This window comes from Micromys minutus (assembly GCF_963924665.1).
Source record: "Micromys minutus genome assembly, chromosome: 1".
Lineage (NCBI taxonomy): Eukaryota > Metazoa > Chordata > Mammalia > Rodentia > Muridae > Micromys > Micromys minutus.
In genome coordinates this window covers 74,186,139-74,258,227 of record NC_137969.1, presented here as the reverse complement: position 1 = coordinate 74,258,227, position 72,089 = coordinate 74,186,139, and the positions used below count along the sequence as shown (strand labels likewise).

The window sequence follows — 72,089 nt, the reverse complement described above, 5'->3', positions numbered from 1 at the left end:
TATACTTTCCTCTATTTCTAAGTGAGAGTAAGACTGTTATCTTGAGGCCGTTGTGAAGACCAAATGGAGCAATGCACAAGAATCCTGTGTGCTTTTCCTCAGGTTGATGTATTTGTAGGCCCCAGTAAAACAACAGGAACATACTTGCAGCCCTTGCCCCAGAAGTTAGTGTGTCCTGCTTCACTCACTATTTATGCCTTCTCCACTTATAATCTGGCTTCTGCTTCCAAACTTCCTTTCAGATGACTCTCTAAAAGGTCACCATTCGCCTTGTAAACTCTCCACAGCATCTCAAGCATAGCTTTTTCATGAGTCTTTGCTGGCTGCTCTTCATCTCTCTGATTCTTAAAATGTGTTCTGGATTCTCCAGGGCGTGTCTGTCTGTCTCTTTTTTGCATTCCTCTAACCTATGAGTCCCTTCATTGACTCCCTTGATGACTCGTTTGTTCTGTTGACTGTTTTATTTGTAGAGTCCACATTTCCTTCAGTGGAGATAGAACTTAGTAGTATTGAAGTTACAGATTTGGTTCTTCCTCTTCCTGAGACTCATGGGAGTGTGAGCATGTGACTTTGGCTCTGAGAATCAGGTGCTTACTCCTAAGATTCTGATCCTTAAGAAAATCAAGTGACCTGGTTAGTTTTTGTTATCAGCTTGATACAACCTACAGTTACCTGTAAAGAGGGAACTTCCACTGAAGAATTGATTTGTTCAAATTGGTCTGAGCCGAATCCTTGAGAGACAGTTTTGATTGATGATTGCTATGGAGGGCCCAGCCCACTATGGGCAACACCATCCCTAGGCAGGAGGATCTAGTCTGTATAAGAAAGATAGATAAACACGAGCCAGCGAATTTCTCAGTGGTTTCTGCTTCAGTCCCTGCTCCAGTTTGTTAATGTTGGACTATGACATAAAAGCATAAGCTTTGGTTATGGTTTTTATCATAACAACAGAAAACAAAACCAGCACACAGAACAATGTGAAGACATTTGGAGGAAACCAGCACACAGAACAATGTGAAGACATTTGGAGGACTTGTTCTCTGTGATAGCAGCAGCAGAGGAATCAGATAGTTTTTACTCTTTCTTGACCATTCTCCCCCTTTCCCTCCTGCCCTCCCTTCCTTCCTTCCATCCACCTTTCCATCTATCCTTACAACCATCCTTACTCCCCCCTTCCTTTCTTCTTTCCTTTATGGTTTTCAAGGATTGGTCTGTATAGCTCTGGCTTCTCAAAACTGGCTCTGTAGAACTGGTTGACCTTAAACTCACAGAGAACTGCCTACCTCTGTGTGCTGTATCCTGTGTGCACCAACATATCAGCTATTTATTTTTTTCCCTCTTATTTCTACATTAACATTTTTTTTTAAAGGTAGAATCTCACTGTAGCACAGGCTGGCCTTGAAATTGCTCTGTAGCTCTGACTAACTTTGAAATCCTGATCTTTCTTCTGCATCCCAAGTGTTGGGTTGGAGTGCCACCCATGCCTGGCCCTACTACACAAATAAACGTGCGCGCGTGTGTGCGTGCGCGCACGCACGCACACACACACACACACACACACACACACACACACACACACACATTTAGCATCATTACATATAGCAATTAACAGTCGGGGTAAAAAAATCTACATTAATACATCAAAATCTTTATACTTTTTAAAGAACAGAACTAAAATGACCCATTACAGACTAGTCAGAAATACAATTCTTGTTTTGTTTTTTGTTTTGGGTTTTGTGATAGTTTGTATATACTTGGCCCAGGGAGTGGCAGGATTAGAATGTGTGGCCCTGTTGGAGTAGGTGTGTCATTGTGGATGTGGGTTATACATTTCTCATTCTAGTTGTTTGGAAGTCAGTATTCTGCTAGCAGCCTTCAGATAAAGATGTAGAACTCTCAGCTCCTCCTGCACCATGCCTGCCTGGACACTGCCATGCTTCCTGCCTTGATGATAATGGCTGAAACCTGTAAGCCAGCCCCAAATATATGTTGTCCTTTATAAGACTCGCCTTGGTCTTGTGTCTGTTCACAGCAGTAAAACCCTAAGACAGTTTCTGCCATTACCCAGAGCCTCCACGGAACTCTGGCTCTCCTCTCCTGCTATACTTTGTTTCCTAGAAGTAATTAAAAACTTCCGCTATTGCCATAGTAACGGCTGCTGTTGGAGCCACCGTAGCTACCTTGCTTTTGTGGTTTGGCAAGTACAAACCCCATCACTGTAGGGCCAGATCTTCTACTTTCAAAGTTTTCTTCCTTTGTGGGTCTGAAATATGAAGAGTGATAGTTGTGATTGGCAAAATCATTATAACTTCCATCACCTTCAGAATGGCTTCCATTCCCCAGGCCGTGATAATGACCCCTGCTGCCAAATGCACCACTAACACAACTGCCCCCAGAGCCTGAAACTGACATTTTCTCCATGACTAGAATTGTCATTGTCACCAAACCACCTCCACAAACCACCACCGAAGTTTCCAAAGCCGCTGTGATCTCTTTGGCTAGATGGAGTTGCTTCTGCAGACTACATATTAGTACTAAATATTTGAGTATTTCTATAACTTTTGTGGTTAGATCAGAATTGGAATTACCAGAAATATACCCAGAAGGGTGGAGGTCTCTGTTTTTCATATCCCATTCCCAGTTAAAAGAATCACAGCTCCTTGGGAAACTGCAGATACCCACCAGGATAACCATGAGAAATCTATTAAAAGTAAGATGGGGTGGGGATGTACTCAGTTGGTAGAGTGACTGTCTAGCATGTATGAAGTCCTGGCTTTGATCCCCAGCACAAAATAACACCAGGAGTGGTGGCACGTGTACACATTTGGGAAGTGGAGGAAGGAAGACCAGAAGTTCAAGGTTAGGGTCAGCCTGCATCACATGAAATCTATCATCAAAAAATAGCATGGTGGTGCATGCCGTAATTTTAGTGCTCGAGTGGGAAGGAGAAGAATCGTGTTCCAGGCCACCCTGAGTGTCACTGTGTGATTCTTTTTCAAAGGGGGGAAAAAGCAAATATTAAGATGTATGAACTTGGTGCTCAATAGAAATAGTAAGGCTGAGGCTATAGCTCACTCTGTGCTTGGCATGTCTTAGGCCATTAGCTGAGTCCTTCATGAGCCTGATGGATATTGATTGAAAAGGCATGCTGTGAGCCCACACTGATAACTGATGCACACACACATATGTATTTATGCATGTATTATGTATGTATATATGGTATGCAGTTCTTTATAAAATTTTATAACTTTCCCATTTATTTAAAATTATTTCAAAATAAAGTGTTACAAACTTATATGCTTACCCTGTTTTTTTACTCTATTGCTTATGAATTCAATGATACAATGTGTTATTGAATAATAAAATCAAATATCTTATTGTTTCTTTTTGTTGCCTCCCACAACTACTTCTTTTCAAACTGAAAGAGATAATACTTTCATTTTTAAAAGACCTTCCATCAAGAATTCTTAGTAAAAAAGAAACCAGCTCTAAGGCAAAAATAAGAAGAAAGTTTGCCTTCCTGCTCTGCTTGTAATTTAAAATGTCTCTAAAGTAATATCTCTAAGTTGGAAAAAATCTGTTTATAGATTCATATTTGGGGAGTTGGAGAGATGCTTCAATGGTTAAGAGCATTTGTTACTCTTTCAGAAGACCTGGGTTCTGTTTCCAGCACCCACATCACAGCTTATAACCTGCAGCTCCAGGTGCACACACACATGCACATTGGATGGATGGATGAATAAATGATTATAGATACATGTCTACATTCAAATCCAAATAAACTTTTGTATATACAGAAACTTCTGTGGACAGGAGAGTTAGCTCAATAGTTAAGATCACTGGCAGCACATCCAGAGGTCCTGGGTTCAATTCCCAGCAACCACATAGTAGCTCACAATTGTATATAAGTTTAGTTCTAGGGGATCTGACTCTTCTGTTCCCTGTGGGTACTATATGCATGTAGAATACCATTCTTCCCCTCACACACTGGCAAGATACCTGTACACATAATTGTAGTATAACTATAGGTCTGTATAGTGCACATCAGCATCTCTGGGACATCCTTTCTTGTCAGCATCCAGGGACACCTCATTTGAGGGTGTGTTTCAGTTCAGGTTGTAGAGGTACTTATACTTTGTTTAAACAGTTTGTAGTGGACAATTTAGCTGGATCCATTTCTCCCTCCTATGAAAAAGGACACAGTGAGCCTCCTTGAACTCGTACGTATCCTGGCACATTTTGCTAGTTTATACTCAGGGCAGATTCCTAGCAGCTAGGGTGCTGTATTGGAAGAAATTGCAAGTTTTTTTTTCTCCATTAAAAAAAGAGCGGTCCATAATTAGCACCTTTACAGTAGTTTGTGGTGGAATACAAGAATAGCTGTTCCCTGATGGGCCTCAGATTTGGGGCTGCTGAGCTGGATAGCTCCAGAGAAGCTGTGTGTCTACACAGGCTCGGTGGCTCCCTGCTCTGCCCTGCCTGTGGCTCTCACAGAAGAAAACACAGTCCTTCATGTTGATGTCCGTCTCTTAGTGCCACGTGGAACATTATTGTCAATCTGCATCTCTGTTTTTTTAACTTGCATATTCATTGATTGTTTTTTCTACTATGACTTTTCATCCTCTATAAAACAGTAAAGTGAGGATCTTAGCTGTTTGCTTTTCTGTACTGCAGATATCTTTGCTCAGCTTATCAAAGAGTTTTAGGCTTTATTTCCTTTTTTATTTTTTTGGTTTAGTTTCATTTTGTTTTTCAAGACAGGGTTTCCCAGTGTAGTCCTTGCTGTCCTGACCTCTCTGTATACTAGACTGGCTTCAAACTCACTGAGATCAGCCTGTCTCTGCCTCCTGAGTCCCAGTAGTAAAGCTCTGTACCACCACTGCTTGGCTATTTACTTATTTTTGGTCAGGGAGAAAGTTATATAACCAGCGTGGTTACATTTGTCATGCCTCTGCATATAACTTTCTGGTTTGATATTTCCCCCTGGAAATGCTCTTTCTATTCTAGGGTCATTTGCACCTGACTTCTCGAACCCTAACAGCCTGTTGGTCTATCTGTTGAAATTGACATGTTTTTCATAAATTGCAGTGCATCTCCATTCTCAGTATTCTTTCATTGATGTCGACTTCCAGAGACTATTTTGCATCCTGCATGCTTTAGAAAGCATTGGCACTAACACCTTCACATCGTTTTGTTTGGTTCTGCTGCTGCTGCTTGAGATAGGAACTTGCTATATAGCCTAGGGCAGCTTTGAACTTTCTGTCCTGTCTCCTTCCTATCTCCTGAATTACAAGCATGTGCCACCCACACTGTTTGGTACTGACTGTCCTGCCTCACCACAGCTTCTTCAAGGAAGAGTCCAGTCTAGCAAATTTATATAGGCAAGTAGATAGCTTTGGTCAGAGGCTTTAGGAAGGGCAGTGTTACGGAGTTTTTAATAATTTTTCCTGTTTTAAGTTTCTGGAACCACCTAGAGTAAGTGGCCCAAGTAATAAAAAATTAATTTGTTTTAGTATTAGAGACTAGAAGTCAGCATCAGGGTGTGGCAGGGTCAAAGTCAGAAAGTGATTCTGTTCCTCTGTCTCAGATACAGCATATTCCTGCTGCTGTGCAAGGGACCAGATTCTATCTCGGAGGTTTCTGAGTCTGAGGGTGTTCACTGAGACCAATTACTGGGACAATGAAGCAGTGGAGTCAGTCAGATTCTGGAGCCACTACTGCAACATCCCTCTCAAGTGTGGAGCTTTGGGTTCAAAGGATCTGTAGGAAGTTAACTCATGTAGTCATTAGTACTGATCCAGAGCATTCCCATACGAGCATTTGCAGTATCCCCGGGCTCCTGTGAGGAATAACAGGCTTACCGACCAGAAAACCCTTGAGGGAAAAAAGCAATACAGTTTGTGCTTCTGAGGGATTTTGCTTTGGGAAGTAACCAAGCCTTCCCAACTCTAAAGGGCCATGTCCAAGGTGGGAAGCCCCTCCTACTCATGTGCTGCCTTTGGTGGAGGACTTGACCTTTTCTGCCTCTTGGAGAGGTTTAGAGAGAAAGGAAAGGTGAAGGCTTCTAGAAACATAAAACAATCCAGTTTCATATTGGGAATGGCTCCTGTTATGTATTCAAATTAGGAAGTACCTCATTATTTACCATTTATGTATTGTAGGTAATAAGATGTAGAACAGAGTAATTATGGTAATAAGACAGGGCTAGAATAAATATCACTGAATGAGACATAAACAGATAGTCTGTTCATTTTGCAAATGAAGGGGAAAGAACTAATACTTGTGAAGTTAAATACGTGTTATTAATCCTACAATGTAGATATTATTCTCATCTCTTAGCTAATAAGATGCCATATAATAGTAACTAGTTTAAGAGTACAAGCCAGATCTGGGACTAGAACCCAGGTCTCATAACTCCTAAGCCACTTAGATATTTGTAATATGTGTATGATTGGTTTTCCTGAGTTTAAGTATGTATACTGGTTCCTACAGAATTCAGAAAAAGGGCATTGGATTCCCCTAGAACTGGAGTTACAGATGACTATGAGCTGTCATGTCGGTGAAGATGAATCCCAGTCCTCTAGAAGAGCAGCCAGTGCTTTTAACCACTGGGCCATTTCTCTAGCTCCAAAGCTACTTGTATCTGGATTATAATTCTATGCAAAGTCCAGTAAGGCGCCACTCCCAATTTTAATATCTCAACCTATTTCTTCTCTAGAAGGCCGTATAGTCTAAGAAAAATGTCCTGGCATTGCTCATAAGTAATAGAATTGTTCAGTGCTTTTGGGATTCAAGTTGGTGAAATGTCCAAATCACTGGAAGCCTGCCATGGGCCTCACTTAGGTCCCACAGAGAGTATGTGGCTTAGAGATACCTTGGAGAGTCCACTTTTCAGAAGGGTGGTGAGTCTTGGATGAACAATATGGATCAGAAGGAGGACCAGAGTATCCATAGTTAAACAAATGAGAAGGGAGACCAGTTGAAAGAAAACAATGGGAGTGCAGGCTGGGGAAAAGAGCAGACCATAGACTATAGGAGAAGAGAGAGGCACATATGACCACAGTGGCTTTAGACACCGTTCGGACGGAAGAGCAAGGGCAGAGGAATGACCCCAGGTACAAGTAAGGGTGGGATGATGGCTGCAGAATAACCATCATCAGTGCCTACTGAGCACTTCCCCAAAGCAAGTCCTGCTGGAAGCACCTCATCCTGTCAACTCACTCATCTATCAACTTCACAGCACGCATGAGTCTGGTACCATTGCTTTCTCCTTTCTATTGACAGGGAAACTGAGTAGCATGTCTGGGGCAGTCCAGACTGTAAGCACCAGAGTTTGGACCTGAACCAAGAGCTTGTGCTTATGACCACAGAACTTCTGCCTCCATCTTCGTAGTTCAGATTTTTTCCTGTGAGCTTTGCTTCTTCCTCTGTAGCACACTGTTTCTAAAACAGTTTGTTCTGCTGACTCCCTCTGCAGGCTTTCCCATCAGATTCTCTCCCTCTTCTTCCTTTCCTCCTACGGCCTACTTACCACTCAGAGTATAAAGACACAAGAGTCTTAAGGACACTGTCCAGAACACTATTTGAAATGATGGACAAATATGGGTTGGGTAGAATGGGTCCTCTTGGATTGTTTGCTTCCTAAGCCTTAGCATGCAGAGAATTCTTTAGATGGATAGAGAATGATGTAAAAATAAAGCAGCTCAAACTGCCCATGTTGTTTGGAGTGGTACTGACATCTTACAGCCCAGGGGATCTGAGGTAAACATGAAAAATCTTGCTGGTCCCCTTCTGTGGCTTGATGACCTGAAATAGATCACATCTATGTACTAGCAGAGAGACTACAGATACATACAGATAAAATGTCTTCAACATCAGCACCACGGATCAGCCAAGGGAGAAATGAACTGGAAGAAGAAGAACACAGCAAAGCTGCACATTTACTTGTTGCAAAGTCCAAGACTTGTAACAAAGACAGATCCCAGCTGTTGAGACCCAAACAAGAGAACCAGCCAGAGACTTGATTATAATCAAACTGTTTACAAGAGCACCTGGAAGACTGCCAAGGTATCAGGTAATGCCATCTGTATAGTGCCACAATGAAAAGAGAGGACCTTGACTTTTAAAATGAAGTTCTCTAGGAATAGCCTGTTGGCCCTTTAGCTGAGGTCTAGTGATAAAGCTCCTAGAGAGGGACTGTATGTATAGCAGGGCCAGAATTCTAGCATCTTTTGAGGTAGTCGGCTTAGAAATGAAGTGCACTCAGCACAATGAGGATGTACTGGCTAGTTTATGTTAACTTGGCACAAGCTATGGCCATCAGAGAGGAGGGAACTTCAATGGCGAAAATACCTTCAGATGGTCTGGCTGCAGGCAATCCTGTAGGGCATTTTCTCAATTAGTGATTGATGGGAGAGGGCCCAGCCCATTGTGGGTGCTACCACCCCTGGGCTTATGGTCCTGGGTTCTATAAGAAAGCAGGCTGAGCAAGCCATGTGAGTAAGCCAGTAAGTAACATCCCTCCATGGCCTCTGCATCAGCTCCTGCTTCCAGGATCCTGCCCTGTTTGAGTTCTTATGAAAATTTGTGGAAGCATAAGGCAAATAAACCCTTTCCTCCCCAACTTGCTCTGGTCATGGTCTTTCAATCCAGCATGACCTAAGATATATTTGAACTGTGCGGAAGTATTGTGTGAATAGAGCATAGTCGATGTGAAAACAAGATATACCAGACACAGATCAGAAAAGAAGTAGGTAGGGTACAGTGATTTGAAAGGGGGAAAACATGTAGGGCTGTTAGAAAAAGCAACGAACTCACAAATACCCATTTCAGAATAAGAACAAACTTAAAAGTACAATTTCATGTTTTATGTCCATGTAATGAAAAACCAACCAGCCAACCAACCCTGAAACAAATATAAAGTAATCCTAATAAAAGAATGGATCAGTGTTTTTCTTTTTCTGAAGCTTCTTGAAGAAAGTACCTTGTGTGCCGAGGGGCTCCATGAGCCATATCGATTCATCCTTGGGCTGGGGTGGGGGGGCAGGCTTCTGGGCCCATGAGCTGTCAAGGACACAAGCCTGACAGCACAATTTATGTTACAGAGCCAGGCCAACGTGACGTCTTAGGTCTGTCATGACTTTCTCCACAAGTGTAGTCACCTCTTTTTCTCACCATCCTGATAGTGGGTCAGAAAACACCCCATTCTGCCACAATGCACTCTCAGACAGTTTTCATTTTCTTCAGTGTTTTTTTCCCCCAGCTCAGTTTTCTTCTTTCAAACATTAAAAATACGTCTTTCTTCACCATTTCCTTAGCTCTTACCCAATCCTCGTCTTGCCAAAGCTCAGCTTTCCCTGTCACTGTCTACCAGAGTGAGGCCAGAGGAATGCTAATCTTTTCTCTGTTTCCCCTTGACAGTAATCCCTTCCCCTGAAGCCATAGTTTCTTTTTTCCCCTCTCAGAATCTTACTTCTTTGAGCTTGCACAATTACTGGCTCTCATCTGTTTTGGTTTTTAATTTTCTATCCTGATGAGCAAACCCTGTAGCTGTCATGTCCCAGATAGAGCAGGTTGGCAGTTGGCAGGTTTGACTCAGGAGCCCAGCTTTGTCACATCCTAGCAGCCACTTAGTGGACTCCTCCTTCTTTGAGTTCCTGAGAAAGTTCCCATGAAAACCTTGGGTTCTCAGTCTTAGCTTCTCTGGAATATCTACCCATAGTCAGCCACTAATGTCTCGATGCACACAGGTGAGGGGAACCCAGCCATCTCCGTTCAGGTTTCCTGTGAGTAGCACTGAGTGGTGCACCCCTGAGAGCAGTTGGAAAAGACTTGGCTCCCTGGGTAGACTCTTGCTTGCTTCAGTTCCTTGGCTTGGTCTGCAGTCAGTGCTACAAGGGTTGTTATGGTAACAGGAGCTCTGGTGGTTGTCTGGCTGTTAGCAGAGCCCAGCCAGGAATACAAACCCCAGCTCCTTCAGATCTACAGAGATGGGGTGGCCCCAATGCTTAATTGCTGTCAGTGAGGAGACCCTCACTTTTACTTCCTATCACTTACTATCTCTATACTTCATCATTAAAGTAAAATTACACTTGCTTTGGACATGGGCATGAGCAACATTTGCTTAAAATACGTCGATATTTGTTTAAAATATGTAACCTGTAAATACTTTTTCTCATTCTCTCCCTTTGGTCTTTTCCACTGAGATACTATCCTTGCTTTCTAAATACCATTAGACATTTGCAGTTTGTTATTGGTTTGCCATGGTGCATTTCCCCCACCAGGCAGAGATTCCATCCTAATGCCTGTGTGATCTGGAGAGTAGGGGCGACTCTCCTGTGGTGCATGTTTGAATAGGTTAAACCGTGTGCAGGTTGCAGAGGGATAATTGAAGCAGGACGGGGCGTCCTCCCTGACGGACAACTCACTGTCGTCACTTGGCTTAGCCATCCCAGACCAGGTAGAGGGTGCTGAGGGAGGAGGCGTGGCTGAGGCAGGGCATGTGTGGATCCCCTCAGTGTAGCCACGGTTCCCTTTCCTAAGTTTTACAATTATATGCATGTACTTCAACCCATAATGGAAAAGCATCTGGGATGGACTTTGGGAATTAAGAATGTTAAGAAGCTTCCCAGTGCCATTTTGGAACATAAAACCAAAAATGATTACTGAGAAATATTCTGCTTTTCTTATGTATCTTTGAAGATGGTTCCAAGGATACATTCCACATGCTTTCTGATCAATACACCAGTGTCAACTTGAATCAGATATGCAGTCTCTCTCAGGGCCGAGGGTGCTCTCTGAGACAGATCTCTCTCTGTAGCCCAGGATGGCCTCAAACTTGACATCTTTCCTTCTCCCCTTCTGAGTACTGGGATGGATAGGTCAATCCTGATCACCAAAATTACTGTCTTTCTTCTTTACTTTTGTATTCTCATAGTTTAAAAAGGACTCAGAGATGTGGCTTAAAAGTTTAATTTCATCCAAAGATGCTTTGAAATTCACAAATAGGTGATTTGTAGCTAAGGTTACTATTATTTTAGCCATTATGAATTATGAATCTGCTTCCAAAATTCCTAGTTATCACTTATTATATCATGTGCTATTGAGATTTCTCTTTCTGTAAATTATTTTTCAACAGATCACACTCAAAATCCTTCTAGCTTTTGAAAATATCACTGTTTCTGTCAATGTTGGCACTCCAATAAATGCTGCTGTGCTACTGAAAAGTTACATACAAATGGAAAACATGTGTGTGTGTATGTGTGTGTGTGTGTGTGTGTGTGCACGCGCGCGCACTCAAGCACACAATAGTGCACTTGTGTGAAGAGAACCTTAATTGTCATTCCTTCAGTGCCATTCACTTTATTTTTATGAGACCATCTCTTAATTAGGCAAGTCTGGATAGCCATTGAACCATCTGTCTCCCCTTCCCTAGTGCGGTGACTACAACCACACCATTCCCAGCCTTTTCTTTTCCATGGCCCCGAGGCTGCAATTCAGGTCCTCATACATGTTCAATAAATGCTTCGTTGACTCAGCTCTCTCTAGCTCCATGAAAGTAGGTTTAAATTTTTTAATTTCTGGAGGCTGGAGAGATGGCTTAGCAGTTTGGAGCATTGGCTGCTCTTCTAGAAGACCAGAGCTCAACCTCTGGAGTGCACATGGTAGTTCATAAGTGCCTGTAACTCTAGTTCCAGGAATCAGGCACACTCCTCTGACCTCCATGGGCACCAGGCATTTGGTGCATATTCTGATGTGAGGACAAAACATGCATACATGTGAAAAATCTTCAGCACCTATCTAGTGTCATATGTGGTGGGTTGGATCATATGGAATTTCCAGAATGTGTGAGCTTTATTTTTGAGGGATGGTTAAAATAATCAATTACTGTTATTTTCATATAACTTAACCAAATATTTGAATAGGGAAAATTTCACTAAAATATTTTAAAATCAATTTCCCTTTTAATATTAATGATTGCTTTCTAATGTAATGGTTTTTATGAGTTAAGATTTTATATAGTAGGTTTACTTACAGCAGGGTCTGTTTAGACTTTACCAGACCTTCTGTTTTGCACATGTGTGGTATGATGTCCCAACTCGAAACTCAAGAATTCAAGGGCAAGGAGAACTCTTTCAGCACACATCTCTCACAGCATTAACCACAATCCTCCCTGACAACTTGGAGGTTACTGAGTCTGAAACTCAGCCAGTTGCTGAGAACCCAACATGTATTCTTTCCGTGACCCTTAGAAACTGGCCTGTTTCCTATTAATGACTTTTTTTTTTTGTTGTTGGAGGCATGTTATAGTCTAGTTTTTCTGGTTAATTGCCAGATCCTCTGCCATTTTTCTTGTACAACCCATTTTCTTTGTGGTGGGTCTTACCAAAAGGCACCACGGACAGAGAGGGAGCTTCTGGAAATTATCATGTTTCAGCAGCAAGATTGTTTAAACATCTGACAGTCATTTGCAACAAGCATCTCTGGTCTCATCTGTGGAAAATATCACACATAGCAAAGAAAATGGAAGATAGCTGGCAGAAGATAGCTGTTGAGTTTGCACTGTGCAGTGTTCAAATGAGTTCCTAGGGGACCTCCAACTATGGTTACTAGTTTAACGAGTTGGGAGTGCTCCTTCTTGCTCAGAGCAAGGAACCAGTTCTGAAGATGAACTTGAGAAATTAGCTTTTCTATTCCAAAAGTCAGTGTCCTGATGGATAGGATTTAGGGACAGGGCTCAATAGTTTTATTTCATTTGGAGTGATTTGAAATATAAAACATTTGGGTGTGAAACATACACTATTACTTTAGAAATCATAAGGGGTGAAAGGAACAACATTAGAACCCTCAGGCAGGCAGGGACCATTCCTGTTGGCACTGAAATATCAGGACACCATTGTTCCAAGGGCCCCTCAAAAAAGTGATTTTTTAAAATTCCTAGTTAGGATCTTTGATTCATTCTATTTAGGAATCCAACAATTTTCCAAGGTTGTTATGATAAGCAAAGAAACTCTAGTTAGTCTGAGAAATAGCTTTTGGGGCTGAATTGGTTCTTAATTCACAATAGCATTTTCATCTCACCTAAAGGCATCTAAGTAGGCAAGAGTAAGAAGATTCTGCAGCCTTTCTTTGAAGCATATTTCTATAAGAAGAATAATAGCTCCATTAAGAGAACTACCATTCCCTTGTGTGTGTAGTGCCTTTTACATGTTGTGTGCACATATGTGCATGCATATCCCCCCCCCCCCATGTAGGCATGGTGTTGATGTTGGGAATCAGTCTCCTTTAATCTTTTCTTTTATTCCTTGAGGCAGGGTGTCTCAACCAGACCCAGAGCTTGCAGATATGGCTATTCTTGCTAGAATTATACAAGTAGGCCACCAGGTCCCCTGGCATTTGCGTGGGTTCTGGGATCTGAACTCTGGTCCTTATTCTTGCACTGAAAACTCTAACCACTGAGCCATTTCTCTAGCGCTTATATTTTCTTTAATGGAAATACTCTGTTATTTATTGAGCTTTATCATATAAATTACAGTACTGTTAATAAAATCTGTAGGGTAGGATCTTTGGGATAATTAGAAAACCAATCACCCACCCACAAGAGACACAGTCTGAGAAAGTCAAGCTTCATTAGTTTCCCCATGACATGAAAATCTTGGCTAATAATTATAGTTGTCTTAATTGAGCCTCAGGTGGCAGCTTTTTGTCCAGCAACTAAGTAGGAAATAGATTTCTGTTTCATGCCTGGGATCTTGGACTAATTAATGTAAGAAATGCCTTTATTTACATGTGTATATCTTTGAACCACAGATTCCCAGTAGAAATATAGTGGTATCAATCCATGGGACAGAAAACTTTCTCATCACAAAGTAAAAAGGTGTCAGTAAAGTTAATTTTAACGATATTTTTAACCTAACATATCCAAAAATTAGTGTGATGTTAGTGTACTGCCAATATAAAAATCATTAAGGAGACAGTTTGTATTTTGGCTTCTGCACAGAGACTTCTTAGAAGTCAATGTGGGTTTTATAGGCAAGGTGTATATCAATTTGGGCTGGCCACATTTCAGGTACAACAATCACTGATAAGTAGTGGCTGTCAGATCGGGTGATTCAGTCTTCAGCTGTTCCTGAGTCTACTGCCAGGCAGAAGGTTTTAGAGGGGGAAACAGGTCAAAGACTTCCCAAAATTAAGAGAATCTGGGGCACCAAATTAAAATGTAAACCTAGGGCTGGAGAAATGGCTCAGTGGTTAAGAGCACTGACTGCTCTTCCAGAGGTCCCGAGTTCAATTCCCAGCAACCACATGGTGGCTCACAACCATCTGTAATGGGATCTGATGCCCTCTTCTAGTGTGTCTGAAAACAGCTACAGTGTACTCACATATATACAATAAAATGTAAACCTAAAGCTTCATTTTAAAGCTTTACCTAAGACTCCAGCAGGAAACCGTGATCAGAACAAGTTCAGATACTTAGAGTCCTCCAAAGCTAAGACAGCACAGGTGGTTTTGATCTGCGACTGAGAGTAGACAGGGGGCAGGACAGAGAGCTGAGGTCACAGCAGCGGTGCTGCACTCTGGGAGTAAGCTCTGTGTCTCCCACTGTAGCTGTTGTGTTTGTACATGCTGTATGAGAGGTGCCTTCTTCTTCCCCTTAATCCCCCTCAGGGCCATTTGCCCACTTGTCTCTCCCTGTGTTCTCTTTTTGGGCTGGAAGTGATTTCCTGTTTTGCATCCTGACAGCCTCATTTCTTCAGCAGCCCAAGCTCATAGGCCTGTTTTATAATTGTGCCACGAATATCAAAAGCTTATTGTTGAGGCACTGGCAATAACGGCAGTAACAATTCAGTTACAATTCCGGTAACAACCCCAAGTCCTTGGGAAAGGCTCCATTAAGTCACTCTTAATCAGGGGAGAAGACCAGAGGCAATTTCAAGTTTGACCTAAGGGTGGCAGCGTTGTCTAAGTCACGAGCTGCTGCGCTCGTACCCCTCTACTTCCTGGGGCCAAGTAACAAACTTAACCAGGAAGAGACCTTTTCCATCAGTGACTTTCTAAACTCCAAACTACAAGCTCAGTTGCCAATATTTGAGGGACGGGGCTCCGGGGGACCCTGAAAAGAAAGCTGTCACAGTACATGGGAAGACTGTCAGGACCAGAGTCAAACAACCAATTGTGGGGACCCTGGAAGGCCGTGACAGGAGATTCTTAAAGGTCAGGATGTAAGCATTTTTTTCTTTAATTTTTTTAGTTTTCATCAGGTGGGCCCGACTGACTAATTTAGTGTAATCAAGTGATTGACAGAATATTTGGAAAAATTTGTAAAATTATCCATGAGAAAATAAAACATTCTACTCATACATCTCTCTCTGTCCCTCTATCTATCTATCTATCTATCTATCTATCTATCTATCTATCTATCTATCTATCTTATCTATCTATCTATCTATCTATCTATCTATCTATCTTATCTATCTATCTATCTATCTATCTGTCTGTCTATTTATCTATCTACTTACCTCTGTCATCTATCTATCTATATCTATCATCTATGTATGTATGTATGTATGTATGTATGTATGTATATATGTATGTATGTATCTATCCATCAATTTATCCATCCATTATCTATGTACTTATCAGCAAAGAAAACTATTTTTTCTATTGTTTCAGAGGCTAAACCTTAAAACTTTTCAATCTATAAGTCAAGCCTACAGGCACATAGATGTGGGATTAAGGAGTGAGGGGTGGGTGTGAGATGATTCCCAAGGCTTCTACTTTAAATGACAGGATGAATTTTGGGAATATCAGCAATATAGAGGGTAAGGAAAGCCATGATCCTGTCCACATGACAGCTAGCTGCATGGAAGAGGCCATCAAGAAAGAGACAGACTTTTCACCTCCAGTTTATTTAACACTATCACCATTTACTAAGGATGAGTTACGGACCCACTTACGCTTTAATCCTATGTCTAATTTCCTTAACAGTGCTGTAGTCACATTTTATAGATGGCATATACTGAGGCATATGACTTTCTTTTTACTCGTTTGGCCAGCAGGGGGCAGAACAAGTGGTTGTGTATCTCTGCAGATTCTACTGTCCACAGTGTTAATCACTGCGTTCTACAGGAGTGATCTCCAAGCAAGTGGTACTAGATGCAGCAGATGTGGAGGTGACACCTGCATGGGTAGGTGACAACAGGAGGTATTGGGGACTGAGGCTGAAGCTTGGAAAGCATTGCCATTTGTGGGAACAGGAGAAAAGGACCAAGTGGAGAGAGTGCCACAGAGCAAGGGAGGGAGCAGATATGCTTCAGAAGTCCAAGAGAAGTCTTGTGTGTGTGTGTGTGTGTGTGTGTGTGTGTGTGTTCCAGCTCTGGACCCAGCGTCACACTTCTAGTTGATGGTAGAAATCACACATACATACCCACAGGTAGCTTCACCTTTAAGATCCCTCTTTGTTGATAGTGGTTTGATAGAAGAATATGGACAAAAAGAGCTACAAAGATTAGCACATGAAAGAAGCCAATTGCAGAGGGGGACTGGAAGTCTTTCCTTACCCGATGTCATCTGACAACAAAACAAGCTCTGGACAAAGCCCAAGAACTGGATGGGGTGGGCTGTTGGACGAGTATATGGGGTCTTTCCTGTCTAAGCAAGTTATCTGTTTCTATTTCATGTCTAACTTAAAAGGCATGGCCTTTTCCCATCTCCCCTCTTGGTGCCTACCAGGATTGTCACATGACCTATACTATCTACTGTCTACCTAAGTGCTAAAAAAATTGTTGTCCAGGTGCCTTTGAATCTGTTTCTAAATTATTTTGTTAACGAGTCTACAATAACAGTATTACTAGCCTTATAGAAAGCCAGGAGACCCACTTGAGGATACTCTTTAGTGTCACGGTTCCAATGGCTCACCAGTGATCTAATCCCATGGACTTACCAGTGTCTCTCGTCTACTCCATTCTCTGATATTCTTAGTTCTCCCTCCCTCTTTCTCTTTCATTGATCCAGCTGTGTTTCTACCCTGATTTGTATCTTGCCTCCGACTGGATTCTTTTCTAACCTGTCTCGTTCACTTAGTCCTGAGGCCTCCGAGTCAGCTCACAACCCTTCAATAGCCTGGGTTGTAAACAACCCATTTATGTTGCTAAAGCACATAAATCCTAGTTTTTATGGGAAACTGAAGCTAGTCTTCCCCTAGACTGAGATAATTGCTGAGCTCTCTGTGAGTCTTGTCAGACTTATTGCATGCGCCGTCCTTCCACTTCAGTGTTCTTACCTTCTGTCTTTCAGATCCAAACTCTACCAGTCTCTCAAAGGTCATTTCAAATGGCCCACTCTCCCGAAATCCAAATGTCTCCAAACTGTTCTGAGGATGGTACTTTATGTGCGCCATTCATCACGTAATTAATGCTTTCTTCTTATTAATTATTAACTTATTATGATAAGATAGATACATACTGAAAAGCAAGGACCAGGGCATAGCTCAGTTGGTGAAATGCTTGACGAGCATGTATGAAGCCCTGGATTCACCACTACAGAAAAACATATATGGTGGAGTATTTTTGTAACCTCAGCATTTAGGAAGTGCAGGAGGAGGGTCAGAAGTTCAAGTACAAGGCTACCCTTGGGCACACAGTAAGTTTGAGGTTAGCCTGAGAGAAGGAGAGGGAGGGAGAGGGAGGTCTTAGATAAATAAATCTCAGTGTCCCACCATTCCATGCTTTTTGGTGCTGCTGGAGATTAGAGCCTTACTCATGCCAGACATGTATTTAATCACTGAGCTGTTCCCTGGTCTGGGACGTACCAACTGCTTCTTTTTCTTTTTTTCTTTTCTTTTCTTTTCTTTTCTTTCTTTCTTTTTTTTAAAGAATTTCCCACATTAGTTCTGTATTCACATCAATTTCAATCCACAGTCGTGCCCCGTGCAGCTCTTCCTGTGGACCTTCCTGTGTACCCCACTCCCTCTCAGCCTTGTGACCTCTTCTGAATCATTACTGTCACATATATATGTCCATACATATATACACGTGTATATGGAAGCACAATCTGCTGGGGTCCTTTAGTGTTGTTCTTCTATAAATTTTATTAGGGCTGACCATTTGGAATTGGATAACTTACTGGGGGTAGACCCTGGAGAAGACTGGTTCTCAGCTACCACTGATTGTGACTCTTTATCTAAGGGTAAGGAGTATCAACTATTTTTATTTTTCTCATTTCCTTCTCACATAATATGTGAATGCTGTTCTGAATATTTTCATTTTAAAATTCACATGTCTGTATCTATGTCTACATATGGGTATATGAACATAGAAAGGAAGTATCAAGTTTTGGGTGATCGTGAGCCACAGGCTGTAGGTGCTGGGAACCAGGCTGAGAGGCCTTCAGTACGAGCAGTATGCTCTCTTAACTGCTAAGCAGTTGCTTCATCCCCAAGAATATTATCAAAGGAGCAAATGAACAATTAATGTCACTGTCAGGATCGATGTCATACCTTCTTAATTTTTCCTTCAGACTAAGCCTCCTTTAGGATGTCACCCTTTCAGTTAGGCACTGAAGACCCATCCATAGCTAAGATTTAAGCCAAGTTAAAAGGAGTGTCAGTGTCTTTCTCAGAACCAGGCATATGGTTCCTCAGATACACTCTAGAGAAGTATATTCTTGTTTGAGGTCATATCTTCAGTTCTCTAGAGCATCTCAACATCTGGCCTAGTTGTTCTTGAGACGTTCTTCAGGGATGTTCTCATATGCTTCCAAGGCAGGGAAATACAGACAAAGGGAAAGGTGCTGTCTAGGGGCTGGACTCTGGATCCCTTGGGAATGTCTTCACGTTTGGTGACTGTATAGCATGTCTAGGTTTTCCTTTGACCCACAGATAGAACCAGATTAGAGAACTTGAAGCCATAGCCAGGTTGCTGAACCCAGTTTGCTGGTGCCTGACTGTCCGCTTGTGAAATCCAATCTTGAGTGTGGAGTTTCCATGGCTTCTCGGCCTTTGAGGGTATTTTCCTCTCCGTGCACATGTGGATGAGTTCCACAAGATGCAGTGGAACTCCAGAGAGAGACCAGTGGAAAATGTTTTATGGGATTTGATTTGGGTATACTTCAGTGTCACATTTAATGAAACCTAATTTGAGCACACAGGCAGTAGGAGCTCTTGATTTTTTACCAGCTATAGTAGAGTTAAGCTCTTTTGGAGTAAAAAAAGGAAAGGACAATTTAGTTGCTTTCTTTGTCAGATACTATACCAGACAAAGTCAGAAACACATGTAACTTCCCTGGGTCTTCTATAATGAAGGCAGCATACTCTTTCCTCTGTTTCTCCTCATCCTTCCGAGCCATGTTCTCCCTCTTCCAGTGATGGGCTCGGCACCGGGCAGCCACGAACCACTCTATTACATGCAAGATGCTTCCAGTCCCCACACATGCATAGGAAGTACTTTACCCATAGAGCCCCCATTTTGTTCCCATTATCTTCTTTTTACATTCCCTTAACTCTATATGTAGTCTTCAATATAGTCTATTGATATTTTTCTACATCAAAATGAGAGAGGTTAATTTGAAAGGGTTTTTGCTGCAAATAAGTGGATCCCTGTGTGCTCCCAAAATTCTCACCTGCTTTCTTATTTTTTAATTAAATTAATTTTACGTGTGTGTGTGTGTGTGTGTGTGTTTATGTGCTGCATGTGCCCACATGTACATGTTGAGTTCAGGGTAGGATGTCAGTTGTCCTGGCCTATTTCTCTCCGTGTAATGCCATCAAAACAGGGTTTGTCACTGAATCTGGAACTAGTTGTTGACTAGCATGTTCCAGCAATCCTCCTGTCTCTATCTTCAAAGCAGTAGAGTTACAAAGGCTTTTGACCATGTTAAATTTTTTAAAAATATGAGTTCATATTTGTGCAGCAAACATTCTTACCCATTGAGCCATATTCCCAGCCATTCAACCTGCTAACTAAAAAGTTTTATTTATTTCTATTTTATGAATACTAGTGTTTGCTTGTCTGAGTGTGCATTCCACATATGTGTGCCTAGTTCCTGGAAGATCAGAATGGATTCTCTAGAACCGGAGTTCCAGTTGGTTGTGAACTGCCATGTAGGTGCTGGAAACCGAACCTGTATCCTCTGTAAGAGAAGCAAGCATTCTTCATCACCCAGCCTTCACTTCAGCCTCTCTCTGGCTAGTTTAAAAGAAAAGATTTGTTTGTTTGTTTGTTTTATTTTTTGTTTTCTGAGACAGGGTTTCTCTATATAACATCCCTGGCTGTTCTGGAGCTCACTCTGTAGACCAGGCTGGCCTTGAACTCACAGAGATCTGCCGCTGCCTCCTGAGTGCTATGATTAAAGATGTGTACCATCATGTTCTGCCTATAAGGAAAGATTCTGGTAATTTTGTTGAGTGCTCCAGTGACTTACCTTGATTCTTTGTTCTTCTAGTCTTGTATTCCATATACTTTCCCTTTCCAATATAGACCTCTATTTTTTGTCCTCCTTCAATTTTTACTGATTTATTGTGTGCATGAATGCATGCATGCATGAGTGTGTGCATGTGTGTGTGTGTGCTTGTGTATGCATATGTAGACATCTAAACGGAACAACATGCAGATGTCAGTTCTCTCCTACTACCATATTGGTCAGAGGATTACACTCATCTTGTCAGGCTTCTGCTTTTTTGAACAGGAGACTTTTTTTCAGCGATAACTTATGGGCCATGGGTGTAGCTCATTGGTACAGTATTTACCTAGCATCATGAGGTTCCAGAAGTGTTAAAGGAAGAGACACTTAGATAACAAATACCATTGTACTTTGGTCAACTGAGGCTTGGAAATTTTATATGGTGCACAGTCTGAGAATTAGGGTTCAGAGTTATAATGTATACAGATTCTGAATTCCAATTATTGAAATACCTTACAATAGGCTGGTAGATCAGATGGCTCAGTATGCAAGGAAGAAAAACCAACTTTGAAGAATCTAGACAAGATGGAGAAGAGTGACTTCTTTAGAAAACAAACCATCTCTAGGTAGATGATTAACCCTTTACAGTGATATTAGATCATATGTTCATAACATATTAGCCAAAACAGAGAATTAAAGTTGGCAGGATTACGGGACTAATATTCCTGGGATGCTTTATAATTTGCTAATTTCTATGATAAAACATGTTTTTCTATTTAGTCATCAGCACACACTGGTGAAGAAGATACCACTGTTAATGTGTTTTATGGAAAAGGAACTGAGGGAGGAGAATTTAGGTTGATGGCTCCAAAGTCCCATGCAGTGATGATAATCCAGGTGAGTTGACTTAAGATCTCAGATTTCCATCTAAGTCTTCATCTCGGTGAACCAATGTGGCAAAGGAAAAAAACAGACACACACATTCAAAACGCCTTTCTTATCAGCTTTGTAGAAAGAATCAGGTTCTTAAATGCATGCAACATACAGGGCTAACTGAACGACTGTGTTGTTGGTAAGGATAGAGCAGTAGTGGTGGGAAAGGGGAGCCTTTCAGAAGAAGCAGGGAAGAATGACAGCAAGGCAGGCTGAGACCTGAGAGACAGTTTTGGGGGTGTTTTGGGGTAGTGTCAGGCATGAAATTGATAGCATGTCTGTGCTCTGTGACAGTGGGAAGAGGATGTGGAGAGAGGCTCTCGAGAAGTTTTATTTTATTACAAGTGTAATGTTCCCCCGGTGCTTGTAAAAAGACATTGCTGCATAGCTTCCTGGTTTTACCGAGGGCCAACTTGTTCTTTGGATTCAGTTCCTCTGCAGTCGGTCCAGCTGTGTGTTACCAGAACTGATCCCGTGAGTTTTTAATCCCCGTTTCACTCTCTCATGTGCTGTTATGTCAGGACAGGGAGGTCAGCCTTGGGTGGGGTCCAAGCTTAGCAATGTCGAAGAGGACTCAGGAATGGGCAAACAACAGCTTGTCCCTTGTCTACTTGGCTGTATTGATGGAGACCAGTCTCAGAGGCATTCTCAGAGCCTTCGCTTTGGAAGTCCTAACGTAGGACATTCTCGGTGCTAATCATTTTGCCCTTCCTTGACTGCCTCAAGGCCGTGAGTATTCTTTCACTCACAGTATCAGAAACGGCACAGCTCCAAAGGGAGATTTCTTATTTTTACTACAAGCTTGCTGTAAGCAAGGTCTTGTGACCTGATTCCACTGGTGTAATAGTTTGGGCTGCTATGCCAACCTTGGGTCATGAACTGGGGATGGAAGTGTGCTGCCTTAGCTGAACCACTGGCATTGTCCCAGGAGACAGCTACAGAGTCTGTACAGAGTCAGGACTGGGAGCAGGAGACGGAGGGGACAGAGGTAGAGCCTGCCATGGAACTTACCTGAACATCTGAGTACTTTAGGACTGAATTTTCTGAGGACGGAGCAGTCTGTCTGTTCAGGAGTAGGAACAAGATGATGAAGTTTGAATAAGAGCAAGAAGCAAATAATTTTTCTTTTTTTAAAAAAATATTGAATATGTGTATGTGTATTTATGTGCGTGTCTGGGTGTGAGGACACATATGTGCCACAGCTTGTGTGTGGAGCATGAGCTGGTCCTCACTTTGTACTTTGTGTGACATAGAGTTTCTGTTGTGTGTCACTATGTCCCCCATGCTAGCTGATTTGCAAGCTTCTGGGAATTCTTTCTGTCTTTGCCTTCAGTTTTGCTGCAGGAGTGGTTGGGTTACAGACTTCCACTACCATGTAGCTTTATATGGGGTTTGAGGATTCAAACTCAGGACCTCCTGGTAATGCCATAAATACGTTACTTATCAGTCCCTCTTCTCGGCTCCCAGGAGCAAATATTTTTTTTAAATGTTTATCTATTTTATTTTATTTATATGTATGTGTGACTGAGTGTATGTCTGTGTGCCACATGCACACAGGACCCTTCAGAAGTCAGAAGAAGAAACTGAAGAAGGGAACTCAAGTGAGCTGTGATCACAATGGAAGCAGCTGAGATGAAGACAACTCCATATTTTTCCTGCCTGGATATCAGCTCTGAGTTCACCTGTCACCCATCCAGGCGCTAAAAAAGGACTTGGAGAAAGACCCCTCCCCTAACCAGGAGATTCTGGAGGCCTTGGGTGATGCACTCAAACAGATAAAAGAACAGATCAGGTACTGGTTCTTCAAGAAGAGGCATGAGATGATTCTCAAGTGGTTGTCTAAATCCTGCAAGAATTGGAAAATGTGCTGTCACAACTGTCCATCAAGAGGGACCACTAGGCAGAACCCCAAGGAGTCCTCATGACCCTGGACTCCCTGAAGCTGGACTCCTTGGAGAGTCTCACATTCTCTTCTGGGTACCAAAGCAGGGATGGCATGCCACAGGATTTCTGACTTTTCAACTTCCTTGTTGGGGCAGGGAGCTTGTTGGGATTTATGTCTGTGGAAGGTACATTACTAATAAAGCTTGCATTCATAGAGTCTAAAAAAAAAAAGAAGTCAGAAGAGGCATCAGATCCCCTGTGGCTGAAGTTAGAGATGATGGATGGTTGTGAGCTGTCATGTGAGTGCTGGGAACTGAGCCTAGGTCCTCGGTAAGAGTAGTGAGTGCACTTAAGTATGTCACCACCTCACCAGCCCTATTTATATCCTTTAGTTACTTTCTATGAAATGATGAAATCATTCTTTTAAATATGTATATTAACTAAAATATAGGCTGATGCTCAAGTAGTCCTATAATTTTAGGAGCTTCTTTTTAGAGCTCCCTCCTTTGACTTTTGCAGCTCCATTTGCCCTAAAACAACTGCCTTCATTTGAATAAAGTAGTTTTGGTATTATATTTCTTCAAGCAGTCATCTAACAGGGTTGGTGGGGTACACCTGTAATCCTAATACTTGGGAGGTAGAGCTGAGTTTGAGGCTAACCTGAGATACATAGTGAGACCCTGTTTCAAATATCTCTTTAAAAACAGACATCTTCTTCACTTAGAATATGACATTTTCAGTATTCATTTTGTATCAGACAAGGCTCTGTGTTGCAAGCAACACTTTGAAAGGCCAAGTGGTTTATTTGAACTACGGCAGCAAAGTACCATAGTCAAAGTGCCTTACACATAACAAGAATTCATTTCTTCTAGATTTGGAGACTTGGAAATCCAAGACCAAGACTAGCATGTTAGTAATTTGGCAAGGACCCATTCTATGGTTCACAGACCACCTACCTTTCTTCTGTCCTCACATAATAGAAGGGTAAGGGGTGACTTTTAGACCTCTTCTGTAAGAGTGACAGTCCTATTTATAAAGGCTACACTCCATGACCTCATAGACCCCCCCTTCACACTCCCCTTTCTAACATCGCCACTTTGAGGGGTAGTTAGGATGTCAGTGTAGGTTTCGGGTGATACAAATATTCAGGTTTAATCACAATAAAATTTAATTTAGTGTTCATGTGCCTGAAAAAATGATCGGTTACTCCGTCAGCAAGGCTCGGCTTCCTTGAAGGTTTGTCTTTTTCTAACTCCCAGCTTTGCTGTCCTGCAGGTTGGCTACAGTTTTGTCCATGTTGGCACTCTGGCTGCCAGCCCAGAACTAACGACAAAGCTACAAGTTACTGTAAGGGTTTAAATAATCTGGAGTCAATTTGAGACATCTTCTGAGTCAACATGTAATTCATAGAGTCAATCTATACATATTTATTTACATATATGCCTACACATTTGTGCATGTGTGCATGAAGGCATGAGGTTGATACTGGTTGTCTTCTTCAACAGTCTCTATCTTACTTATAGGCAAGGGTCTGTCACTGAATTGGTGGTTAGCCTGCCAATTAGGCTAACTTGGTTGGCCATGGAGCCACAGTAATCCTCTACTTTCCCATTGTTTTGATTACAGGCTTTCTATGTGGGTCCTTAGGGATTTAAACTTAGGTCCTCACATTTGCACAGCAAGCATTTTACTGACTGAACCATCTCCTCAGTCCATTAAGGGAATTATTATATGATTATATAATGCGCTGATAAAAGGCATATTTCCCTAGGTTAGAAACTGGTGCAATCAGACCTGGTTCTATCACTTCTTTCATTACATGTGGATTAGAATGTTTATAATACTTGATCATAGAAAGTCTGAGATGTTCTGGTGTTTATAAAACCTCTGATAGTGTGTCTGACATAGAGAACCACCCAATAAATGATACAAGTTAGTTTAATAGGAATTTGAGGCATCTACCAAGCATGGTGGTGCATACCTGTAATATTAGGTTTGAATGAAAAGGTAAATTAAGGCATGGCAAATGCCAAGAAAAGGAAATAGACAAGAACTCATAAAGGGTCCTGCATGTCTATGCACGTTTATAGGTAGCACGTTTATGTAGCATAAGCCTCTTGCCCGTATATCAGAACTGTGACTAAAAACATACTACAGAGTAAGTGTAGAAAAGATAGCTCTCCCTGCAGGGGCTCTGTCCCCCCACCTTGGCAGGTCCCGCCCCTTGTCTGCTGCAGCACTTTCCTAAGCTAGCTGGGACTGTACCAGAGGGCTCCCTCTGGTGGTGTATGTGTGGGAGAGCTTTGAGTTGGTCCAGCCCAACATCCTCCTCTTCTGTGAACTACTGGAGCAGGTGAAGGGGCCAGTCCCACAGAACCAAAGGTGCAGGATCTCCATGATATAAAGCTACTCTAAAAAGAGCCCTGATGAAGTTCCAGTACTGATAGTGTAGCAGAAGCCAGAGGCCTCCAACCAGACCAGTGACTCATTACAACAAACATTTACAAGTAAGCTGTTTGGGCAAAAGGGTATATATTATGTGATACAACATGACACACTGCAGCTTCCATGGTAAGATTTTTTTTCCTTTGGTGGGAGAGGTTGCAAAGATGAAGGGTAGTTATGGAGGGATGAGTGGGATTGGGGTGCATCATATGAAATTGACAAAGAATTAATAAAAAGTAAAGATAAAAACAAATCAACTCAGAAATCATGCACACACACACACACACACACACACACACACACACACACACACATGGTCTGTCAAACCAAGTAGAGGTTATATATTTTGTGGAGAGAGCTAACTGACTCAGAGACGCCATGTTCTGAAAGTATTCTTGCAGAAATGCATTATTTATATTAATGTTAGTCACACTGACTCACATGCCTCTAATGTCAGATACAGTCTTATTGGTGCCGTTAGCAAATATTTCTTCTATGAGATGAGATCTATAATTCAGAGCTAAGTTAATGGGTAAGGTTGGGGGATTGAAATGAGTAATTCTGATTCATATTAAAAAGGAAAACTAAACTGGTATGATTGTGTTTTCTCTGATTTAAACTTGCTTTTGAGGAGAACAGTAATAAGACTTTGAAAATCAACCTTGTATTTTCATATTTTATGTATGGAATGTATTAACTCATCCAGTTATATAATGCTTGTCAGCCCCTAGGCATGTTGCTAAGTGCTGGGGTTATGAAGATGAACAATCACTGCTCTGTGGGAACCCGGGATTACTCATCATAATGCAGCAAGATCTGAGTACAAAATTTGTTAAGGTTCCATGGGCCATCATGGGTAGTACGTACGGGCTCTATCTTTTGAGTCTGGGGAAATTTTAAAGTGGTGATAATATTTGTATGGGAAATTGAAGGAGGAATATGAATTTGCAATAAGAAAAGTATAGGTCTATATGCTGAGAAAGAAATGCCCATGCAAAGTCCTGGGGTCCCTGGATATTAGCACAGTATTTCCTGATGAACGACAAAGAACAGTTCAGGGCAACAGCCTAGAGCTCACTGGGACTGCTCCAAGAGGTGTTCAGTTCCTTATGCTCACCAGAGTTAACCGTATCTAAGATGCTCAGTTTTAAAAGTTGGAAGGGAGAAAAGGTATGGTCCCTGCAAGGTTACCATTTCCAACAATTCTTCAGGACTTTACAGATGAGGAACGTGATTATTCAGAAGCTTAAATAATCTCCCTAAACTCTATAGGGAAGAAGCTAAATTAGAGTTTGAATTGGCATCTGCCTCACCCTCAAACCCATGACACACTTCAATTACTGTTTCTTCTTTCTCTGACGACTTAAGACTCAGCTCACTGGATGATCATCATTCTGGATATGAGGTGATCCTGTAGACATGGGTGCAGACAATGCCGGGACTCATGATTCTCCCTAGGGGCTCCTGAGAGTTCTGAGCCTGGGTTACACAGCAGAGTCTGCCTTGTTAGGCAGCACACAGGACACCTCTGATGAAAACACGTTGTGTTTATATTTGGATCAAATAACCCTGCATGGAATTCTTATGTGAATATGACTTTTGTCTCTTTCCTGACTGCTCTTTTAGCTTTGTTCCTTTCCCTTTATCTCTGACTTTTCCCAGTTTCTTCTTAATCTGTATGGTGATTTATTGTAGTGTTATAGGGAGAAGCTTAAAAAAATTGATGTTTTGTTCAATTGGTCTGCAAATTTTGAGAGACATCCCAGGACATTCCTCCCCTGTATTCCCACTTCTCCAGCAGGAGTGTGCATCCTTGGCAGGGATCATGTCTCTGTGCCTGGCACAGACCTCTCCATGCTCAGGTTCCTGAGATTACAACCCACGATGGGTACCCTGTACCTTCTGGTTGCAATCAAGCTTTTTGAAAGCCTGATCAAGCCAAGGCAGGTAAGTATAACTACTTGTTTAATGTGTGTATGTGTGTGTTGCACTTGGTGATCAGAGCTTGATGTTGGGTGCTTCACTAACAGGTAGCTTGCTGATTTGATTAGACTGGTTGACCAGTAAGCCCCAGTGATGCTCCTATCCCTGTCTCCCCAGCACTGGGATTATAGGCATATAATCTGTACACACAAATTTATTATTTAATTTATATTTTTTCTTTTATTTTTAAGATTATAACACAATTACATCATTTCTCCCTTCCTCTTTTCTTTATCTAAGCCCTCCAATATACCCCTTGTTTTCTTCCAAATTTATGGCCTGTTTGCCTATTAATTGTTTTTATATGCACATGTAAATATGTGTATACATATTTATTTCTAAATATACCCTGTCCAGAGTATATCAGGGCTGACTGTTTACTATTGGATAACCAGTCTGTGTGCCCTTGCCTGGGGAAGACTTTTTCTCTCACTCCCAGCATTTGTACATGTAGTTCTTTGTGTAGGGCTGAGGCCTCATGGTCTTTCCCCTGTCCACCTTGGCTTGTCTGTTGTTGTCTTCCCTGTTCAGCTCCTGTTTAGGCAGCCATGTTGGTGAGACTTTATGGTTGTAGCTTCTAACATTGCTAGGAGACACAGTAAACTCCCTGATCCTCTGGGTCTTATAATCTCTCTACCTTCTCATCCACAATGTTGCCTGAGCCTTGTGTTAAGGAATTGGGTCTGAGCTCCACAACTCTGCATTCTGATGATTGCTGTTTTCTGTCATGGTCTCTGTCTGTTGCAAAAAGAAGTTAACAAAATACTTCTTTTATTATGTTTCAGTCATGTGTCTGTGGGTAGATATTTCTGTGTGAGTGTAGTGCCTTCAGAGACCAGAGGAGGGCATTGATTTTTCTGGAACTGGAGTTACAGATAGTTGTGGGCCATCCAGTGTGGCTGCTGGGAACTGAACTCAGGTCCTCTGCAAGAGTAGCAAGTGCTCTTACCTGATTATTGAATCCCTCCAACCCATAGAGAGAAGTTTCTTGATGAGGGATGAGGATCACACTTATCTGTATGTTTAAGAACAAATATTTAGAGTACGGTTAGGGGTTATGTTGGTTTAACAAAGTGGCAGTTGAAGGTTCTCCTCCAAGATCCATGACTTCATTAGCACTGGGTGGTTGCAGAGGTTTTCAGTACCAGACAAGACTTCCCTCCCGTGGAAGGGAAAGAGCTGTTGGTTACCACCATACATGCTGCTTATATGCCTCAGGGTTATCATGCCACATTGTCATGGCTTATGGGCATCACAGCTAAAGAAGATGAGTGGTTGCTTCCCTCCTTCGGAAGCTTGCATGATGCCTTCTGGTACCATGAAAGCTGTTCCTCACGGAGGAGGTCTTCATGTCAGTTTCAGATCAGGGGCCACTGGACCCTGTGTCTGAGGTGCATAGTGTATTAAGCAGTAGGGACTCTCCTTCAACCTCCGGGGAGTAACCAAGAGGACTATCACTTAGCTGTTTTGGGAGTTTCTTGGACAGTTGTGACCAACAAATCAAAAGAAGGCTTCTCATGCCTGGTGCTTTGCTTATTTTCTTAGGCGGTCTTTGGTTCTTGGAGAAAGCACTGACAGCTCAGATGAGAGATCTCCCAGCTCCTTTTTGCTTTTTGTTAAACGTGGGTGCTGGGGTTTTGAACACAAGCTCTTGTGCCTGCAATCGTCTCACTGACTGAGCCATCTCCCGGCTGTGGCTTTGCTCTCTGTGCAGTCTCTGTGAACTCCGTGAACCTCCCCCAGTCTCTGCTTCCCAGCTCTGCCTTTCACCTCACTGTGGAGGGTCCTAACAGGTAGAACAGAGACACACCTGGGGACTCATCTTCAGGCTGGTCCCAGCCTTCTTTGAGGCCTCTGGTGAAATTTCCCCCTGGGCATTTCCCACCCCAGCTAACCTATTGGATTCTCTTTCCATCTTCCTTTTCTAAAAAAAGAATCTCCCTTTAGACTGCTTTGGGTTCAACTCTCCTTGTTTCTGCTACCTTAATAACTAGGGTAACTGCCTTTCTCTTCAAGGTATTTCAGAATTCTGTGGATAGTCCAGGCATCCCATTTGGGCAGCTTCCTCTTGCTCCCAGTGGGAGGAGCCAACCCCAGGGTGCAGTGTGCTGGAGGTTTAGCACAAAGCCACAGCAGCAGGACCACAAGGTAGAGAACTGACTCCTGTAACCCCACATGTGTACCGTGCCATCTACACACTCCCCCACATAAGGACACACCAGTAATGGACTCCCTCCTGGATTTCTGCCTTGGCCTGGCTACCTGGATTTTGGGGTCAGAACTCTGGGGTCAGATCCTACTTCTTTCCCATAAGGTTGGACAATATTTTTTTTAACCCCTTTAAGCTCTCATTTTCTCCTCTGTAAAATGAAGAACATAAGCTGTTTCTGAAATACGAACAAAAGCTTGCCTGAAGTGAGAGCTAATGGAGCCACTGCTTCTGGGTGATTGTTTTCATTCCTCTATTTTCCAGGCTCAATATCCAACCCTGCGAGGCTCAGCTAGTCTCCATCAGCCAGAGGGAGCTCCCTCTTAAACTGTCCCAATGGCTCCATGTCCCAGATTTATGCTTTATTATTTCCTTTAATGTTTAACATCCTGTTGTTGTTCTAGGTGCCAATTGGTTTTATCTGTGGTCCCCAGTCTACAGAAAGGTCCTAGAACACAGATGGTGTGGACGTTAGCGCTTCTCTGAGGGTGTACCGATATCTACGGGCAGCGCCATGGGCACAGTGACAACCTGAGGTTTTAAGGAAACCCTGGAGGGATGGGGACCTTGCTTTAACTTTGTCTTCCTGGTGATTATCAACCTTGTGTATTTAGTAGAATCACCTGGAGAGGTTAAAAACCAAACACTGCTGTCCAAGCCACATGGTGGGGAAGTTAAAGCCAGATCTTTGTGGGTGGTGCTAAGAACGGGCAGTGTTATTGTGAATCCAGGTGGAGAACTTCCCTCTGTTTGAAGTCAGCCCTGTCCGCTTAGGAATGTGGCTTTAGTTTGAATTTCCTGCTCAGACTGCTTTTCTGGGAAGGCTGGCTACAATATTTAGTAGGAATTAACTTTTGAAGAGCACAGGAATGGTTTAAGGTTCTGAGCACGCTATGAAAGAGACCGTTATTTGCCAGAATGCCTGCTGCCCACTTGGGCTAGTCTGCTTCCCAGCAGTCACATGTGCTAGGTCACTAGCACCAAGGCTGAGCTCCCCAGGGCCCTAAAGTATTTATAACACTTCCAGTGTTTCTGCAAGCTGAGCTTTGCTGCTAGATGCCAGAGTTGGTTTCTGTAAGAGAGCCTGGGTGAGCTGCTGCAGGCTGCTGGGGGACCATATTTTCAGGCCGAGAGAAAGAGAATCACTCCCTTCCCAGAGAAGCAAAAGCAACAGCCCCGGGAGGAAACTTACTAGGGAGGCCTCCTTATTGTTTGTGATATTTGTCAGACTCATTAATGCTACTTTAAAACAGATTACGGAGATACAGCTCACAAACCATTAAACGTCATCTGTCATCTGCCGTATGCAACTCAGTGAGATCCAGCTAATCTTCGGAGCTAGGCAATGCTAAGCCCTCACCACAGATATGGTTAGGAGAATCCTGTCACCTCCTACAAGTCCCTGTGCAGTCGATGCCTGCTTGAGTCCCAAGTCCCGTGAAACTGTGATGGGTATGATTCCTTGTTTTTCTTAAAAGATACTTTATAATAAAATGGAATTGTACAATATATAATCCTTTGTCTGGTGTCTTCACTTACAGTATTTCTATCTTCTGTGAAGCATTTATCAGTAATTCATTCTTTTATCTTCCATCTTGCCTCCCCTCTGCTTCTCTTTCTTCTTCCTTTTAGCTGTGCAGCAGTCACTTGGCTTCTTGTAACTTACCCACCCATCAGTCGACTGTCATGTACGCTATTTTCACTCTGTACCTATTATGACTTATGCTGGTGTGAACATTGCATTTAAAAAGATTTTATTAATATATATCCACAATACGTACAATGGGTCTCATGACTTATTTTCACAGGTATATTCTGTATTGGGATCATGTTTCCTCCCCCAGACCATTATACCCATTTCCTACTGATCTCCCTCTCCTTCCAAACCAGTCTCCCTCCTCCCCTTCATCCTCTTACTCTTCCTCTTCCTCCTGCTCCTCCTCCCTTCTTTTTTTATTTTACTTTTATTAGATATTTTCACTTATATTTTAAATGTTATTCCCTTTCCTGGTTTCCCCTCCATAAACCCCCTATTCCCTTCCCCTGCTCCTATGAGGGTGCCCCCCCACCCTCCCACCCCCTTCCAGCTCTACGCAATATTGTCTGGCTTTGGTGGCTGTATATGGGCTAGATCTCCAGGTGGGGCAGTCTCTGGATGGCCTTTGCTTCAGTCTCTGCTCCAAACATTGTCTCCATATTTTCTCCTGTGGATATTTTTGTTTCTCCTCCTGAGAAGGACTGAAGCATCCGCACTTTGGTTTTGAGTTTCATATTGTCTGTGAATTGTGTCTTGGGTAATGTGAGCTTTTAGGCTAATATCCACTTATCAGTAAGTGTGTATCATGTGGGTTTTTTTTTTTTTTTGTGATTAGGTTACCTCACTCAGGATGATATTTTCTAGTTTTATCCATTTGCCTAAGAATTTCATTAAGTCATTGTTTTTAATAGCTGAGTAGTACTCCATGGTGTAAATGTACCACATTTTCTGTATTCATTCCTTTGCTGACGGACATCTGGGTTCTTTCCAGCTTCAAGAACCTTAAACCAGATACACTCAAACTAATAGATGAGAAAGTGGGGAAGAACCTCAAATACATGGGCACTGGGAAAGATTTTCTGAACAGAACACTAATGGCTTATGCTCTAAGATCAAGCATAGATAAACCTCATAAAATTGCAAAACTTCTGTAAGGCTAAGGATACTGTCATTAAGACAAAATGGCAACCAACAGAATGGGAAAAGATCTTTTCTAATCCTACATCTGATAGAGGGCTAATATCAAATATATACAAAGGACTCAAGAAGTTAGATTCCAGAGAATCAAATAACCCTATTTAAAAACGGCGGACAGAGCTAAACAGAGAATTCTCAAATGAGGAACATCAAATGGCTGAGAAGCACTTAAAGAAATGTTCAACATCCTTAGTCACCAGGAAAATGCAAATCAAAACAACCCTGAGATTCTCTCTCACACCAGTCAGAATGGCTAAGATCAAAAACTCAGGTGACAGCAGATGCTGGCAAGGATGTGGTGAAAGAGGAACACTCCTCCATTGTTGGTGGTATTGCAAGCTGGTATTGCAACCACTCTGGAAATCAGTCTGGTGGATCCTCAGAAAATTGGACATAGTGCTATCTGAAGACCTAGCTATACCACTCCTGGGCATATACCCAAAAGATGCTCCAACATCTTCATAGCAGCCTTATTTATAATAACCAGAAGTCCTCCTCCTCTCATGTCTGGTAAACTCATATTTAACTTTTAAAGAAGTCACAGAATGCCTCTCCCTCTCTCGGTTTCTCCATGGCCTCACTGACACCTGCTCTTGCCTGACATTCTTATGCTGGCATATGAGACGGCATCTCACCATGTCTATATTTCTTAATGATGAATCATCTTGAGCAACCTTGCATGCACCCATTTGTCATTCATACATGTTCTTTGGCTAAGTGTCATTTTAAATCTTTTTAATAATTTTAAGTGTTATTGTATGAGTTTGTATGCGGTACTGAATGTGTGCCACATGGGCACAGGTGCAGCAGAGGCCAGAGCGATCTCTATAGGGGAACTTCAGGACATAAATATCCTCGGGGGGTAGGCATGCTGGGCATTTTCTGCACAATGCGTCAGCATTCACACTTGGATATTTTCCCAGAGTCTGGCCTGGAGAAAACTTTGCTATTCTCCCATGGGTCATGTCAACAGCACACAGTCAGACTTCACGCCCTCAGGGCTTCCTTGTTTTCCCACAGTAGTGCTTTATACATCCTAGGTTTAAGGCTCCTTCCTAGACCAGCGGTTTGCAGATCATATTTTCTCTGTGCCTGGCTTTCTCACTTTATCAGTGGTGCTTTTAAGCACCGAGTGTATACTTTTGCTGAAGTGTCTTCTGCCATTTTTTCTTCTGTTCTGAATCATGCTTTAGGTCTTCCTGGAAACTATGTTCACTTCCCCAGGAGCACAAAGACTTTTCTCCCAAATTTTTTTTGAAACATTTCATAGTCTTAGCTCTTATATTTTGGTGTATCATTAATTTCAAGTTATTTTTCTATTTGATGTAATTATGGTTCCCCATTACTTCTTATGCACATGTACATTCAACTGTTTCATGACTTTTCTTTATGAACCTTATTTTTTTTTCATCTCTCAAACTGTTTGATGCTTTTGTTAAAAACACCTTGACCTTAAATATAAGGGGTTGTTTTTTTTGAGGAATTTTGCTCTTGTTCTGTGAGCATACATGTTCTCTTTACGGGATCAGGTGAGAACGACACTCTCTTCATTATGTGGCTTTGTGGGAAAATTCACAGTTACAAGATTTAAGTTTGGTTAGGGAGTTAGCTCAGTTGGCAGAGAGCTTGCCTTGAAAATGTGGTAAGATGAGTTCAGCTTCCAGAACCTATGTTTAGAAAGAGCCAGCTGTGGCTGCACACCTTAGAAAGCCAGATAGGTAGATTTCTGGACCACTGGATAGTCAGCCAAGCCACCAAGAGTGAGAGACCCTATCTTAAAATCAAATAAAAAATTCAAGATGGAGAGAGCCTGGACCAAGGCTGCCCAAGCCTGTGCTGTGGCTCTCACATGGGCACACATGGAGGGTGTGTGTGTGGCCAAGGCTGTGCTGTGGCCCTTACATGGGCACACATGGGGAGGTGATTGGGCTAGTCCCAGTCTCTTAAATTTTAATGTAAATACTAATATCAGCTTTCTAAGTTCTGCAAAATAATTAACTTTATTTGAAGTGTGTGTTATTTTAGCTTATAGATGAATTTAGGGAAAACAATTTCCATGGCAACAACGTTGTGCTTCCAATCAAGATGGTCACTTTATTCATTCAGGTCTTCCTTAATTTTCCTCGCTAATGACTTGTAGCTTTTGGTGTATAAGCCCCAAAGCTAATGACCTTTGAGAGCTTGGGCAGTTCTGCCAGGAGAGACGTTTTGTTGCTGTTTTTCATTTGGTTTGCTTTTTGTATTTTCCTAAGAGTCACACTGGAGACAGCTGGCATGGCTTTGAGACTCAGATAAGTGCTAGAGGACTGTGAGGAGTGGCAAAGGCCTGGGGTCTGAGGATCAGCTCTAAACCCAGCTGGCCACTGGCCCGACTCTAAGATGAGTGCACTGTAAGTCCTGTCTGTAGCTTTCAGGTTATGCCATTGCAAGCAATACATGGACTGGGCAGAAATTGAGTGTTCACAGGTTGGTACCTGTGGTGACTGGCCATCATTAGGAGAGGTGACAGTGAGGGGAGATGCTGGCTTCAGAGTCTTCATCCTGGCCCCGGATTCCCTCTGCAGCAGGCAAGTAGCTTTCAACCCACAATGGAAAAGCGACTAGTCTCCATCAGTTTGGTTTCCAAACAGCTCACTGGTGGAGCTAATATCCACATTTCACACGAAGAAAGCGGGTGTTCAGAGAGATAAAGGCTCCAGTGCCATAGGTTTGGGGAGAGGCAGAGCAGAATTTAAACCTAGACATGCCTAATTCTAAAGTGTGTGCCTTTCTGTGGCATGTTCAGAGCTTAGGTAGAAACTCATGGTGAGGTATGACATCTGAGCAGACAGCAGAAAGTCACCTGGGCACATACTAGGAAGAGGCAAAGGGCAGCCTTTGTTTCTGGGTTTTGCCAGAACTTGACCTAACACTGGATTTCAGGTCCTGAGGCCTCTGGGTTTTCATGTAATGGAGTCTGGGAGGAAGAAGGACCTCACGCAGGTTAAATTCTGATATGGCTGGGACCTTCCTGCTTGTTCCTTTGACCTCACTGCATAATATCAGTGGTTCTCCAGATTTTTCAGTTGTTTTTTCCCCATGTGTAGGACACCTAGGTTTGGTTTCTAGGAAATCCTTCAACACATCAGTTTGGAGGGTGAGGTGCATCAGAATTAGAAGAAACTTTGGTCTGTTTCTGTTGTTGCTAGCTTTGCGATCAGAGACCCATATTAAGTTTATTTGAGCTGTCGTTTATCATAGAAAATGGTAGAAATAATTGTTATTGACAAAAATGAGACGGTACCTAGAAATCACACATTACTGTTAGATGTATAGTAGATGTAGTTAATATCTTTTCTCTCTTCTGCTGGAGTTTTGAATAGCTAGATTTAGTTTTCAGAAAATTTACTGGGGGGGGGGGGATATCCTGGCTAGTCAGCCTTAATTGTCAGGTTGACACAATCTAGAGTCTAGAGTCATTTCAAGTGCCTTGATCAGAAGAGCCCAGCCCACTGTTCCCAGCACCCTCCCTAAGCAGGCAGTCCTGGTTGTATAAGGAGACTAGCTAAGCATGAGCCTAGGTGTGAGCCAGCAAGCAGTCAGCGTCCTCTGTACCTTCTTGGTTGCGTGTGAGTTCCCTGCTCGGAAGTAATTAGTGCTTTCTGGGATAGTAAATAGTCTTGCCTCAGGTTCCTGCTGTCAAGGTTCTTGCCTTGCCTTTTCTCAGTGATGGGCTGTGAGTGACCTTGAAGCATATGAAGAAACAAACCTTTCCTCCCTTAAGCTCCTTCCGGTCTGAGTGTTTATCACACCAACAGAAAGGAAACTAGACTAGAACAAGCAGCTGCTGTTGTCACAAATCACCAAGTCCAGAGGCTCCAAGTCCCCTGCATTTATTTCTTCTCCAGGTCTCTCAGGAGCTGCACAGCACTGGCTTGGCTGTGCTTTGGTTGGGCAGGTTAGGCTCTTTGTGTCTTTCTGTTTGAGAGGATGCTCAGGACCTCTGGTGAAGGCATTGCTGTTCTTATGGTAAAGGCAGACATTTAGAGAGCTGGAGCCATCCATGTGAGTGTATGTGAACTTCTTGCTTGGTCACATGGCCAACCTGTAAGCAATTGTCAGAGAAATGTCCATTGCTTAGAGGGGAGTGTGGTACAGTAGGACTTTGTAAATGGATAAGATCATCTATTTTATCAAGAATTTTAATAAGGGAATTTATTTCTTGGTGACCAAGGGTTAATCATATAAATGAGATTTTTTTTTCTTTTTCTTTGTCTACTGAAGCTGTCCTGATTTCAGCTCTTATTTGAAGCAGAGCTGATGAAAGATAACTTGTTAATGTGCGAGAATTTTCCTTCCCATCCCTTTCTTCTCAGTCACTTGTACTGTCCTCTACTTGCTTGAATGGTGGCACTCGCCAGCCTTTCCCGGGCCCCTTCTCTTGCTCCCCTCTGCTCTTTCCTTCTATGACCCCACACAGAACCATGGCCACACTTAGCCACGCTCCAGCGATTCTGATTTCAGCATGTTCGGCTCAAAGTTCCACAGTGTGCTGCCAGTTATCCCCTGGTGGCTCTGCTGTGACATCTAAGTACAATAAAGCAGTAATTCTTGCCATCCTAAATTCCTTCTAGGACTACACCACTCAGTGGTGCCCTTTAATGACTTTCCACAGTTTTAGGATAGAGACCGAGTATCTTCCATGACATGATCCGGTGTTTCTCTGTCTCTTGTCTATACGGCCGTCTCACTGCCTGCAGTATAGCCACAGTGTTCTCTTCTTTCAAACCCGCAAGTGTGTCACGCTCCTCTGTGCTGCTCCTTGGGGCTTTGCACATGATTCCCTGTTCGGAAAGTTCTTACCCTGACCTCCACCCTCACAGCTTTAGCTCGGATGTCTCCTTCTTGCCGAAGCCCTCTCTCCCTTCCCCAGCCTGGGAGAGTTGTTTTCTTTCCTTTTTCTTGTGGTTTAGAGAGCTTATGTGTATAATACACACACATATATAATTATGCTAATATGTATATACATAATGCATAATATGCTAGCATTTTCTTATGTGACTCTGCACTTTGATTGCAAAGTCATAGGGGAGGTTCTGCCTCATTTTCCATTTTTTAAAAAACGTAATTAAAAGTTTTAAGCTAGCATGTAATAATTGTATAAATTATGGGGTATAGTATGATATTTCAATAAATATATAAAATGCATAATGATCAGATTAGGATAACTAGTGTATTCATCTTTTTCATCTCCTAATAAAAATGTTGAACGTGTGTGTGTGTGTGTGTGTGTGTATTTGGTTATGTGTGTATTTGTGTGCTTGCCTATGGAAGCCAGAGATGGACCCTTATATCTTTCTCTATTGCTTTATACCCTATTTATGCAGAGACAGGGTTCATTGTACCTGAACTGGGGTCACCATTTCAGCTAGATTGGATGTCCAGCTAGCTCCCCGATTTGCCCTGTTAATGCTGGGCACCTATGCACAAGTGTGTGCTGGTGTTTACAAAGATGCCAAAGATCTCACATGGCAAGCACTTTACCCACTGAGCAATCTCAGACTCCCAACTTTTAATTTGTATTTAAAAGAAATTCTTCAGTTTTAAATGGTATGAAAACCCAGTTAAGACTCAGAGAAACCAAAGTTCTTAACTGGAAAAGCTCTTTCGGCCTGAATTTTATCTTCAGAGCCATGGAAGATGGGACGCAGAAGCAGTTTCAGAGTTCTTCACCAAGTCTTTACTTGAAGGAGTGAGCCGGCGCCCTTGCCAGATGCTCTGGAATTGGGGTTGAGCAAGCCTGATGCTTCGATGCTCCATGCAAGAGGGAACTTGGACCCGGAGAGCTGAGAAAGCTCATTATCCCCCCAAAGCCACCATTCTTTTAAAGACCTACTTTTTTTTGCCATGGACTAGATTCATCTTTCAGACAAAGAATCTTTCAACTGTAACATTACAGTCTGAGTTCAACCCTTATTTCCACTTGAGGGAAAAGCTCCAGAGGAAACAGCACTGCTCACTGTGGTAAGTTTCTTCCTGCTAGAATTGGGTGGGGATAAGGGGTTAAGACTAGATTAGCCTAAGGAGATTTTCACTGGGAACCAGTAATCCCTGAGAAGCTTCTTAGTGGGAGGCTCTTGGGGTTCAGTCAGTTGCTATAGACTGGCTTTGTGTGCCACAATCTAGGGAGCTGCTGGCATGTGCCCTGGCCTTTACCAACATCAGAAGAGGTAAATAAAGAAGAATTACAAGTCATCAGCAATTGCTGAGAGGGGCCAGATCAAAGGGACAACAGGACAGGTTTAGTGAACACTAATTGGGAATGAGCCTTGAGTCACTAAAATGAGTTCAGAGAGTGACGTGTAATTAGCCACCAGGTTGTATACCTGCTTGTATTGTTCTCATAGGTTAACCTCATGGTCTAATTAATTGGTCTGCTTAAGAAGCCAGCCCGCCTGGTCCTTTCATCATTGGGCTCTTGTCAAAACACTTAGCTCTGCCCTACAATTTCTGAAGATCCTCAGTGGTTCTTCAGTGCTGCCCGAGCTATTATTGCCATTGCTGATTTCCAGTGCACAGTCCCCACCATCTGGCTCCTTGCAAAGAACCCGTAAGCCTTTTAAAGCCGTAATAACCCTTGTGTAGGTGCTTTGTAAGAAATCTATAGGCTTTTAACTAGGATGTTAGGGGACAGAAGCTAGAAGGGGGTGAGATAGGATCTTACAAAATCAAATTTGGTAAACAGATCTGACAAGGAAATCAGAGAGAGAGAGAGAGAGGGAGAGAGAGGGGGGGGGGAGAGAATGCATGTTATCAGGAAGACCTGGATGACACTTCAGTTCCGTTAAATACTCCTCAGTTGTTACAGGACGTCTGTGGCTCTGTCTCACTTGTCTTACCCACAGTGTGGTGGGAAGACGCTAATGTCCTCCCAGCCATAAGTCACTAAGTGGACTGAACACTCTGCTCTGCTTCGCTCCAAGATGCCATAATTCATGGGTGTTAGATTTCATGTAGCCAACACCCTCATCAATCCACAGAGCAAAGTTTTAACCTAATCAGACTAACTTGTCACCTCTTTGTGTTTGTGCATGTATTATGTGTGTGCACAAGTGTGTGCGTGTACATGTGCAGGTGTACATTCGTGTGTGTGTGTGTGTGTGTGTGTGTGTGTGTGTGTGTGTGTGTAGACCAGATAACAGAGACAGGGACACTGTTTTCCTTTGTCACTCTCTGCGTTTTTCTCTAGAGGTAGAGTCTGTTAATGAACCTGGAGCTCACTGACTTTTTGCTAGCCTGGTTACTTGCAGTCCTGTTTTCCCTCGGCTGGGGTTACAGGCGTGAGCAACTACACCCATCTTTTTTATGTGTGTGATGGGCATCCAAACTCGGGTTCTCATGCTTGTGCAGCAGGTGTTCTTACCCACTGAGCCATCTTCTCAACCCAGTACCTCTTGTTTTAATGTACATTTATTTAGTTTCTGGCGAGAGTAAGTATATTTTCATAGTAGTTTAAATTTCTGAGATAGTATTGATTAAGAGTTTGATGACAGGGGTGAACATGATCAAATTACATGGTATGAAGTTCTCTAAGGACTAATAAAAATACTGAAAAATATCTTGGAGAAAACAATGTGTAATCAGATAGAGTTGATTTGACTACTGGCCTTGTTAGCTATGTAACATGTAGTAAGCAATTTTACTCCATAAGCCTCAATTTCATACTCTAATTGAGTAATAGTGACCTCATAAGATTCTAATGATTTAATTATATATATGTATGTATATACACACATGTGTATATACACACACTTAAAATAATGTCTAGCTTCTAGCACTATCTAATATATGCTAGATGTAATTACTATTATTATAAAAATGTTCTAAATGCCAGTGTGGGGTTCTGCACCGGATCATAGAACAGAAAACAGCATGAGGAGAAAACGGGTAAACTCCAGATAAGTGTGGAGTTTAATTAAGAGTTCTAGTTCAGCTGGGTGGTGGTGACATGTGCCTTTAATCTAAGCACTGGGGAGGCAGAGGCAGGTGGATCTTGGAGTTTGAGTCCAGCCTGGTCTACAGAGCAAGTTATAGGACAGCCAGGGCCACACCAAGAAACTCTGTCTCAAAAAACAAAACAAAATAAAACAAACAAACAAAACAAAAGCTATTCCAATACATTTGTAAGTTTTAACAAATATTCCACTGTAATATGAGGTAGCATTAATGGGGAAGTGGGTTAGGTACATATGGGACCTATCAGTGAAAGTCTCTGCAAGTCCAAAGTTATTCCCCAACACAAATAATTATTAAAATAGATTCTCATGCTTGATATTTATTTTATTCTCACAGTTTCCCAAGATGACATACACTATGACTCTTGTCATATACAAAGGGAGAAACAGAGGCACCACACAGAAGTGAAATAACTCACCCATGGGCACTCCTCACTTCAGGATCACAGTGGAGGAATGGTTGCTGGGCTGGGCTTGAGGAAAATGCAGTGACTAACATGGATTAAACCCCTGCTTTGTGTGAGGCATGGTCATAGGTACTGCGTACGGGGAGAACAGAGAGCAGAGAGAAGATGGTCTCTGTACTCCAGATCAGCTGAGCAGGAAGCCTGGCCTTACATAGTAATTAAATATAAAATGGGGCACAGATGCCAGCTTCTCGTCCAAGACCCATGCTCTAAACCATTGCCTAAACAAATAGAGGGGAAGCACAGATTAGAGCCCTAGAGGCATGAATGGGTCTAGCAGGGGCTTTACTGCCGACCACCTTTGTGGGGATTACCATCTGAACCTTAGCCAGGAGGGAGAATTGACTTGGGTAGGAAGCAAAGAAAACCCAGGATGTGTCTTTGGGCCTGCATTGAGCTACCCTTCTCTTCTCCTCCCCTTCCCTTAGTGTGTGCAGCCCTGACAGTGGGACCACAGCTGTGTGTACTTTGCTGCTCTGCTGAGCACCTCAGTCGGGACAACAGCTCACTCAGAGCCCTCAGAGCATCACTTTGGTGTCAGTTAACAACTGTTCCTCTTCTTACCACACCCCTGCAAACTTCAGATTGCTACTGTGCGGCTGGGTACCTCAGAAACACAAGAATCACATTGAATAGGTGACCTGGCTATTTGGAAGTTAACCTGGTGGGCAAAATGTGCCCAGGACTGCTTACAATACTAGGCAGTGAAGGACTCTGTTAATAGTGGCATGGCTATGTCCCTTACATTTCTGTTGGGCCAAGGCATTGTGACATTGTGACAAGGCATTGTATCTAACTATATTAGATGATGAGCCTTTGGTTAGGTTGCTAAGTGTTTGCTAAGGAGGCAGCTTCATGGAAAAGGGAGAATGTGTCCTCCTGGGGAAAGCAGTTAGGCCTCGGGTTCCCACTGGTAGGTTACACAATTATCACCCGATCGTTGAGATAATTTTAAGACGGCACGTGAAGATAACATAGTACTTTTCACGTCACTGAAGACTGTCTACTCTTTGAGAATGCTCCTAGCCCTGGGATTTTTCATCTCTCTCCTCCAGTATTTGCTTTTGAGATATAGTCATTAAATAGAAGTCCACTTGCTATTTTGATGAATCCAAGGTTTTTGGACCTTTTATTCCATCCTACTGAGCTCAAAGCAGTACTCATGGGATGGTGGAGCAGGAAGGGACCAGCCTCTGAAGTAATCACAAAATACTTTATTTTTACCAGAAGGCTTCAGTCTCCAAGACAGTGATGGTAAGATGGGAGGGCAAGAGAGAAAGCAGGGAGCCAGACCAGGGAAGGCACAGTTGGTGGTGCTCTCTGACAGCTAGATCAGTTCAGGGAACGGACGAACTGGGCCAAATTGCATGTTGCTACGAAACATCTGGCTGGTGATCCTACTCCCAGTCTCATCTTCGGTGTCATCCCCACTCGACTTTCGGAGAGCATTCTGATATAGCACAGCACACACACCTGTGATCCAGGCAGCTACAGTGCCTGCAGCGAAGATGCAGAAGCCGATGAGCAGTAAGAAGATGTAGTCCTGGTGGTCCAGGTGTGTGATGCACATGTACTGGAGTGGATTCCCCACCTGCGAGATGGGCCACCCTTTCAGCTCAGTGGGCTCCGAACATGTGGCATTCTGGGAATCTGTGAAGAGAAACACAGTGGGCAGGGTGCTGAAACATCAGGATTCCCAGTGTCCTAAGCCAGACGGAAGAGATATCTGGAGCTCACTGCTCAAAGTGTGGCACAGGGGTTGACAGTTCCTAGACCTTGTTAGAAATGCAGAATCTCAGGCCCACACCATGCTGTTTGGGTCATCTGCTTTGTAAAAAGAGTCCCAGGGCATCTGGTGGCATACTACACTTTGAAAAGTGCTATGCCTGGAACTATATCTTACATCCAGACTTAGCTGCATCCAGACCATGATAACAGCCTTTGCTTAAGACCCTCTCTAAGGGAAGGAGACACCTCAACAGTGGGCAGAGGGTTGGAAACTTATATGAGTACACTGTCACTCTCTTCAGACACAACAGAAGAGGGCATCAGCTCCCAGTATAGATGGTTGTGAGCCACCATGTGGCTGCTGAGAATTGAACTCAGGACCTCTGGTAGGCAGTCAGTGCTCTTAACGGCTGAGCCATCTCTCCAGCCAAAGGTTGGAAACATAAGCATGGGATGTTGGAACTTCTACACAATGCTTCATCAGCCTCCCAGCTCTCTTTCAGTCTGTCTTTGCCTGCTCCTGGCCCTTCTCTGTACTAGTGCCTGAGTTGGCTCAGTCAGCTGAGTTCTTCTGAAAGGACCCGTGGGTCACCAGTGACTTCACAGCCAGGGGCTTTTAGGAGGTGGTACCTAGCTGGAGGAGGGAGGTCACTGAAGTGTGACCGTGAAGGTTCCATCTTTTCCCTGGATCCTTGCTCACGCTGTGCTCCCTGGCTACCGTGGGTGAGCAGCTTTGCTCCGTGCTCAGCTCTCTGCTCTGATGTTCTGTTTGATTACAAACCCACAGCGAGGGGATCAAGCAATTGCAGGCAGAAGCCTCTGAAAAGTCAGAGTAAGCCTTTGTTCTTTTAAAGTTGTTTTTGTCTTGTATTTTGTCACAGTGATGAAAAGTCAATTAACAGAGACCACTGATATTGCCCAAGAGGATCAGACACCACCCACCTTCATGAAGGGACAAGATTCCCAGAAACGTCTTTGTATGGACGTCTGCGGAGCTCAGCATTAAGACTTTGCCAGTAGGTGGAACAGCTCTACTTCTTAGCAATGGCATGGGCACTCATCAGTGGGTCCCATGAACGATTTGAATGGTCAGTCCCTGTTAGCAGCTGATGCAGCTCCCTGGCTGCTTCTCTGATCGCTGCCCCAGATCTAGCACAATGTACTTCAGTATATAGCAGAAGGAAAAGGGGGCTCTTGAACTATCCGATCCAAATCGTCATTCACTAGTCATGCAGACTTTGGCAGGATGCCCCATTTCCTCTCTAAGTCCTACTTTCCCATCTACAGGCACCGACCATGATAGGTATTCTCAGGGTAGCTAACAAGGTGAGAAGGCAGGCTACTGGGCCAGGTATGCATGGCACTTAAAGCACCACCGCGGCTGTGTTTTTCTAGCTCCATAGACTGTACCACATCGATGTATACATAGAGGGACCCTGGTCAACACACCCAGCACAAGATGAGCTGCAGCTCAGAGTCAAGGCCAGGTTTTGCACTGATCAATTAGTCACAGTTATAACTACTGTTTTATAAGCTTTTGAGGGTACGCATTTTATCTCATGTAATGCTTACAATCATCTTGATCTTTATAATATTTTCATCTTTATAAACAAGGAAATGGAGATTTAGGAAGTTTCATGACTCAAAGGACCTAGGCAGGAGACTGAAGACAAGGACTGAGCTGTTCCATGGGAGCTACAACCAAAGGATGTAACAGAGATGCACCTTTTAACTCCAGGGTAGGAACTGTGCAACGGTGTGCTGGCACCAACATCTTTGATGACAAGGACATTAGGGAAGGAGGTTTGGCTAGGAAATCCTAACAGAAGCTAGCGGTAGGGGAATTATATATAGAGCAGGTAGGTTTGGGTGCCTGTGAACAACAGTGGAAGGGGTGTGGTTCCCGCCCCTTACTTCTGTGTCAGTGTTCCAGAAGGAAAGTTACATCTCCAGTGTCATCTGGTAATGCTACTGCCAATGAGCTGTTGCTGAGGCTGTAAATCTAGGAGAAGCCAGTGCAAAGACTGTGGCATGCGCACTGTTTGCTGAGATCACTGAGAACAAGAGAGGAAGCCATTTTCCTCTACATAGAACGTGGCCAGGTATCCCTGTGGCCCAGCCTGCTCTATAGGACAGGGTTCCCATAGAGGAGAAGGGCTGTGGACACGAAGGGACAGAAATCCTGTCTTGCTTTGGCCTAATTGAAGGCTTCCTTCGCTCCTCCTGAAAGTTCAAGAATGAATCCAGGAAGAAGCTGCTCCAGGATTTGATCCAGACAGGTTTCCCGGGTCACCTGCTCAAACTGCCAGCGACACATCCAAAGAAAGACAGATTTGAAAAAGGAAAACGTGGGATTCTGAGGGTCGGAGCTGTGTCTAGGGGTTTATCTCATTCTATTTTTAAAAAGATTTGGCTTTCAAATTGGGGCTTGGGCGGCAGAGATGAGACTAAACATTAAACACACACTTCCCGGTTTGAGAGCATTAACTTTGAAAGGAGCAATTAGGCAGCGATTTTAATGCATTGTTAGGCTGCTGTGCGGGTGAGGGATGTGGGTGGCTGTCAGGAGGGAGGCCTGGGCTTCTCTACAGCTTCCTTCTCTCCCCTTCCCCCATCACATCACTGTCAAGGCTGAGCTTCTCTTCCAGTCTCCTGGCTCTACAGTCCTAGGTTTGCCAGCCATGGTCCAATTCATACACAAAGGCTACACTGCCCCAGCAAGGTTTAACTCTTAGATACATATTATCAAAAAGGCTCCTGTGATTGCTACTGTGGACCTCAGAATGGCCCCACAGCGCCTGTCCTGACACTCAGCCTCTGCCACACTCAATTTTGCTTCCCTTCGGTGCTCCTGGCAGCTCACTATTGCACTTGTCCTATGTTTCACACCTTGATCACCTCTTGCTCTGGCCTTCACCTGTAGCTGGCTGTGTCACACAACTCACCGTCTAGGTAGAGACAGCCTCTTCCTCAGTCTCTACCATCCAGTTCTTCCCATTCTGTAAGAACTATCCTTAAAGTGCCTCTCTACACTTCAGACACACCCCCTTCATAGGTCACAGAACATGCCCTGTTCCCATTCATCCACAGTCTTCTCTCACCCGCCACAGCCCACCCTGTGTAGGCTTCTTATATGGCTACCAGAGGGAGTTTTAGCCCTGGAATGTGAAAAGCATATCTGGTCATTGCTCTTACTAATAAAAGCTATTATTCACTGCTATGTGTAAGTATTTAGAGAGTTTTGTATTTTTGTTTTTGTTTGTTTATTAATTTCTAAAGACAACTGGATTCTAGTTCAGTTCTACTGTGGTTAGAAACATGTTCTGTCATTTTGAAAATCCTTAGAAATTTTTTGATAATTTGTAGTATAGTCTAGCATCGGGGAAATTTTAGTGAATTTTCGTTGTTCTGAAAAATACTTATTTTATCTTTGTTTAGTATATTGCTCTGTAGTATTATAGAGATCGATACCCTTGCTAACTTTTAAATTTAATTTTATCTTTGTGTGTGTGTGTGTGTGTGTATGTGTGAATGTTTGTGTGTGTGTATATGTGTTAGTGTGTGTGTGTTTATGTGTGCATATGTGAGTATTAGTGTGTGTATATGTGTGTCTGTTTATGTGTGTGTATATGTGTTAGTGTGTGTGTGTGTGTGTGTGTGTGTGTGTGTTTATGAACGCCAGAGGTTGATGTCTTCTCTTAATTTCCACCTTGTATATTTTGTGGCAGGGTCTTTCACTGACCCTCGAGTTCGCTGTTTTTGCTAACCTGGGCTGCCAACAAGCCCCAGGGATCTCCCTATCCTATATATGGTCTAAGTCTGACTTTTAACATGGCTGCTGGAATCAAATCTCAGGTTCTCATGCTTGAGTAGTAGGTACTTTACCTACTGAGTCATCTCCCTCCTAATCTATGAATAGAGATGATCTCATGCTTTGTTAGTCTATTGGTTGTTTATTAGTTCCAGTGGGAAGAAACTGTACCCTTTCTAGGCACAGGTTAACCTAAAACTGTCATATCAAAGTCACCATTTCATGTAGTTCTGTCATATTTTAACCTATGTTAAAAAGATGAATGGAAAGTTACCACCATTGCCCTTTGGTTGTTGACTAATAGTTCTGATGGTCAGTACTGCTTTCTGTGAAGACTGCCGTCACCAGTGTGTCTGGAGTGAGTTCTGTTGACTAGTGTTTGCATTGCTTGTCTTTTCCCATCACTTCAGTGTTACCATTTTTCTATATATAAGGCATATTTTTGTGAGCAACTTAGAGCTGGGATTTTCCCCCTACCAAGTGAGTAAAACTTTCTGTTGTTAGTCTATTGACATTTTATATCTAGTAACTTGTTACTTGGCTTTATATATTTATTTCATGCATTTTGTGTTCTATTTCTTCACCTTTTTGCCTTCTTGTTTATTATGTAAATCAATTATCTTGTTAATGATATATTTTTAATCTGACTTGGAGTCTTCAGAGATTATATATCTGTATACTGATGTTGGAATATTTGATATGTGATAACATGAAGTATTAATAAAATTTAGCTGTAAAACCTGTTCTGAACCAACTTGAATTTGGTTTTAAATATTGCCGGGCTAGGGAATGAGTAAACTGTATATCTATTCTTCTCTCTTACATAGGGCAACCACGTGCTATGCTCTGATGAACTCCAAGGGGCGCCATTCACATTATATAGATGGTGTGTCTAGACCACCTAATATTCCTTCTTCTAATATTACTCCATTGGACCCAGAACATCTGCCCCAGCTAAAACTCCTAGGCACAATTACAGATGTTATTAATGTTTAATTACTTGCAAATGGTTCCTAAGGAAAGATAAACTATCACCTTGTTTATTTCTGCACATAGCATGTTACTCAGGCAGTAAGCGTGTCTTCTAGAATGAGGTGTACACAGGGGCCAGGGGTTCTGTACTCTAGAACCATGTATTAGTTGTAAAAACCTCCGAGGCCTCCCTTTGAACTCAGGGTTCCTTCTAAGAGGAACCTTTCCTGGGTCTGTGGGAAAGACCATGATCCTGGGCAAGACCATAGCCCAGACGTCCAGGCACTGTGTACAGAAGGAAGCAGGCCTCACACAAGCTCTATGAGTGCCTATCTGCTCTGTGTACTCAGGGAATGAGCTATCTGGGCCTTGGTAGGTGGAGAGCCTCAAAGAGGGAACAGGGTACAAGGAGAGATGGGATTTGAAGATGTTCCTGTGCTGACCTCTCTAAAGAGTCTTCCCTCCTAGCATCTTTTCTCTCTGCAGTATTTGGGAATCAGTTCATGGCCTAGTGAATAACAGAGAACATTTATCATGGAGCAAGATCCCTAACTTCTTTCAAATTCTTGTTTGAAACGGAGTCTTATTGGGTTTCCCAGGTTGTGAGCTTGCCCTGTCTGTAGTCCAGGAAGTTGTGGATTTGGGGTCCTCCCACCACAACTTCTCGAGGAACTGTGATTATAGGCAAAGCCCCACTAGGTCTAGTTCCAAATCCAATTTTTTTGGCTTACATATTTTGCCAAGTACTTCTTAGCCCACTTAGTCTCCAGGTCTTTGGCTCGTAGTTTAAAACAGGTTTTCTAGGTGGAATCTGAAGAAAATAAATCACTGTGATATCCTTCTGTACAGTGGGTGAAGCTCCAGAGAGGACTCCCTAGGAAGGAATCTACACAAGGTAGCATAGCAGTCCAACACCAACGCCGACTGGAGAGCAAGACCTTCACCATGTTCTCATGAAACTTTCTACTCTTGACTCTTCCTTTGCCTGTGGGGATCCATGCCCACATCACCCAGCTATCTTTCTGGGATGTCCTAAGTTGGGCTCCACCAAATGACAAGCTGTTTGTTTTTGTAATTTTTCTTTGTTATAAAAATCGCTCTGTGCTGGCTAGTCTTATATCAACTTGACACAAGCTAGTGTCATTTTGGAAGATGGAACATCAGTTGAGAAAATGACCCCACAAGAGTAGTCTGTGGAAAAACCTGGGCGCATCCTCATGGATAGCAAACCATCTATAAAATTTTAGGAGTGAAGGATACCACTACTCACCCGTGGACAAGGAAGAAACAAAGGAGTCTCCTTCCTCTCATCATACTTATATTCAAGGCATAGGCAAACACTGTGGGTCCCCTTCACTATTATATGTCCTGATTCTTTTTTTCTTTTTTAAATGAAAGGGATAGTCATTCTCTTTTTACAAAAAGATTTATTCATTTATTATATATAAGTACATTGTAGCTGTCTTCAGACACACCAGAAGAAGGCATCTGATCTCATTACAGATGATTGTGAGTCACCATGTGGTTGCTGGGAATTGAACTCAGGACCTCTGGAAGAGCAGTCAGTGCTCTTAGCCACTGAGCCATATCTCCAGCCCATATGTCCTGATTCTTAGTGGTCTTACCATGTGCACTGCTACCCTCGTCTGAGCCACCATCCCCCCTCACTTAACCCTCTTTCCTAACAATCTCTCCTACATACAGCAGTGGGAGTCAACTGTCAATCACAAAGCATGCTACTTCTCTGCCAAAAACCCTTGTAGGCCCCCTTGTCACAGTGGAATTAAAGCAAATCCTTGTGTAGCTTATTTGCTGTGTGGCCTGGCTTCTGACCTGGCTGTTGTGTTGTTTCCTCGCATCCCTTCCCTTTCCCCTTGCTGTGGCTATTCTCACCTTCTTGCTTGTCAAGCACAGTGCACCCTAGTGTCCTTACTATTGCTCATTCCCCTGTCTAGGAAGTCCCTCCCTCACCTCACTTCACATTCTTGTGGCTTGTCCCTCACTTTTTAATTCAGTTCGGTATAGAATTCACCGGGTAGAGACCACCTGATCTGAAGTTTCTGCTTGGGCATACTCTTCCCCTTGAGAGTAGTTGTTGCTTAGAGTTCTCCTCTCACATGACAATGTCGGCTCCACACAGTATGTCCAGGCTGGGCTTTCACACTTCAGTAACTATCACTTGGGGTAAAAATGCCATACCTCACCTTGGCCAAAGGCTAAGACCAGAGATTCTTGGCTAGTACGAGAAGATAAATTGAGACAGGTAAAGGTTTGCCTAACATGACTTTCGTTCCAGTCTTGGTTGGTGGGTTTGTTGGTTTGGGATAGATCTGAATCATTTTGTAACCTAGAATAGCTTGAAATGCACTGAGTAGCCTAGACTAGTCTTAGACTCTGCAGTCCTCCTGCCTAAGACTTCTGAGGACTACAATTGCAAGTATAAGCCAGCACATCCAGCTAACTTTAGTCTTAGCTATATTTTAATGAGATGTATCAGGCATATGTCAGTTATTCCTTTATGCTGAGAGAAAGACCAGATTTTTCAGGACGGGATGAAAAGAGAGATCCTGGCCTTAGGACTGTATAGTGCATTCGGTGCTTTTCACTTAGTGTGATCAGTCTGAAAGGGTTTACATCACTTCCTCAAGAGTTCTGGGACCTCATAGTCCTTGTGCATGAAGCCGTAGTAGGGCAGTAGGGCAATGCCTACTTTCCCTTGCTTTTGTCTGTGAACACCCACAACCATCCCTTTCCCGTACGCTACCAGCACTTAGAGTCACCCCCAAAAAATCTGGGTCTTCACCCAATGGAGGTGACAGTGGTAATGAGCACTGTTCAGCATTTGGGACTGTGGTGCTGAATACTTCATGTGGATTCATCATTTAACTTCTACAACAACACAAGGGAATAGGGACTACATCATTTTCCAGACAAGAAGACTGGGCTGCATGAAGATTTTTTTAAAAAAATCCCAGTCAGGTAGTCTTTAAGTATTAAAATTTAGGCAGTTCAGGGTTGAGTATGTAGCTTGGTGGTAGGACATTTGCCTCCTGCGCACGAGGCCCTGAGTTTGATCCTTAACACCATATAACAGCAGCTTCCAGAGCCATCTCAGTCTCACATTTCAAAAGCATGTTTGTCCTTGGCTGATGGCTTGGTAGTGTCATAGGAAACCTCGTATGAAACTAGGGGACTGGGGTGAGAGGCAGCATTTGAGATGTAATAAATAAAATAATGAATAAAACAAAAAGAGAGAAAGTCAATGTGATTGTTTGTGTATGCTTGGCCCAGGGAGTGGCACTGTTAGGAGTGTGGCCTTGTTGGAGTATGTTTGTTGCTGTGGATATGGGCTTTAAGATCCTCACCCTAGCTTTCTAGAAGTGAGTCTTCCACTAGCAGCCTTCAGATGAAGATGTAGAACTCTCAGCTCCTCCTGCACCATGGCTGTCTGGATGCTGCCATGTTCTGCTTTGATGATAATGGACTGAACCTCTGAACCTGTAAGCCAGCCCCAATTAAATGTTGTCTTTTATAAGAGTTGCCTTGGTCGTGGTGTCTGCTCACATCAGTAAAACCCTAACTAAGACTGTCAGTCTTTGACCTTCATCTCATAGAAAGCGACATGTGGGTTCTCAGGGTGGGTCAGTGTTTTGGTTGTACTTGTCACATTTAGGCTTCTCTTCTTTTTCTTCTCCACAGCCCTGGAAGATAGAGATGGGACCATTTGCCTGGCACTAGAGACCATTTGTTTCTCATGGGGGCTCTTCTCTTTAGTTATTTTTTCTTGTCTCCTGAATATTTGCTCTTTCTTTCTGAATGAGCAGATTAACTAATGATTGGATCTCTTTTTTTTCTTAGAAAGATACTCTCGTTTCTGCTCAGATTATCACCTTGTATCCTTCATCCCACTAACAAATAGAAGGGAGAATTCCTAGATAGTAGACATACTGTGTACTCTTGTCTTCACCTTCCATAGTCCACCCCTGACTTGGGTTCAGTCTCATCCTAGGCACCTGGCAGTTAAATATGACAGTTTTGGGTCTTCTAGGGTGCTGCTGTTTGGTGACTTTGTCTTTTTCGAATGTCCTTTCTGCTCTGTCCCCCTCCCCATACTCATTCTTGGTATGCTTCTTGAATTATGCCACCCTTTCAATAAATAACATTGCATTCTCAAGAGTTTCTGTGCTTGGCCCCCAGAGTACATCATTTTAAAGCTTCCCTTTGCCAGTCTCATGTCATTTGAGTCCAGTGTTCACCAGAGTCTGTGATTCTTCACGTGCTGGCCTGTTCTCTATTCTGAGCTTTTAACTCTCATTGTCTCACAGGATCTATTGCTCAGCAACTCAGGTTGGGCTGGTTATCCTTAGCCTTACTGATGCCTCTTCTTCAAGAGCACTGAGAACACCAGGAATGGGGAATAAAAGGATTTGCCTCCACCTGGGAGATCCCTAAGTTGACCAGAGCAGAGGGTGGACAGGGAGGGCTCTGGGAAGACAGTCAGAGTCAGCAGGTTTCAGTCAGCTCTGACTCACTCCCACCAAGCCTCTTCCCTGAAACACACACACACACACACACACACACACACACACACACACACACACACACACACACGGCATTGTTGGACTTTCACCTCGTCACCCGTCTACAGCAGCTCATCACAATGCTGTAAACTCTAAGTAGAAATGGCTAAACAGTCTCTACCTATGACAGACTGTGCCATAGGTGAAGACCTGGGTGTGAGGTAATCTAGGAAGACCACAACTATATCCCCAGAGCTGTGAGAAGATAATTAGGCAAAACTAAGGGGGGCCTTGGCAGCTGCACTTATAAGGTATTGGGGAATCAAACTCAGAGTCTCACATCTACTCAGCAAAATCCTACCACCAAGTAGTGAACCCCACCCTGAAATACCTGATGTTTGTTTTGTTCTGAGACAGGGTCTCATGTGCAGCGCTGACTGAGCTGGAACTTGCAGCGTAGACCAGCCGAGTCTTGAACTCATGAAAATGCTCTTGCCCCTTACCTGTCTCCCAAGTGTGGGGATGGGCAGTACCTGGATAGTACTGCCTGCTTTTGAAATGTTGCATCTTTCAGTTTTTTTTTTTAAAAACCTGCTTATCTGGGCTGAGGGAAAACATCTCATTCAACCCAGGCTGTTATGGTAAAACTCCTGGCTGGCTGTGTAAACAATCGTGAGAACATAGTCTAATGAACAACCACTAGACTCCATCAAGGTCTAAGACTAGCAACACTTTCAGGATCAGAAATTCGTGGCTCTGATTTGCACACAGTCAAGATTAGCAGCTAAGAGATGAAGTCAGAGATGTACAGAGGGAAGCCTCAGTTATCTGTAACTGGGTGGGGAGTACATGCCCATCTCCCCGGTTAGACCATGAGAACGTGCAGTGTGTCATTCTTAACTTGGCCTCTGATATGCTCAGATAATAAATTGATCTCAAGAGAAATTGCCCTGGTCTTTGTCCAGCTCAGTGGCTGTTCATTCAGGTGCCCCCATTGGTTGTAGGTGCTTGCTGACTACTTTCTTCCTGTAATAAAGCTTAGCTCTGAGAGTTCCCTTTGCTCCTCTGTAATTCCTCAGATCTTCTTAACACAGTTCTCCTTTGCTTTGCTTATCTCCTGGAGAGTTTATATTTAACCATGGTGAGTGTGAGACTATGAACTACTGAGAGCCATTGTCTCAGGTTGGCTTGTTGTGACCATTGAGTGACTGGAACCTTCCGCTCCTGAGTCACACCTATCTGGACCAAAAATTCCCATTGCCCTAAAAAGAACTGCATCATCACTACGATGTGCTGTCTCATCACAGGGCTAAAACAACGGGGCCAAATGATTCTGGACTGAATCTTTCCAACTGTGAGCCAGCAGCCACGTTCTCCTGATAAGTCAGAAATATCAGATATTTTGTTAGAGTGATGGGAAGATGGCCGGGAAAGTGTTTAGCTCAACGAATTTCTCACAATTCTCCAAGCTAAACATTAGAAGTTACTCCTCATTTCCTCCTTCCTTTTTATTTTTCCAATTTCATTCAACCATTTAGTGTGCCCTTCTCTTTGTCAGACTTTGTGCTACTTTTGAAAGATTCAGAATACTATCATAGAGCTCCCAGGATACCAAGAAAGAAGTTAAATTAATATAAATTTATCACCTACAATTTTGCCTGACAGGAAGTATAAGGAACCCTGAGCTGACCAGTTCAGTCCTAGCTCCTGTTTTCATTTTCCAAATTCTCCTGTCCTATTTCTCTATACTCCCTCCCCACCCCTGCTATCGGCCTCTGTTCTCTGCCTCCTGATTGTCTGCAGGTGCTTAATTCCTAACTCTCTCTTCAGACTTGCCTGCTTTCCAGAGCTTCACACAATACACATTGTCCTAGGATTTCCATGTTGGCTCTTAAAAGGTACATATAATTGGGGCTGGCTTACAGGTTCTGAGATTCAGTCATGAGGCTAGGAGGAGGGTCTCAAAGCCCACCCCCACAGTGAAACATTTCCTCCAACAAGGTCACACCTTCTAATAGTGCCACTCCCTTGGCCAAGCATAGTCAAGCCACTACATTGGGTGTTGAAATGGGGCCTTTTAGGGATGGACCCTTGTCTGGCATTCTAGCTGTATCCATCATCCTGGATCCTGCCAGCATGAGGTGCTCCCTATCTGTCGAGATGAGGAAACTCAGGTTGGCTGTTCTGGCCAGCCTTTTACTACCACCTTCTGGAAACCTGAGTTTGCTAGGTGGTTTGGGATGTCACGTGGAGAACTACAGCACTTCCCTGCTCAACCTTTAGACAACTTACCCACAGAGGTCCCATTTGGATTGAGTAAGGGAGCCTATCATAATTATCTGGCTGGCCACCCTTTTTTGGGGGGTGTTTTAGTCATTTCCCTTTATGCCCCTTCACTGTCTCCAGAAAGATGATCTTCTGGCTTCAAGGCCAGGGTATGAGATATGACAGGCAGGCTGGCAGAGCAGTTGACAGTGTTCTAACCATCTGCTGTACAGAGATTCTCACGTTCTCTCAGCTCCTCTCCCCTCCTTGGCCTGCCTCTGGTCTTTATTTCAATGTCTCTGATGGAGGGGCTTGGAGCTGGGTTAGCATTTATAGTGAAATGGTGCAAGACCTGAATTCATTGTGGAAATCTAAGTTTTGGCACAGCTGAGGATGACTTTGTCCTTGGTGTGTTGAAATGGGGCCACTATCCTATTATAGCTGCCTGGATACAGGATGAAATGGGCACGGAATGAAACTAAGATGTTCTCTGTTCAAAATGCCCTCACAATGACTTGGACCTGAAGAAGCGCATGACCCAAACCATCTGTTCCCCGCAGATGTCCTTCGGTTGCCTCATGTACCCACCTCTGTGTCACCCTTGCCCAGGTTCCTCCTTGACTTTTGTCCCCAACATTGGCCTCAATTAGAACTGCCTAAGGATACAACTTAAGAGTTGACACAAGGGGACCTAAAACTGCCACATTCCTATCTCTGGTAGCTAGTCACTTTCTGAGTTCTTGATTTCTGATGGTTTCCAGTCAAACTGCAAATGCCCCATGAGGGAGACATTTCAAAACACTATTACCCATTAGCATCTCAGTTCGAATTAACTTGTTTTCCATCGAGAACAGCCACAGAAGCTCTAGAACACAGGATGCTGCCATAGGCCTGCCAATGACTCAGAATCTCAGGGAGTGATATTTTAGTGCTCATTAGAGTTTAAGGGCCTCTGCTTGGGGTGTCAGGCCTGGGAGGAAAGTCTGTGGCACTGACTACCTTGTGGCAGAAAAGTTGATGGAACTTAACACAGAGAAGAGAAGGCTGCCAGAACCAGAGGCTTCTTGCTTCTTCCTTTCCTTTCCTCACTGTGGTTGTTGCCATCTGTACCAGGAATACCTCCATCTCACTTTTACCCACCATGCACTTGGTTACTTGAGATCCTATCTGTTGGGCATCATCTCCTCTTATATCATGGATGTTGTCTTAGTTAGGGTTTTACTGCTGTGAACAGACACCAAGGCAACTCTTATAAGGACATTTAACTGGGGCTGGCTTACAAGTTCAGAGGTTTAGCCCATTATCATCAAGGCGGGAACATGGCAACATTTAAGAAGGCATGGTGCAGGAGGAGCTGGGAGTTCTACATCTTCATCTGAAGGCTGCTAGCAGAATACTGACTTCCAGTCACCGAGGGTGAAGGTCTTAAAGTCCATGCTCACAGTGACACACCACTCCAACAGGGCCATACCTTCTAATAGTGCCACTCCCTGGACCAAGCATATACTAATCATGACAGATGTCTTATCTTTTTATTTAGATCTGAAGCCTTCAAGATAAAAGGGTCTTTGAGAACTTGAAGTTCTGCTCCCCTATTTTAAAAAACAAGAAAAGTGGAGCTGGAGAGATGGCTCAGAGGTTAAGAGCACTGTCTGTTCTTCTAGAGGTCCTGAGTTCAATTCCTAGCAACCTCATGGTGGCTCACAACCATCTGTAATGAGATCTGGTGCTCTCTTCTGGCCTACAGGCATACATGCAGGCATAACTCTGTATACATAATAAATATATCTCAAAACAACAACAACAACAAAGACTCAAATTTAAGAAGTAGCTCTCTCAAAGTCACTCAGTGGGGTTGCTACAACCAGGGCAGGGCTTTTTGACTTTTCAGTCTATTTTATGTCTCTTCGACCCTGGCTGACCTTATTAGACAGGAATTAGAACTTCTCTGTGTTACAACCATCTTCACATATTTTGCACATGAATGAATTGGTTGACATGCCCAAGAAAACAGAAAAATGGAGAATAATCTTGGACCTGGATGGTGATCTATCTGTTCATCTATCTGCCTGCTTATCTATCTATCTATCATCTATCTATCTATCTATCTATCTATCTATCTATCTATCCATCCATCCATCCATGGTTGGCCCCATCCAGTAGTCACTCACATTTAAGGACACTTGCTATATAGTTAAGGTATAAAATGTTCCTCCAAAACTCATTTTGAAGGCTTAATCACTACCGCAATGCTCAGATGTGGTTCCTTTGTTGTTAGCATTCTGTCTAAGCTCTGCCCCACAGTTACCTGGCAATAACCAGGTATGCCTGACACTATAAAAGGGGCTGCTAGTCCCCTCCTCTCTTGTTCTCTTGCTCTCTTACCCTTTACTTCCTCCCTTTGATCATTCTCTCCATGTGCTCATGGCCAACCTCCACTAGTCTCCCTCCCTCCCTTCCTCCCTCCCTCCCTACCTCCCTCCCTCCCCCCCTCTCTCTTTCCCCACACTCCTACTACCCTCTTAACTCTCTTTTCCATGCCCCGAGTTATTCCAGTGTATATTAGACCATCACATGGCTGGTCTCTCGGGGGAAGGGATGCCTTACCATGGGCCCACCAGAAGTACCCCCTTCTTCTACATGTCACCACACCTCTATAGAACATATTTCCACTCTCTTTATCTTTTTATAAACACATCATTTGGGATTGAGTTGTGAGTGCTCTGACCTAATCAATGGGTTAATCCAGTGATGAATTCATAATTTGAGATCATTTTGGGAGGTGGTTGAAACTAGAAAGTGGGGTGTTGTCATATGAAGTAGGTCACTTCCTCCTTTATCTCTCTGTTCTAAGCCTAGAAACCATGGAGACAGCCAACTGTGGACTTCAATCTGTGAAATATGAGCCCAGGCAACCTTTTTCTCCTGTGTGTTATTGTCTCAGGTATCTAATGGATGTAAAAACAAAACGAAACAAAACTTCAAACCAAAATCAAATACCAACAACCAACTAACCAACCAAACAACTCAATAACCCCCTCCAACACAAAGTAACACAAAGTAACACAGTAACGAATTCAGCATAAGGCTCCCCTGTTAAAAGGCTTGCTCAGCTTTATGAGAGTCACTATCCCCTATGGCTATTTAAATGGGCTGAAATAAATAACAGTTAGAAATGCAGTTCAGTGGCACTCCAAATTTTAAGAGCTCAATAGCCAAATACAACTAACAGCTTTTATATCGGATATTACCTCTAAGGGTTCACAGTGCTGCAGAAACATCTGCAGGCTGCCTTGGGCCAGACTTTGGGGGTAAAGAGGGAGCCAGTATAACTACCAGGAGCGTGGGGGCTCAGTCAGTTTTTGGAGAACATCCTAGAAATATTTAGCACTATCCCACTAAGGAAAATAAATACCCTGGGAAAAATTCAGTAGCCACTTTCACCTTCAGATATCACTAATGACTGGAAAATTACAGCTTCAGCCAGGAATTAGTTCACTTACTTGCTGACCTGGGCTAAAAAGAAATGAAGTGCATGTATCTGTTTTAACCCTATACCCACCAGGGCTCAGCGGGGCACCCAGCATCAGGCATATCCTAACGTACTTCCATTTCTGCTGTCCTTTGTGTTTGGAAACCAAACTGCGACAGACTGAATACTTTCATGCATCTGGTTCAAGTGTCATTGTAGGAGTTTGTTTAATACTTTTGATAATAGTGCCAAGCATCTTGTTAATTTGGGAGAGTTTCCATATTCCTGTTTCATATAACACTGATGAATTGAGGTGAACAAAACATTTTAATTTCCTGTAAGCCTCCCTTTCAGTTGGGGGTGGGGTCTCGAGCTCAGGATGGGATACAGGAGAAGGATATACTTTTGTGCCTTTTCTTGAGTCTCCTCCATTTCCTTTCAGGACCTGGTCTTCCTTCAAGGTTTTCCATAGTTGCAGAATTCATTTTAGCTAATTAGAGAGTCCAATAATTCACCCCTCCCTCTGATATGAGAGCCGATAATGGCTTAGGGATACTTACTCTCCTCACAAAGTTAGTACTCTGGCAGGGACCTTTTCAAGGTCACGGCATTGGGGGCGTGAATAGCCTATGTCTAATTTCAGCTCCGTAGTAGGCAGTAGCTGGAGAGACACAGAGTAAAGCTTGGCTCAGCCCTTACAAATCACGAGGCTGTGCCACCATCCTCTGCTGGGCAGACTTTCTTGCCTTCTTGCCTAGAAAACTGTACCTTCACACCTGCTTCTGGAAGTGGCATTTATTTATTTATTTATTTATTTTTTGGGGGGGTGTTGAACTTTAAGATCCAGACTCACTGATGCAGGCACAGCTCCCTTGGTGTTGCTGATGCAACCCTGAGTCTCATAACTCACTGGTAGGTAACCAGGTCTTGATTCTGGCTTTCAGTTTGGCTTCTCAGGGTCTGGAACTCTGTGCTCACAATTTATGTAATGTCCAACTCCTTCCAGGAGTCCCCTCATCTCTTTCCTCATGGATTACAGTCCAAAGTCATAATGCTCACCTTTCCAAATTCTATGCACACCCCGTCTGTACCTCTGGAGTCTCCAGTTTTCTAGACAGCATTCTGTGCATGAGCTCTTCCTGAAGCCCACCGCCTCTTCAAGGAACCGCTTGGCTGACATCTTCTCTACAGTCTGCCAACCACTTGTTTACAGAATGCTTATGAAGTGTCAAGCTTAATGCTAATAGCAGTTCACAAATGTTCTTGTGTCATCATTATGACAGCCCTGGGTAGGTTGGATCTATTATTATCCGTGTCTTAAAGATGAGGAAATCAAAGTTCAGAGAGGTTAAATGACTTGTCTGATATCCCATAGGGAGTAAGTGGCAGGCTAGTATCATAACATGTCTATTTCTCTCGAGAACCTGAGCTTTCAGCTCTGGTCTCTGCTGTCTGCATGGTCTTCCCATCACGAGAGCCACGGTTGGTGTCTAGGCAGATACTGCTTCAGTTTTATTTAGCTCTGCTGTGCCACAGACCATGGGACACATAATGGTGGTGCTTATCTCCTCGCGGCATGTGAATCTCGGTCTCAGAGCCTGGGTTAGTTATAACCATTGGCAGTTGTGTGGCAATGGGAGTCACTCAAGACCATTTGAAGGGATGAAGAGGCAAAATCTGTTGCTTCTCTAATTTTTTAAAAAAATATTTTAATTTTATGTGTATGGGTGGGTGGTTTGCCTGCATGTCTTGTAAGTGCACCACATGCACACAGTGCCTGCTGAAATCAAAAGAGAGTGTCATAGCCTGTGGAACTGGAGTTGTAGACAGTGGTTAGCTTCTATGTGAGTGCAGGGAACTAGAAAACTGAACCCAGGTCCTCTGAAAGAACAAATGCTATTACCTGCTGGGCCATCTTACCAGCCCCTAATTTCTTGTTTCATAAGTAACGTAGAGATTGACATTGCACCCCATGCTGCCCTTAATGCTGCACTACAGGGACCACACTAGTGCTGAAGGGTAGTACCTCCTTACCACAAAGGAACCTGTGAGATTCTCCTTTACAATAAGGCTACTCTGCTTCATTGATTTCTTCCTATATCCCAAACTGTGGCTATGTGGGGGAAAGAAGTGTGAGTTCCATTCTAGAACATGTCAAGTTCACCATTTTGACAGCCAATGTGTTATAAGTAGGAGAGTTTGTAACTGAGAGTTCACCAAGAGTGTTTGCATGTAAGCCAAGGTATGTCTATCCTGTAGAATAATTATAGAAGAGTCAATTGAAATAGTGCTTCCTTTGCATTAAAGTCTAGCTAAAGGGTGAGAGACATATACTGAATTTTACTGTGTGTTCAATTTGGTATATGTTTCTGTGCATGAGTTAAATACATGTGCATTTATACATGTATGTATCTTATGTATATGTAATTTATAGGCAGGTATGTATATGTGTATATGGCTATACCTAACTTTGTGTTTGTTTATGTATTTTTATGCGTTTGCATACTCATGGGCTTGTGTGTGTGTTCGTGTGTGAAAGGAGGAAGGAGGGAGAGGAGGAGGAGGAAGGTAAGGAGAATGAACATGAGATTGAATGAGACCCAAACAGGACTAGCACTAGAATAGATTTCTCCTTTTGGAGTTTGGGTAGATTATGAGAAATCTGGGCAAGTGACAGAATATTGCAATTACATTTTGATAGTGCCTGTAAATGATCTTTTGTGAGTTCTGAGTAGTAGGCAGATAAGAAGTAAAACTACTTTAGTTTACTTAACTAACCCGATACAAGGTGATAGTTCTATGATTTTCAGATTTAAAAAATAATTCAGTCTCATAAAGACCTTGCTATGGTTTGGGTCTAAAATGTTTCCCGAAGGTCTGTGAAAAAGGTAAAGGTTTGGTACCAGTTCCATGCAGCTATTAGTAGATGGAGGGAGCTTTAAGAGGAAGGAACCAGGAACTTGTGCAGCTGGCTCCACGCCCTTGGCGGGGTTGTTGGGATCACTGTTCTCCCAGCAGCATCTTCTGCTACAGGTTCTCATTCCTCTGCTTCAGGTCTGAAAGCAGATCATGGAACCTTCAAAACTCTGAGCCAAACTACTGGATTTTCTCAGGTATTTTGACAACAGTCCCTAAACCAAGTAGCTTAGACTTCAATTTAAAATGGATTAAAAAAAAAATCTATTAGTGGTATGATTTTGAACAAGCCAGTCTATTGAGACATGGGAGGACAAACTCACAGAGACTTGTCTGGCCATGGCCTATAGATGTTTCTGAGACACCAGCAGTGAACAAGAACAGGGGGATCACATTTCTCCCCGAAGTGGCCTGTGGGGTTCCTCTGGGCCTCTGGACAGCACAGGATGAGCTGACCAGCAGTTGTGGGACTCACTGTCCAGTGGAGGAAAACCGTGTCTCCTTTTATCTATGAGGGGTTCCTGAACTTGACAAGATAGTTACACCTTCTGCTGTCTTTGAAAACATGCTGTGAAAAAGACCTGCTTTATAATCTTGCTCAATTATGGGTTGAATTGAAAGAGTCAAGGAGTCCAAAGGAGTCAGCCTGAAAATTCTGAGAAGACTCAACTGTAAAAGCAGAAATTTGATTAAGGAAAATTGCATGGAGGCTTGGTGAATTGCATGGTAGGCTTAGGAGCCAGACTAGAAGGTAAATTGCCGTGCTGTAGTCAGGTAGGGGAGGAGGTTGCCCTGGCAACCTGGTGGTCACTGCTCAAGGAAGATGTGTATGTATAGCTGGATCATACAAGACTAGCATAAGGGTGGGCCTGTCCGTATTCTGTGGTGGAAATGGGGGAGGGACTCATATGGTCTTAGCCCTTCCTGTGGCTAAGATAGGCTGAGGCAGTTAGTGGGTACTGAGGAAGGGAAAGACATTTTCTTCAGTGACGTAGCCAATGCTAAGTTGCTCATGTTTCTATAAATACCTTGTCTGTGTTTATTGTTAACAACTCCAATTAAACTCATCGATCTCTTTCTCTCTCTCTCTATCTATCTCTTACACACACACACACACACACACACACACACACACACACACACACACTATAAAAGAAAAAAATCTAGTGGGAAAGGAGTAGGCTAAGAGACAATGGGGGAATGAATGTAACACATTACAGATAAGTAACAAATGCTAGTTAAAACATATCTGAAATGTGTGTGTATATATGTATGTATGTGTGTATGTATGTATGTATGTATGTATGTATGTATGCATGCATGTATGTAGGGATGGGCAGTAAAGGGTGATGACTGCCCAAGATATGATGTGAGCTGACAGGAATAATCACATTTAGGAACTGCATTTAATGTATGGTGGTTGACCCTCTGGTAGAGAATTCCTCAGAAACCATATTGTCTGGCTCTTAGAGAAGATGGTAAGAAAGATGGTAAGACTTAAGACCTGCTCCTGTCTTCAGTCTTAGTGCTACTGAAATTTCTGACAAAGTTACAGTTCCTTATTTGTTACTCTAACAAGTTAGGATGAGATTTTTGGCAGATGCCCAGGGCACAGAAGTTAAGGAGGCACTGACTCCGAATGCTTATTCTCTGTGCCACTTTAAATCTGCTCTGGAAATTTGGCTTGCTTCACTCTAGTGTACTTCCTGCCTCAAAGGCCTTTTAAGACATGGCCACTGGGATCTCTGGAGGGCTGAGGACTCTTTTCACCAATTCTGCAGTGCCATTCTTGGCTAAGAATCGTCATGTTAGAGGGAAAATACTAGTGGCCCCAGGTTTTCTGTAAGGGGCCTCATCTCTCTGAAGCTTTGACTTACCTGAGGTTGAAGGACACAGCAGAGTCCCTGCGATGTGAGACACTGGGGTGCTAAGGGAGCCATGACAGAGAGGGTTGGCTAGTGGCTGTACCTAGCTTGGAACTTTCCCAGGTAAGGTTATAATGCTGGACACTTCCCTGTGAGGTCAGCATTTTGAAACAAGTCTTTCAAAGGCTTTCCTTCTTTCCTCTGTCTTTTGCTGTCCTCGGAGCTCCTATGCCTCCCTGTCTCTGTGGAACTTTCCCTGAGTCCTGTTGGATTCTCCCTCACCTATAAAGGGCTGAATTTATTTTAGACCCTGGAAAAATTCAGTCACAGCATTAATCATATTAACACAGTTTACCCATGGACCCCAACGCCCTTGAATTACTTTGTTACTTTACCATTACAGTACACATTTTGTATCATTTATATACACATTCTGTTGGCTACAACTCTGCAGATTATGTAATATGTACCAGTTTTACAGATGGGGCACAGGTGCAGAAAAATGAGATGTTTCTAAAGGCACACAGCTAGAACTCTGAATTCTCATTCTAGAACTTTTACTATTAAGCAGTATAATTAAGCTCCAGGCAACCCAAGGAGGGGCTGGGCCAAACAATAACAGTACTTTTTAATCATCTCACGCAGCTTTCCCTCCCATCCTGACCATCTTTTGAACATCCCTCCCAGAAACTAATCCCTCCCATGGCATCGCACCCTCTTCCCACTGCCAATCAAGTGCTTACCCGGATAGTCCTTGTGGGACACTAATAAGTGGATGGCGAACTCCAGGAAGGAGCAGTTGCACTTCCAAGGGTTCCCACTTAGGTACAGGGTCTGGAGCACCATCAGGTGGTGGAAGCCATTGTGGTCGATGTTCTGCAATCCGGTGTTTCTGAGGTCCAGGTACCTCAAAGAGGTGGTGTTGGCAAAGACATATTTGTCCAGATACAACAGGTGAGGGTTGTTTGAAATGTTCAGCCGAACCAGGTTGGTGAGCACTGAGAAACTGAATGGGGAGATGGAAGTTAGGTTGTTGGAGCTGAGGTCAAGGTAGATGAGTTTGAAGATCCCGATGAAGGTATAATCCATCACCTCTCGAATCCGGTTGTTCTGACAGTCCAAGTAAACGAGGTCACTGAGGAATCCTAGCTGCAGAGCTGGTAAACTAGTGATTTTGTTATTGTTCAGGAATAGCCTCCGGGTGTTCAGAGGAATTTCAGTCGGGTATTCCGTTAGCTGCCTGTCTATGCAGGCAACTTCTTGGTCTTGACACTGACAATTGTTTGGGCACTTGGACCCTGATACCAGCCCCATTCCAAGAGAAAAGAGTAACAACTTGGGGCTAGGGCCTAAAACAAGGGACATAGTAAGAAGCCACGGTTCCCCTCCTTCTACCTTCCTGAAGGCGGGTACAAGCTGTCCTTCTGATCTGAAGGCGGCAGAGGGGTGGGGCAGGGCAGGGGATGGGTGCTGGAAAAAACTAACACTCTAGCTTTGTGCAAAGCAATTTTCCATTACAGGAGAACTGAACAGAAGTTGAAACACGAGGCCCAGTGCCCTGCTGCCGGCTTGGTGGCTCTGCAGCTTGCTCAGTCCGGAGTGCTGTTGGAAGTTTGCCCACTTGGCAGCCTTGAAAGGTCTCACCCTTTCCCTGCCTTTGTAAGTGAAGGGGAGCCAGGGGAGAACCGCATGACAATGAGGTTGCCAGTTGACACTTTTGTGATGTCAGCAGCCTCCGGAGACTCTGGGACAGAGAGAGAGAGTGTGAGAGAGGCTTCTCACCTCTCCTTCTGGGTGGCGAGGGGTGTTTTGTGCATGTAGGTAAGCTTGCTCTCTGGAGGTGTGGGGACACACATGAGGGCACTTTGTGCATGTGTGTGTCAGTGTATGCTTGAAGTGTTCATATCAGCTCCGAGTGGAGGTGTCGAAGAGGATTTGGTAGATGTGAGTCCTTAAGTCACTCATGGTGGGAACCTGGGATGTCTCCAGCCCTGTCCTCCTTTCTGATGATCATCTATCAGAGCAGATCTTTCCTTGGGCTCTAAATTTTAAGGGATGCCATTTGGTTTTAGAAGATAGGAAAGGGGTTTGCCTCTTTTGTAATAAATCCTCTGATAAGGTGAGACTCTAAGATATTATTTCTAGGTTGTACACGTCTTTATCTACACTTGGATTGTGTGTGTGTGCGCACACACACACACACACACACACACACACTTGCATGTACATATTAGTATTTTAAAAAGACCTTTTTGAAATTATGTTACTTCCCTTAAAACAAAGCCCAAATGCACAACAGCAACAACAACAACAACAACAACAACAACAACAACAACAACAACAGTGAGCGTGATAACATGAATCATTTATTTCGTGTATTTTTCTAGGACTGTAAGCATAGTGAGTTCAGGTCTAGTGTTTCCACTGTGAGTTTCTTGACAGATGAGAGTAGCCTCTAGAGGAAAGGGCTCTGGAAGCTCTCTCTGGGCTGTGTAACTCTCTCTGTGGGGGAAGGCCCGAGGTCAGAAACAAAGATTAAGTATCCTGGGAGTTAAAATGGTTTATTTATGGAAAGTAGTACCTTATTCTTTAGAAAACTTCACATATGATATAGGTGGGAATATTAATAACTCAATGAAACTTATATTTAGCTTAGCACAGTGCCTGGCACTGGGCATTTAATAAATATTTATTGAATGAATGATGCGTGAATGTCTCTGATGGTTTGCTTTCCTTTCTTGCTTCTCTGCCAAGAAAGAAATTAATAAAGTCGAGTGGCTTCATGGCTAGTTAGCTAATGCTTGGTTGTGTTTCCTGACTCAGCATTTCTAGGGGGACTGGCTGGGAATTAACATGAGGACTTAGGGATGTTTACTAAATTGAAAGTGACCTTCTTCGAGCAGAAATTTCAAACACTTAATGTAATGACCTAAATGACAGTGGTCCTAATTGAAGTGAGATTTAATTGATAGAGAAGGCAACCTTTCTTTATAATTAAAAAAAATCTGTTAAAAAACCCATAAAAACATAAGCAAGTCCCTCCCTCGATCTTAGAACATTGCATATGAGATTAATTTAGAACATATAATGGAATGAGATTAATCTTCACAGGGCCGTATTCTCTGGGAGTGCTTCAGACTGCACTGCTCAGGCCAGACATCCTAGGGACACTTGAGGAGATGTTCCCAGGAGTGATGGTCACTGACTGACCTCTACAGCTTTCAGAACTCTCTTACTGCGATGTGTGTGTTTGTGGGGAGTGTGTGCATGGGCATAAATATGCATGGGGGTCAGAAGGTAACTTGCAGGAGCTCTCCTCCACCATGTGGGTCCTGGGGACTAAACTCAGGTCATCAGGCTTGGTAACAAGTGGCTTTACCCAGTAAGCCACACCACTCCTACCTTTCTTTTACACCATTCTCTCCTAGAGTCTTCTTTTCCTCAGAGGACCATGACTCCAGGTTGCCTGGTTTCACTTTCTAGCATTCTTGACTGCAGGACAGTAGCATCAGACCTAGCCTTTTCTGTTTGACCTTGAACACTCTCCCTTTCAAAAGCCTTAGGTAAACAAACCATGCTAGCAGTTACTGAGTGGCATTAACCAGCAGCATCTAACTCCTGTGGGTGGTCAGTCTCAGTCATCCCTTTTGTTTGAGGTAGCTATCCAGTTTCTAATCCTGAAGCCTCAGCACTCATGGGTGCATTGCAACTTGGAGAGGTTTGACCCGCTTTCTAGAAGTGTGTTGATCATTATAGCTGAGTAAAGGTCGTTAGAGGGCAGGGGGGATGATGGCTCAGTCAGTAAGGTGCTTGCCACATGGGTCTGAGTAGAGCATTCAGCACTCATGTTAAAGAGCCTGCAGTCACAGCACTGGGAAGGAATCAGAAGTGGATCTCTGGGGCTTGCTGGCTGGCCGGCCTGGCATACTTAATCAGAAATTCTCAGGCCACTGAGAAAGACTCTGTATCAAAGAACAAGGTAGGCTGCACCTGAGGAAGGACGCCCAGGGCTGACCTTAGATACACACACACACACACACACACACACACACACACACACACACACACACACACACAGACAGATACACACACAGATACACAAAGATACCAGGTTGCCTTTTCATGATGTGAAGCTCTTTCACCAGTTCACCTTTGCCCATTAGGTAGCCATGGACCATTCTTCCAGTGAGGGGCCAGGTGAACTCGCTAGGTCCTCCTATCAATCAGTACGGTCATAGCAGCTAAGTGGTCATAGACAGGATCCTGCTTTTAACTATATCTGATGGAACATTCCCACCTTAACGGTCCCTTCTTGGCTCCAGAATACCTCCAGATGGCCCTCTGAGAGACTACAGGACAGCTTCTAATACAATGACAGGGAGCATGATACATGACAAAGTGCTGTATCCGAGACACCGAAGTTCTCCCAGAGTGATCGGATGTGACTGCTCTGTGCCCCAACTTCTGTCCTAGAAATGAAGAGAACAGGCTGCAGAGGTACCTCAAAGCTTTAAAACTGCAACAAGAAGCAGTTGTCAAAGTGGAGGACAGATGCTTGACACTTAAGGCCAAGTCAAGCATTACACAGGGTTAGCAGCTCCTGTGTGCTTCATATGAGAATTCTACAGAGCTGTCTTGCTTTAGGTACTAGGGGAAGTTGACTTGGGCATACTTTCATTTACCTAGGAAGAAAACAATGAGAAATATATATGCCAGTTTATCAAAAGTGTGAATGGGGTCAACCGGCGGCTTACATGGAGTTAGCAATCAGTGGTCAATACTTTTTTTTTCTTTCCTAGCAGTTAAACATGGGTTCATATTTAAAAGAAGGTAACATTTTGATGACTTTCTCATAAGAGCCACTTAGGGTATCCAGTTTGCCCTGGATTTTGATCTAGTCCGGCTCTTTAATTAGAGTCCTCGTCAAGAGCGTGGCTGTGGAACAAGGGACAAGGGAAACAGGTTAAAACAAATAAGGTTAGGTGGAAAAAAGAAAAAAGTTCTGAATGGTGCTGGGGGTTGGAACTCGCAGGCCAAGTCCGAATGATAGAGCTGTCTGTATATACTTTGAGTCTGACTTTAGTATCAGCTGGTGTACTACCATTATCTTTTTCTCAAATATGCCCAAGTTCCTCACTCAGGAGACTAGACCCTTCAGAATGAAGGCTGGAGGATGTCACTCCAATTCCTTAATGCTCCCCAGGAGCCTTAATGCCTTTGTTTCTAGGATTCCTCCACATTGTGTATTTCTGTAGCATTCATTATCCATGGGTGTCCAAAGGGAAGCCTCAGAACTACATTCAAGACTTAGAGAGGAATTAGATCCCACTTCTGGCTCAGAACAAATGGGTCTATGTATCATGGCTGGGGTTATTCCATGTTCTTAGTACTAAATGTATGGTTGTGACCTGCAGCTGTCAAGGAGAGATTCTGGCTGTGTTTTTCAGATGCCTTGTAGATTTCAGTGTGGGAGACCCCTGGGTAGTGTAACTTGGGGTAAGACTTTATTGTTCTGGATGGTGATGGCAGCTTATCTTTAACTCCAGAACTTGGGAGGCAGAGGCAGGCACATCTCTGACTCTGAGACCAGACTGGTCTACAGAGCAAGTTTCAGGTCATCCATGACTACACAGAGGAACCTTGTCTTAAACAGACAGACAGAGACAGACAGACAGATGGTAGGTCTTATTTAGTGCTTAGATGAGCAGCACTGATTCCTTCTGTGGGTATAGGTTCTTCTTTGGTGAGAGTGATAGATATCCCCTTTCTAGAGTTGTTAAAAGGACAGAAAGTGCTTTTTAACCATCTGCCAATGTCAGGCATGTGATCTGCTAGTCCTGTGGTGAGATCCCACCTTACAATGAAGGGGTAGACTCCAAGGAGTGCCAGAGCCCAATGTTACATAATAGTCAAATTACAAGAGCTAGAGGGGTTCAGGCACATGCCTTAACTACCAGTCACATCATCCACAAGTGCTTTGAACAGTCATATGTTTTTATTCATTCTGTGGAATAAATTAACTTAGCAGCTCAGGCCACTGGTTGTAATTGTGATTATTTATACACTGAGGCTCTTTGTCTTTCAGAAGGCCTATGGTATTGTTTAACATTGGCATTCTTTTTGTTGTTCATTTAATTTAATTTTTTTGAAGGGGTGTGGTGCTAGAGTTTGAACCTAGAGCCTTGTGCTTAGCAAGCATTCTCCTGATAAGTTACATTCTTATCCTTCTGTTGTTGTTATTATTATTGTTGTTATTTTCTGTTTTTTGTAAGGAGACAAGGTCTCTGTAGCTCAGGCCAGCCTGAACTAGCAGAGGATAACCTTGAACTTCTGATCCTCCATTTCCTAACTGTTGGATTTAATGTAGTGCTGGGGATAGAACCTAGAGCTTCATGAATGCTAGGTGAGCACCCTATCAACTGTGCCATGTTCTCAGCCCTACCCAGTTCCAGTTAAATTCTTATAGTAAGGTTGAAGACTGTTCAGTAAATTGTCTTTCATTCTTAGGGGAAGAATCTAAAGGAAAAAACCAACTTGTTTATTTGGAGGAGTGATAAGCTAGACTTGGTAACTCATGCGTGCAGCCCATCGCTCAGGAGGCTGGGGTAGGAGGGTCATTGCTAGTTTAAGCCAGCCTGGATGCAGTGTGAGAGACTATTTCAACCTCCTAGCCCTCCAAACATGTATAAAAGGAAGGAGGAAAGAATGTAAGGAAGAAGAAAAAAAGAAAGGACAGAAGAAAAAGAGGGAGAGGAAGGAGGGAGGGAGAGGAAGAGAGAGAGAGAGAGAGAGAGAGAGAGAGAGAGAGAGAGAGAGAGAGAGAGCACTTCAAGATGGTGATAAGCTTATCAATGGATGTGGATGTCTGGTGTGACTGAGTTTCCTCATAGAGCACTCATACCCACCCCATTGGGCAGAATTCCTTTAAGGATCATGTAGAATATGTTGTGTCCATTGGGAAAACTGGTGTCTACATGGGACATGACTGCCCTGGCAGGAGTCTGTTTGTAACCAGGGGTGCTGCCCTCACTAATGCATCTTCAAAGTAATACTTGAAACTGAAACCCTAAGGTAATAGAAACTTCTGTGTGGTCTTTGGCTGAGATCTAGAACCTATGTAAACTTGTGAAGCTGTAGATCAAGAAAGGACTACCAAAAAAAAAAAAAAAAAAAAAAAAAAAAAAAAAAAATCAGGCCATTGGCTCTCAAGAAAGCTGTTTGAAAAGAAGGAAACTTTGAGTAGGTGTGGCTGGCAGATGTTAGGTGGGGCTTCCTCAACCTGGTTCTGTGTGCAGAGTTCTGCTGCTCGCTAGTTCTGGAACATGCCTTGCCCCTTGTTCTATTACTTTTTCAGTGCTGGGATTAGAGTTGTATACCACCATGTCTGGATCTAAACTTAGCTGAGGAAAATCTTGCCCCAAAGTCCTACATCCTTAATCTGCTATCTCCTAGAACATAGAATTCAATTCCACTTTACTTCCTGGAATTCCTTTAATATTTAGACCATATATTTTATATTTCTAAGTTTGCTGTGCTTGTTCAAAACACTCTTTATGAGACTTAACCAGAGAGCAAAGCCTCTGCTGGGTGTTTTTGAGACTTCCTTTGTCAAGGCAATTAATCTGAGTCTCTTCACCTTAGCCTCAGGCAGACACTTCAGAAAAGAGAAAAACCCAACCATATTCTTCATCAAAATACTACAAAACCAGTCTCTAAGCCACGTTCTGAAATTCTTCTCCACTGAAACCTCTTGAGCCAGGTCTGTATAGTTCAAACAAGCCTCAGTTCAAGCATTCTACTGCTTTCTAAATCCAAGGTCCCTAAATCCACATTCTTCCAAACAAAAGCATGGTCAGGCCAATCACAGCAATACCCCAGTTCCTGGTACCAACTTCCTTCTTAGTTAGGATTTTACTGCTGTTAGCAGATACCATGACCAAGGCAACTCTTATAAGGACAATATTTAACTGGGGCTGGCTTACAGGTTCAGAGGTTCAGTCCATTATCATCAAGGCAGGACCACGGCAGCATCTAGACAGGCATGGTGCAGGAGAAGCTGAGAATTCTACATCTTCATTGGAAGACTACTACCAGAATACTAGAGAGGATAAAAAGCAATGATGAGGGTGTTACAGCTCACACCCACAGTGATACAACTATTCCAATGGGGCCACACCTAATAGTGCCATTCCCTGGGCCAAGCACACACCTTCACACACTAGGTGTGCACTTAGGGAGATTAGAAAGGACAACATCAATTTGGCCCAAGTCTGGTGAGAGTCATAATGTTTCAAAGGTAAGGGCTATTATTTTTTCTCACTGGGCTGGTTATGAAAGAGATAAGCTGAAGAACAAGACTGTCTTGTGAAAGCCTTGACGAGGCAAGAGAACACTCTGGTTAGCCTGGTCACAGGAAGAAGGCTTACTTCATCAGGGCTTTACACAGAGCAGAGCATGAACTTCACCTTAAATGGCCTTAGACTCCTCGTGCATGGATAGTTTTCCTTTACTTCCCTCTTCGCAAAAGGCCGAAATGACTTTTAAGACATGAAGACCTTTATCACATTATCCAGTGATACCCTATTGGAGGCAAACTGAGTGACAAGTCAGCTTTGAAGCATCCTGCATCTGTTGCCAGACATTCCCTTAAAGGAACTTTTCTCTATCAGAGTTTCATGATGGCAGATGGGGAAGGTGATCTCCATTTCTAGTGTCGTTTGACTAGTTTAGGTATTAGGAATATAATTGGTGATCTGTCGTGACATTAATAGTTTCCTCGCTGTGGATCTTACTGAATTGGATGTCTTCCCATCAAGCCAGCTCCATGTGTTTTTACTCTCTCTGTGTCATAGAGGGCAAAGGCCAAGGAAATATCCTCCAAAGGCCCAGCCCTTCCTCCTGCAAGTTTTGGTCGCTTGCTTTCACCTATTTTCTGAACTCGGAGCCTCTTTGCTTCTATGCACAAACAGGCTATGCTGGGTTCTCTCTGAGATAGGTTCTTTTACCGTTGCCCTAGTAACAGGATTATTAAGCCGAGTTCCAGCCCCGGAGTATGTGTTCTTGGTGAGGTAATGTCTGTCGCATCCAGCCTTTCTTCCCTTCTCACTCCCACTCCCTCACTTCAGTCCGTCTGTCCCTCACACTTAGCCTGCTGTCCTGTCCCATCACTGGCCTAAGTGCCCACCCTCTTTGAGGCTTAGGAATTTCTCCTTGGCCAATTCCCAATCAAACTGGGTGTCAAAGCTCTTCAAAATTGCCCTAAACTATAACCCGATGTGCAGCAGTTGTTTTAAGCAGAGCAAGTCATTGCTGAAGGGGAATAGGGTCAATCAAAATTAGAAGGGAGAATCCTCAGGCTTAACGAGGCAATCAGTATAGTGTAAAGTTGAAGCATGTGCATTTTATCCATGTATTGTTTCTCAATGCTCAGCATCCTTATAGTGGGCCGGTCTTAAAGTTTCCTAACTTAAAATCCACTTTGAGCTAATGTTAGT

At 43.2% G+C, this 72,089-nt stretch overlaps 1 protein-coding gene across 1 annotated transcript; it reads right to left on the bottom strand.

Annotated features, from left to right (window-relative positions):
- Positions 1–40,936: 40,936 nt before the first annotated feature.
- Positions 40,937–64,075, bottom strand: LRRC52 (leucine rich repeat containing 52). Its single transcript, XM_080939624.1, has 2 exons — positions 63,339–64,075; positions 40,937–42,696 (listed from the first exon to the last, which is right to left on the bottom strand). The coding sequence occupies exons 1-2, from the start codon at positions 63,958–63,960 to the stop codon at positions 42,374–42,376; spliced, it is 945 nt and encodes a 314-aa protein (XP_080795750.1). The 5' UTR covers positions 63,961–64,075; the 3' UTR covers positions 40,937–42,373.
- Between the last annotated feature and the right edge of the window lie 8,014 nt (positions 64,076–72,089).

Coding starts and splice junctions, on each gene's coding strand:
- LRRC52 (XM_080939624.1), bottom strand. CDS start 63,960: ATGTCCCTTGTTTTAGGCCCTAGCCCCAAGTTGTTACTCTTTTCTCTT. Junction 42,697..63,338: donor GTCCCACAAGGACTATCCGG/GTAAGCACTTGA, acceptor TTCTCTTCACAG/ATTCCCAGAATGCCACATGT.